Genomic DNA, 72089 nt, shown 5'->3' with positions numbered 1-72089 from the left:
CATCCAAGATGTTCAAGTGAAGTTTCTACCTGAAGATAGAGGCTCTAATTTTGAAGGCTTCCTGTTCCTATGTTTATCTGCAGTGTTTGTAGGCCTAATGTCAATAACTAGCCTAGGTCTGCCACTTGGATGAATGCCATGAACTCATGTATGCACGAGTTTTGAGTGGGATCGGTGGGTGAACACATAACTCAATGTATGCATGATGATCAAATGTGATCTGTGGGTGAACGCACGAAAGGTGATCTGTGAACTATGAATGCTAAAGCCTAAAGGTGATAATTTCTCAGCATTTTACTGCATTCTTGGGTGTTGCTAGATGTATGCATGATGAATCATATTGTATGGGCTTGTTTTCTGTTGTTGGGTTTTTTGAAACTTCCCAACAACGACATCGAATGGTTTAAGTTTCCCGTTCCAAGACTATGAGGTGCTGAGGAATTTTGATCTGCTTTGAAGATGGGAGTAAATACCTCTCTTTCCAAATGAGTTTTCTGTAACTTATACTCGAATTAAATAATCTAATGCTGGCATCCAAGCAAAATGATAGTCAAATAGGTCCGTAATGTTGCAGAATACTTTGCAATGCCAACACAACATGTTATCCGACTATCGTAAGTATCATCTTTGTTATCAGATTGACATGATTCTATACCGAGGCACAAATTAAAACACAGGATGCATACAGAATTTTACTGGGTTTCCAGATGACACACAATAATACAATATAGGTTCTTCTACCAGCAATACGTATCAAATCGCGTTGTCATCACCATTTCCTACCAGCGATACATACATAGCACATACACAGGCAGAAATGGCATCATCCTCTGCTTGACGCAGGTGGCATTATCGCAGGTCTGCACCTTCGACATCGCCTAACAGTCGAACACTACCACCACCACGACACCAGCTGCCTACTCTCCAACATCGCGACGCGCTTGCCCAGCGCGATTCTTCTTGAAAGCATCCTCGAGAACGGAGCGCAGGCAGGTCACCCTTTCGCCGCCATGCTTAAGAACGTAGAGCTCGCACAGCGCGCGACCGGCCACCTTCGACGCGAACCCGCACTTGCCGACCTTCGTTGCGGGGCGTCGCGTGCTCGTATACCACCTGGCAGATCGCGCAGGCCTCGTCGAACAGATCCGAGCGGCTCCGCAGGCTCGCCTCGAACTCAGCTTCGTACAAGATGTGCAGGCACACGAGCAAAGACTCTCTCAGAAAATGCCAGCAACCAACAAGCAAGAGCACTTCCTGCCATACGGATTGATGGGATCCTTTCCCACTTGTAGTCTTGGAACAGTTCTATTCTTCCTTGTCCTCCAGGTTACAGAGCGAAGAGCTCTCTTTCAGGTACTTGCGGTAAAGATCAGTCCACCGGTGCTTGTAATCTTTAGATACTACTTTCTCGGTAAAGCATTTCAGGGGCGATATCTCTAACAGGCAAATTGTGGTCAGAAGACAAAAACACACTTCTTAAGCTGAAATAAGATTAGATCAGGGTTTCCCATGAACAAAAGGCAGGCACCTTGACTGTGCAGATAGGGTAAGCTTAAATTGCACAGTTCTTCTCTACTGTAATATATGAGTGTGTTGGGGATCGTCCAAAAGGACAGTCACCCTCGAGGTTGTTTTGTCTAACCCGGACCATATAAGCTTTATAAGGAAGCCACCCTAGGTCTAAAAATCCTTAACCTCGAGAAGTCGTCCAAGCGCGAGGTCAACCTTAGCCTCACGTCGCTACCAAAAACCCACTCTCGAAGCTGGAGGGCGACCAATGAGCATCTAACACTGATAAAACTTACCCTTGACCGCTCGAAGCTAACCCCTAGCGGTGAGTTATTTACTGTCTCTTGCAGGGTTGAGCAAGCTAAGGGTTAGGGCACGAGGCTAAGAAGGTTTCGTGGACCGAAGTTAAGCTGGATTCGGGTGCGAGGTCAAAGGCGTGAAGGTGTAGAAAACGTGAAGCCATGGTTCGCGGGTCCGTCTGAGAGCATGATTCACAGGACTGTCTGGAGGCGTGAAGAGCGTGACTCGACGGAGGAGACCAAGTCGCACAAGTTATCTCCAAAAGACCTTCATGTATAGCATATTCTCGGAATGTAGTGTTTGAGTAAGGTAATTGAGGAATGTAAAGTGCCTTCCAAGACACTATAAAAGGAGAGCCCTACCCCGATGTAAAGATGCACATTTGTCTTGAAACTAAAATACAAGCGATACTCTAATTCAGTTGCATTCGAGCCTTTTAAAGATTCGTTTCCCAACAGAGTGTATTCCATGAGCAAGCAAAAAGTAGCTACTTATTGATTGGAGGAGCAGTTTCAGACTGTTGTGATTTCGCTTGATCATAGATCTCGCCCAGCAATGATGTTGAATGGTAGGAAGGTTCCCGTTCCAAGAAGTGTGGGTACTTCTTGACCATCAGTTACTGAGGAATTATGATCTGTTTTGAAGATAGATGGATTAAATACCTCTATTTGCCAAGATACGAGTTTTCTGTAACTTATTCTCAAATTAAACAATCTAAGGCTGGCATCCAAGCATAATGTTAGTCAACTGGGTCCATAATGTTGAAGAATACTTTGCAATGCCAACATAACATGGTATCCAACCACAGTTTTCAAAATAACATGGTATCCAACTTGGAGCATAAGGATCATCTTTTTTATCAAATCACTATGGCCACGATTTTATACTAATGTCCTTCAAGTTTTACATGGGAAAATACTTGGGGAGGCACAAATTAAAACACAAAATGGATATGAAATTTGCTCATTTTAGACTGGGCATGAAACTTGGAATATATGAGATTGAATATAGAATGCTCATACTGGCAATATCTTGAATTTTCTGGATTAGGACTCGGTCAAGATTGTTCATACAAATAAATTCATAAGAACTTGTTGATAATAGTCAGTCAGTAACAGGTGGAACCAAGTTCAGCCTATTCACTGTTTCAAAAATTTACTGCGTGTTGTTATTTTTAGAAGAACAGAAGGTTCTAAGCATCCAGAATTTTGGATATTACTTAGAGTCCTATCACTAAGAAATGCCAGCATAGGATTTTGGTATACCATTTTTGATGATTAACCACATACCAATTACTGGTAGCATACGGAAAGTTTAAAACAACTATGGCTGATCTATAGAAACATATAAGCCCATGATTGGAAACAACCTTATTCCCATTCTTCGGGGCATCCAAGGCCCAATAGTAAATGTCAACCAACTCAAGCATATTGATCTTTATTAAATCCTTTTCACTCTGAGAAACTCCAGGTGTCAACAGCCGATCCATGAGTGTTAACCAACAATTTGCAGATGTACCTAGCACATAACTGAAGGGCAAAAAGAAGTTGTTAATTAGAATAGAAAATCATGTTCTTCATTAGAATGCATTAGTAAACACTTTGATGTTAAGATGACCTCCAGCCTAGTGGCAAATAAAAACGCCAACAGAACTATAGGGTACAACAGTAACTAGCCTCATACGTTAATACCTTGGCGAGAATCTAGCCCTCAAAAACTCACAGACCTCCAGCCTAGTGGCAAATAAAAATGCCAACAGAACTATAGGGTACAGCAGTAACTAGCCTCATACGTTAATACCTTGGCGAGAATCTAGCCCTCAAAAACTCAGAGACCAACAAGCTTTCCAGCTTAGATCCATCATAATCCTGAGGCTTCTTCTGTTTAGTATTTTTTTGGTGGGTTTCTATGCTCCCATGGTTTACCAGGTTCGAAGTGCTTCAGTAACTGAAAAGGTAAATTTTGCAATCATAGTAACAATTCTGCACAGAGAGAAAGAACACATCCGAATGCATTGTCATATCAAAACATACTGACGCTAAATGAGTGCTCCAAAATAAATTGCAGAAGAAAATCTATTACAAACTAGTTAAACTAACAAAAAGCAATGGACTGTGCAATGAACAAACTATAAAACTCAAGATTCCCCAGAGCACTCTAGTTTCACTCACTTAGCAAGTTAAAGAAGGCTATTCTTTTATAATTCCTTCTTTTTTTTCTTAATCTCAAGGTTCAGAGGAACTTGTTGCAGAAAATAAGGCTCCTTGACATCCCTTTGTCTATGGACAGATGCAAGCAGGTCCCACATATTAGTGGTCAAATGAGCTTTGGCACCGCTCTATTCTCTCTCCCTGCACTTTGCTACCTGCCGTGGCTGAGGAGGTAATGACAGATATCGAGGTGAGTGGGCGAGTAGCAAGTGGACTCTAGCAGTGTAAAAGCTTTGGAGACAAAAGCAGGGCAGAGGATCTCAACAGTGAGATACTACTGTTGCTGCTTCTCTCATCTCTCTTCTACTCATGGGTCCCTGTTCACCTACTTCTTAGCCCCCACCATCGTGGGGCCTCAGCCATTGCATCTCCTCAGCAGCACATCATCTGTTCTCTCCGCTCAACATGCCACCCACCACAGACAATTGAGGACAGCATGGAGTAACAAGGTTCTAAAGCTCAACAACTTGGAAGTTGCTTAGTCACTTGATCTTTGAGGTAACAATGCGGGAATCCGACTTGGATCCAGCTTTTCAAACATAAAGGTTTTCCTAATGAAAAGTGCACATTCATGTAGTATTAAAGTTCAAGATGCTTGAAGTAACAGAAGGGAAGTTACAACATGGGGAATTGGAGATTTATCATTAAACTGTGAATTGGCTAATGTAAGTCAGCAAGAAGGATCAAGAGATATGGGTTGATTATAGCACTCCTTCTATAGTTGGGGCCGTGTGAAACTAATTTCATGGTGTTTTCTAAAACCCCAGTCAATTGCTATGTAAAAAGATGCATGAACAGTTCACTATAAATGGTAAATTGTTTGAAACAAAAGCAACCTGTGAGTTCCATGAGACCCAATACATGTCTCCATCAAAATCGCTATTGGCCATTTCATCAGCCAAAGACCGTGATCCAGAGGTTGGAAAAAATATATCATATTTGGAATCCCCCACAATTTCCTGCAGACCATCAATATGTGTTGCTGTCAACTTATGTATATCGCCGAAGTGTAACCCAGGATGTTTATAGACAAGAACCTTTCCTGAAACTTGGCGGTTGTCACTGTTCAATGAGATAGAGTGTAAGTACCAAAAAGCGGTGCTCAATATTCCACACAAAGTTGGTAGGAAGCTTACTTAATGGAAAAGTAAAACAAAAACACATTTCATGTTACCATGATAATAAGGCATTTGTGTAGAAACAAATAAGATAGAATGGAGAGCAACTCTCCCTGATAAAGTCATCCGAGACCCAACCCGAATTCAAGTTGCAGAGGACTCGGACGCGGGTGGTTGGGGTTCACAACCACATCAGTCACCCCATTCCCGAAGAAGTTGAGCTAGGCTCAATTCCTGATAAAGTCATTAACCTACCTTTTCGAGAAAAAAAAAGATCATTAACCTAGCATATACAAGTCATCATGAACTCATATGGCCAGCCCATTTAAGACTACTGTAGTCCAGCATCTGCTTTTACTGCTGTATCCATCTAGTCTTGTCAGATGTTATGTTCTTTTGAAGCAGAAAGAAAATCACAGAGCAATAGTTTTGTTCTCCCCACTCCGTCCGGCTCTGGGCTCCTCCCTCGGCTCCGGCCCCTCCCTCGGGGGATTAAGATGCCACCGCTCCGTCCAGCTCCGGGCCCCTACCTCGGGGGATCGAGACGCCGCCGCTCCGTCCGGCTCCGAGGCCGGAGGCCAGTTCCTACCTTCGCCCTCCATCCCATCTCCACCGTCGACATCCCGCCGCCGCTCCGTCCGGATCTGGGGCCTGCGGCCGGTTCCCACCTTTGCCCTCCACCCCATGTCCACCGACGACCTCCCGCCGTCCTCCGACATCGACGCCATCATCCTCCGACATCAAGAAAAATCAGAGAACAAATCTACAAGATGAATCCACGGAGCAATCCATAAATCTTCGGAATCAAGAAAAAAAGGACCACATCACCGACCCGGATTTGAAGCTAAGGCGAACATGCATGTCCATGGAACCGGTGCCATCATCCTCTCCATCGTGCGCTGCCATGGGCAGGCTCGCGCGCTGCTACGCTTTTGGTCAAGAAGCTCGTGCGTTCGCCGGAGGCCTCCCTCGCAAGGACGAGGCACACTCGAGCTCAACAAGCCAGAGGGGACAGAGAGAGAGATGCAGGCGGGTGAGATGAACGCAACAGAGGGAATGAGCGCTGGGACTGGGAGGATAAGGCTGAGCGATGCGAGAGGTTGCCTGGTTCTGGACCCTGAGCGCATGTGAGCTGTGCGATGAAGGGGCAGCAGCAATAGATAGATATAGGGGACTCGCTTCTGCTTGGAACGGCCTATGGCCCATGCGTACGAAGTTTGGTCTAAAAAAAAAGTTCAGTCTCGTTAATGCTCGGCATACCCAGCAGTCCATGAGTCATTCAAAACTTTTATTTATTTAATATAAATCCAGATTTCAAAAAAAAAACAAGCGCAAGCAAAGTAAACCAACCAATATCGCTAATGTACTAATATTGGTGTCACCACTTATACCTCTTGACTCTGACATACACCTGCATTGTATATGTGGACCTCAAATTATATATTATAAATAATTCATGTGAAGTATAAAATATAATTTATCATTTGAGTTTTGTACATATTTATTGAGTTACCGCTGTGCCATAATTTTCTTTCTCCCGTTGCAACGCATGGGCATATTTGCTAGTACACAGAAAAAACCAATAGTTGTCATGTATATATAAAAAGCAAAGTGGACAAAAAACGCGGTCCGTCATCAAAAAACGCGGTCCGTCGTGTATATAGTCCACGGTAAGTTCCTTCCGCTCAATTTGTCTTCTTCTTGATTGCTTTGCTGCTTTCCCTTCTGTGTTGTTTCCGCTTGGGTATGTGAGTTAATCATTATACCAAGTGTTCGACGAAATGCCCATGTAATCACTTTGTTCTATGAGTAATCATTGTTATTTCTATTGCAGGGCCATCCATCTTACCATTGAAAATTGATGCAGTTGAGATGCAATGGCAGCTTCTGCAACATCGATGCCCCCTGTATTGTGCCCTCAAGACCAAAAATCCTCAGTTTTTAGTATTTCTCAAATGTACTGTGAACACTCGCAATCTATTTGGTTAATTGCTCAAGAGAAGTCCCATATCATTTTTAGAACGTAGCACAGTTTTGAGTATTTCTTATCTTTCAGGCGTGACTTCCACAGCTTTCCTTCCTTTTTGCGACTTATGTGTATAATATTTACTTCTCTGTATATGGCGATGAAACAATACTATAGCATATGTAAGAAAATTTGGCACCACACAGATGGCGGAAACTGGGTAAGGGCTTAGAAGATTTGGTTGCACATGACCTCTTGAATTTTCTTTGTCCTGACCTGCAAGCTACAAGGCAACTTCTTGCCAAGTCTGTTGTGATGAGTGCCATATTTGGGTTCATGTTGAATGTGACCTGACATGCAACAACTTGGAGGTTATTTCGTCACCTTGTTCTTATGTTGATACTTAATGACCTTACTGTCGGGACTACTCCCCAGACCCACGAGTAGGCCTCGGACGGTCCACTAAGGGATGTACTCGGACATGATCAGAACAAGGATGGGCGTATCCTACTCGGACTTATCTTGTATGTTTATGGAAAACTACTCGGGCCGGTACCGAGTAGAACTCTGTAATAGTACCCGAGTAGGACTCAGACTTGTAACCCTGCCCTCCCGTGTATATAAGGCCGGGCAGGGACCCCCCTCAAACAACGATCCTCAGGACCAGAACATACATCAATACAAACCAACACACAGGACGTAGGGTATTACGCGATCTAGCGGCCCGAACCTGTCTAAATCGTGTTCCTTGCGTCACCATTGATTCCTTGATTCTCGACGACCCTTACCGCATAAAAGACCACCTCCAAAAAACTCGGGGTCGGGCGAGGCGGAGCTACTCCTCCAAAGGGTCCGGCGCTCCCGACCCCAGGACTCAGGGTCGGGCGAGGCGGACTTCCACTCAGGGTCGGGCGAGGCAGAGCTACTCCCTCACAGGGTCGGGCTCAGCCGACCCTTGGACTCAGGGTCGGACTCGCTTCGGATTCGGCAGCCCGAGTCAGCATCCAAATCGGTCTCGACTTCAAAGTGGTTCCCGCACGGACTTCGCAACGCGACAAAAGTCTACCAAGATTTTCTTGCTCTAACCCGAGTTGAACTCGGGCATGACGAGGACGTTGACTCCGATTCATCTTACTCACCGGAAATACCATTATCTGACCCAGCCCAAGGGTTGGTAATAACATCGACACCACAAGGCAGATTCGTCCACTGGCCGGGAATGCGACCATCTTTCCTCGACCGCGACTACGACTCGCGTCTCGTCACCCATATAGACAACCTGTCGTACCAAGAAGGCGTTCCACTTACACCCAACCATGAAGGAAGCTACACAGAGATTGCTACATCAAGTTCCGGAAGCTACTACCCGGACAGGGAAATACTTGTTATTACTCCGGTTAACAACCCGAGTACTAGCCAGAATAGAACCTCCAGGCGACTAGCACAAGTCGACAACATCTCTGACGATGAGTCTACAGCTGACAATGAAACTCCCGAACAGCGCAACCAACGAAGGGCGCGCAATGCCTCTCGAGCTGAGCGTCGACAGTCGATGGCTACAAATATCCCTATTACAAATCTTGAACGGGTTTTCAACGCAGTCCAGGCTCAGGAGCACAATACTCCACTCGCGGCTATCACTTCAATCAACATTTTGACAACTCTGATGCCTCAAGATAAGGATAATCCAGCCACAGCTCAACTCGTGCAGCGGGGCAACGGACTAATCGCACAACTCGCGGAGCAAGCTTACAAGCTGCTTGACAAAGAATCACCAATCCCGTCCGTTCCTCGCATTACAGACGGAAGCAGGGGGGCTGCAGATAAAAATGTCACCCCACGAAACGATGATGCAGTCAACCAACCCCGGCAACACAGCCAAGGTCCAAGCAAGCATAAAGCTCCTACTCAATAGAGGATGTGGGTGAAGCCAGCTGCACCAACTCGGTTAAAAGTGTTCGCCCTACTCGGAAGAACCGCGAGTTATCCAACATCAGCGACCTACGAGAAGTCCTCAACAGTCGGCGCGAACGGGAAGTCGACAGCTACAACCACTTTCCTGCTTTCACAAACCGGGTAATGAAAACAAAATTACCCAAAAAGTTCAAACCAACCAGCATTACCAAGTATGATGGCAAGCAAGATCCAGTTCAATGGATCCGCTGTTACTCGCTAGCCGTCCAAGCAGCCGGAGGCAACAACGACACCAAAGTCATTCATTTCCCCATATGCATGGAACCCGTACCACTGACTTGGCTCGAGTTGCTCAAACCCAAGTCCATCGACTCTTGGGCAGACTTGACAAAGGCTTTTACCAACAACTTTGCCGGCTCCATGGCTAGACCAGACAACAAGATTGACTTACAACAAATTAAGCAAAAAGAGGGCGAGACCCTTCGCGACTACCTGCGACGGTTCTTTGAAAAGAAGGCTACCATAGTGGACATCTCCGAAACAGACGTCATTGAGTGCTTCCAAAACGGACTCTACGATCGACGAACATACCAAGACTTCGGTCGCCGACGGCCAGCCGATGTCAAAGAACTCAAACTCATGGTCCAACAGTGGGCTGATGAAGAAGACAAAGAGCGCGAACGGTTTGGTTCCCACTATAACCGCGGACGCGACAACACCCACAATAATGACACAGATAAAAATCATCATAACGATGCTCGGAATTCCTATCCAGGTAATCATAATCGCAAAAGGAAGCCCGACAACACTGTTGCTGCCATGACCAGCTCCGGGAAAAAGGGACAGCGCAGAAACGATGACGGACCAACCTTCACGGAGCTACTCAAAAAACAGTGCCCATGGCACCCGACTAGCAAGCACTCCGCATTGGATTATTACAGCATGCGCCGGGTCATGCAAGACTTGCCGGCACCACCAACTCCTGAAGAGTACGCCAAAAACAGAGACAAGGGTAAAAACAAAGCCCGCAACGACGAAGATGAAGACGGCGATTTCCAACCAGCCTCAAAAACCGTCAACGTCATTTTTGGTGGCATCCCTGGTACAGCATCCAAGCAAGCCAACAAACTCATACTCAGGGAGATCATGGCCATCGAGCCGACGGACCCCACACCGCTAAAGTGGTCGGAAGTTCCAATTTCTTTCAGCAGAAAGGATCAATGAACAAAATTTTCAGAACCCGGCCGTTTTCCACTAGTTTTGGATGCAGTTGTGGTAGGTTCAAAGTTAACCAAAGTACTCATCGATGGCGGGAGCGGCCTCAACGTTATCTTTGCCAAAACATTAAGGAAAATGTGCCTCGACATCACGGACATTCTTACTCCAACGGATTCACCTTTCTACGGTATTGTGCCCGGAAACGCCGCCATACCACTAGGACAAGTTGTCCTCCCAGTCACCTTCGGAACTAAGGAACATTACCGCACCGAGTACATCAGATTCGAGGTCGCCGACTTCGAGACTTCTTATCATGCTATACTTGGACGGCCAGCACTAGCCAAGTTTATGGCCATACCACATTATGTCTACCTGGTACTCAAGATGCCAGGTCCTAAAGGAGAGCTCACGCTACGAGGAGATCTTCGGAGATCCTACAAGTGCGACACCGAAGTCGTGGAAATTGCCGCGACTACTCAATCTCCTAGTCCCATGCAGCAAGTCTTCACAGCTTCAAAGAAACTCCATCCAACTGAACTCGAGATCCCGGAAAACAAGTCAGGCTCCACAAAGGTGAAACCCACCAGCGAGCAAGACTTCAAATTGTTCGACCTCCAGACCGGCGATCCCTCCAAGACAGCCCTAATCGGAACAGGGCTGGATCCTAAATAGGAATTCGCGCTCGTCAGTTTCCTTCGGGCTAACCACGATATCTTCACTTGGAAGCCGGCCGACATGCCAGGTGTGCCCAAGGAACTGATCGAGCATTCCCTCAACGTCAATCCCAAAGCTACTCCAAAACGGCAACGACTACGCCGGTTCGCTCAGGACAGACGCGACGCCATCAAAAAAGAGTTAGCTAAGCTACTCGTGGCAGGATTCATCAAGGAAGTCTTCCATCCTGACTGGCTCGCCAATCCTGTGCTCGTTCGTAAGAAAAACAACGAATGGAGAATGTGTGTCGACTACACCGACCTCAACAAACACTGCCCGAAAGACCCTTTTGGGTTACCCAGGATAGATCAAATGGTCGACTCCACCGCTGGGTGCGCCTTGCGATGCTTCCTTGATTGCTACTCCGGCTATCATCAGATAAGCCTCAAAGAGGAAGACCAGGCCAAAACAGCATTCATCACGCCCTTTGGAGCTTTTTGCTACAAAACAATGTCCTTCGGACTCAAGAACGTAGGAGCAACTTACCAAAGGGCCATACATATGTGTTTTGAAAAACAACTTCATCGCAATGTCGAAGCTTACGTTGACGACGTCGTCGTCAAAACAAGACACCGGGAGGAACTCATTGCCGACTTGGAGGAAACTTTCACCAGTCTCCACGCTTTCCGATGGAAACTCAATCCTTCTAAGTGCGTCTTCGGAGTACTTTCCGGCAAATTACTCGGGTTCATCATTAGCCATCGCGGCATTGAGGCCAACCCGGAGAAGATATCTGCCATCACAAGCATGCAGGCTCCTACCAGCATTAAGGATGTGCAGAAACTTATAGGCTGCATGGCCGCTCTCAACCGGTTCATCTCGAGACTTGGAGAACGGGGTCTACCCTTCTTCAAGCTTCTCAAACGCCAGGACAAGTTCAAATGGACGGAATAGGCAGACAAGGCTTTCACACAACTCAAAGACTTTCTGTCAAAGCCTCCTGTACTCACCGCTCCCTCGCCGAACGAGGATTTGCTCCTATACATCTCTGCTACTACTCATGTCGTCAGCACGGCAATAGTAGTCGAACGGTCTGAACTGGGCCACGCTTATAAGGTCCAACGACCTGTCTACTTCGTCAGTGAAGTACTCTCGGACTCCAAAACTCGGTATTCACCGATACAAAAGCTATTATATGCTATTCTTCTCACCTCCCGGAAGCTGCGCCATTACTTCGAAGAGCACAACATCACAGTCATCTCCGACTTCCCGTTTGGCGAAATTCTCCATAACAGAGATGCCACGGGTAGAATCTCCAAATGGGCAGTCGAATTCGGAGCTCTTACTTTGAGCTTCAAGCCAAGGACAGCCATCAAGTCTTAGGCTTTGGTCGACTTCATAGCCGAGTGGACCGAAAATCAAGTTCCTACTCCAGTCGAACGACCAGAGCATTGGGTAATGTACTTTGACGGATCCCTCAAACTTGAAGGGGCCGGCGCAGGCGTCTTACTCATCTCCCTCAAGGGGGACCAACTCAAGTACGTACTGCAGATATTCTGGGAAGCATCCAATAACGAAGCCGAGTACGGAGTACTGCTACATGGCCTTCGCCTTGCAATCTCCCTCGGTATCAAACGACTACTGGTGTACGGCGACTCCCTAGTTGTCATAAACCAGGTCAATGATGAGTGGGACCGAAACAAGGACATCATGGACGCTTATTGCAAAGAAGTCCATAAGTTGGAAAACAAATTCTCCGGCTTGGAGTTCCATCACATCGTCCACGACAACAACGTTGCCGCCGACGTCTTATCCAAAATGGGCTCAACTAGTACAGAAGTTCCAGTAGAAATTTTCGTACACAAACTACGCAAGCCATCCATACCTGAACAGGTCACACCGCCAGTAGTCCCGACTACTGACGCCTCCCAAGAGATCATGATGATAGAAATCGATTGGCGGATACCCTTCATCGACTACATCAAAGATCACCAGCTACCATCCGACAAGAATCAAGCTGTGCAAATCTCCCGACGAGTAAAGAATTACATTCTACTCGGAGATAAGCTTTACAGGAAAGGTGCATCATCTGGAGTACTCATGAAGTGCATCACTAGAGAAGATGGCCAAGAAATCCTAGACGAAATTCACAAAGGAATCTGTGGCAACCACGCCTCTTCGAGGACTCTAGTCGGCAAGGCTTTCAGAGCAGGGTTCTACTGGCCAATGGCTCTGGCCGACGCCAAGCAACTAGTCCAGAGATGCAAAGGTTGTCAATTCTTCACAAAACAGCTACATGTGCTAGCTTACAAGCTAGTCACAATACCTCCAACATGGCCATTTGCCTGCTGGGGGCTCGACATGATTGGCCCGTTACCAACTGCGCCAGGAGGATTCAACAGAGTACTCGTGGCAATTGACAAGTTCACCAAGTGGATCGAGGTCAAACCAGTCACTTGACCAAAGGCAGACCGAGTTCTCGACTTCTTGGATGAAATCGTACATCGCTATGGTTTTCCCAACAGGATTATCACAGATCTCAGGTCAAACTTCAACAATCATGACTTCTGGGAATATTGCGAGAACAGCGGCATCGACGTCCGCTATGTCTCGGTTGCTCATCCGCGAGCCAACGGTCAAGTCGAGCGTGCTAATGGCATGATACTCGATGCTCTGAAGAATTGACTACATGACGTTGACAACACCAAAGGCGGCCGATGACTCAAAGAGTTACCCAATGCCTTATGGGGCCTACGTACCCAACCGTGCAAAACTACGGGACTATCACCTTACTTTCTGGTATATGTCTTAGAAGCCATACTACCCGCCGACATCATGTGGCAATCACCATCCGTTGAACAATACGACGAGGAGCTTGCAATAGAAACGCGGCGAACGGATATCGACAGTTTGGAAGAAACAAGATGCGCAACACCAGTGCAATCTGCCAGATACCTTGACGGTTTAAGGCGTTATCACGATCGCAACGTCAAGGAAAGATCTTTCAACTCGGGCGATATGATCCTTAAATGTATCCAAGACACGTCAGGATTGCATAAACTCAATTCACCGTGGGAAGGTCCTTACATCGTATCAAAGGTTACAGGACTCGGATCTTACAGGCTCCAAGAGCTTTCAGGAGAACAGGTGTCAAACTCCTGGAATATAGAACACCTTTGTCGCTATTACCCATAGCAGCGCTCGAGTACTCACTTCAAGGCAACTACTCGGGACGACTACTCGAGTATCGACTTCAAGGGGTGTTCGCTTCAACGCGCTATCAATACAACAAGGACACTTGCCCTGATACAAACTCTTCATATCAATCTTTACTGAAACAAGAGTACATCAAGTTACATACGAGTACGAGGACTCGGCTCAACAAAGACTACAAGCAACTGCCTACTGGCGGGCTGCATTTAAGCCTCAGGATTTTACTATATCACAAGGCCACTCAGGTCTGCCGACCACAGGAAGGGCCTACACGCAAGGAAGCTGCGCAAAACGCAGTCACGCCTAGCAATCCTACCCAAGGCACGTCCAGGTACTCCATTACCGCCATCACAAGGACAACGACAACGCCAAATCCGGCAAGACGTGCCTAGAGGGAACCAAGGCTGCTCTTTTGCCAGCCTTGCGAAGCCTATCTACTCTACGGCCGCACCTCCACCACCTTTCAGAGCGGGATGAAGACCGCGGCACTCATCACCCATCACTCGCTACGAGTTCCACTGCGTACTCCGCTGGATCAGTAGCTGCAAGATGAGGTAATTGATGAACCCTCCTATGATGATTCTTCTAGCATCGCGGCTATCCCTACGAGCGCAAGAGCCTGTGGAGGCAAGGTGGCCTTAATCTACGAGGAATCTTCTAGCACCGGTGCGCTCTTTGCTGGCTCTCTACACTCAAACAGAAGCAAACGCAGGCAATCCATTGCTACTCAGAAGCTGGAGTTGGCTCGCCCACTAGATGGCCCTATTTATAGCCGAAAGCTCCAACTACCACCAGCCCAAGAGTTACTGTGCACCCGTGATCAATGAGTCTGACAACTCCTGACTCTGCCCATGTGACTGCACTCATGCTACAACAGACAAAGGAGCACAGTACACCCGTGCCTCCGCAAAGGACAACAGAGCACAGTACACTCGTACATCAACAAAGGACAGCCGCGTACAGTACACCCGTGTCCCTCTGAAGACGAGTACTCAAACAACACTACGACTACTCGACACTCGGGACTACAAGCCAAGCTTAGCCTGCATGATGGGGGCTTCGACTACTCCAACCCTAGGACTCAGGGTCGGGCGAAGTGGAGCTTCACTCGGGGTCGGGCGAGGTGGAGCTACCCTTCCACAGGGTCGGACTCCGCCGACCCCAGGCCTCGGGGTCGGGCGAGGTGGAGCCTCACCCGGGGTCGGGCGAGGCGGAACTGCCCTTCTGGAGGGTCGGGCTCAGCCGACCCCAGGACTCAAGGTCGGGCGGAGCCGACCCCAAGCCTCAAGGTCAAGTGAAGTTGAATCCCCTCCCCAGGGGGTCGGGCACAGCAGAGTTGCAATACATCGAGTTTAGACAAAATGGAGTAAACAACAACTACTCTTTGCAAGACAACGACAACAAATCCAAAAGGCTCGACATTTCAAAATATCAATGTATTCAAATATAAGAGTACACAAACAGTTCAAAGCTCTTCTAAGGAAACAAACTCTGACATCTTGGCTGCAATAGGCTCCGCCTCTTCAAGGTACTGCGCATAGGCCTCCTCTGTGCAGTTGCGAGCCACGCCATCTCCAACTGCCGCCAAGTCTGCCCTCGGGTAGTAGGACTTCACAACTGCAAGAACCTGTTTGCAAACAGTCTTGCAAAGTCCCACTACTTTACTCGGGGCAGCTCTTAGTCGCTCTACTAGCGATTGTGGTCCTGCGCCTTCCTCCACGGGGGCTATGGCATTCACCAAATCTTCGGCCGCTCCAGACAGCTCTCGGAGTTCGCCCCGAAGTCTTCCCAAGGTTTGGGCATGATCTCTACATACCACCATGGCCATGGCGAGCATTACACCATTTTGCATCTTTCGGTCTCGCTGATGCTCGCAAGCCGCTTGTGCTTCTGTGAGCGCGGCCCGAAGATGCTCGGCTTCATCTGCCACTCGGTCATGAGCGTTCCTCCAATCAATAACTTGGCTCTTTGCAGCCCTCCTCCTGCTTCTTGAGCTCTACAAAGCACAAGAACTCAGGTTACATCCAACTGCAGTTGGACACACCCAAAGTAGTCGCCATGCTTACCTTGATACTTCTTGTTCAAGGACTTGTAGCGGCTCTGTAGTTTCTCCTGCAGAACGGCGTGATCCGCGCGTTCCATGGCAAAGGATTTCACCCCGACTTCATGAACCCGAAGCGCTTCTCTCAGTTGGGCACATTCCTGCTCCAGTTGATGGTTTCTTTCCTTAAAGGATTCGAGTACACTGTGGTGAGTTTCACGCCTCACGACTACTCAGATCATGAAGTAACATCGGCAATATCTACCTGGACGCCCCGGAACACATCCATGGCCCTCTGAAGCTCCAAGTCAGAAGGAGGGCTGAGTACTGGCCTTTGGGTACTATCCACAAGGAATCGTACCCAGAGAAGCACCTACAACATTCATCATATCAGCTACCGACTATGATTACAATAACAAATTACAGACACTTACCTGGAGCAGTCGACTGTTTGGATTTCTCAACAACAGCCAGCGCTCCGCTAGAGGATGATGCTAGGCCGGCACTCCCCGAGCCTGATGCAGCAGCGGGTTCCTCCACTGAGCGAATCACATCTTGAAGCATCGACATAGTAGCTCCAAGACGGCCATCGTCAACCTCGGGTATTTCTTCAACAATGAAGTCCTCCAGTGGAATTGATGCTGTAGTCAAAGGTTTCGGCACTATCCCTGTCTCTACAGGAATAGTTTCCTCTGCATCTCTGCGCCACCAACGTGTTACTACATGAGTTCAAGACACTTCAACATCATTCCAACAAGAAATGTAAGCTCACCGGGTTGAGCGTGGCGGCAGTCGCACACATTTTTTCTCGGCGACAGGTGGCCGAGTACCAGGAGCCGCAGGAACAGCCGCCGGCACCGTCTTTTCACCAAGACCTACAAAATCGAGGTCAAGACCAACAGTACTACTCAATTGAAAACAATCGGAAGAGACAACGCTTACCACTGGCTATCACATTGGACAGCAAGGTGCCAGTAGCAAGTACTGGTGACACCTCCTTCGCTACTCCAGCAGGAAGCCCTAGAACCGCCTGGTCGGTAATGGGTGGCATGGCAGCCGGAGGAGTTGGCGCAGTTAACTCGGGGGCTACCACAGTTTCTGTTGATGGTACCCTCTCCGGCACCGTGTCAACAGCCTCATCACCGACTTCAGGATCGGACGCGGCTATTTCTTCAGAGGCAGCCTCATCTACAGCCTTCGCGAACCAAGACAAGATTCACCACGTCAATAACGCATTTCAAGCTCCTCGGTGACATACAAGTTATCGACTACATACCTTGGTACCCCGAGACTTTTCAGTGGTTGACGCAGACTTAGCCGCAGCCATCTTGCGGACTACTCTACGCCTCTTGATAGGAGGAGAAGGCTCGTCCTCCGACTCCTCGATGACGGCTTCTGATTCTTCTTCCGACTGTGCCACGTAGCCGTTAAGAACTCGGGACTTCTAAACAACAAATCGGTATCAGCAACAAGAAACCCAAGTCACAGAAGAACAAGTCAGGAGGAAAAACTTACCACTTCTAGCTCATACCAGGATTCATACTGACGAAGGACTGCAGGGATTACTGGTACTCCCTGATAGTTCCTGAAAAACTTAGCCAGCAGCGCCTCCACATCATCGTCAGATATGTCCTCCTCAGACATACGCGATGGATCCTTCAGACCTTTGTACTCACTTCCCGGGTGAGCACGTTTTTTGCTCGATATGCAATTATTCTACGAATATCCTTCACTGACTCTACCAATATCCTTTATTGACAGATGTGCTAGCACTTCAAAGGAAAAATTGATAGGAATGATACCTATTTGTTGCAGCATGTAGGAGGCGTTGTATGTACCTGAGAAGCACATGTAAGTATTTTAGTTTAAATCTGCTAATTGTCAGTATTGTTTTACTGTGTTTTATTTTGCTCAATTCTGCTCTCACACAGTGCCAGGGCCATCGATGAGGGGGTGTGAAGTGAGCGACCGAACAGGGCCACCAAAAATCTGGGGCCACCAAATTGCTAATATGCGGTTAAGTATGGATTTAATCAATAAGGGAAAAAGAAAAAGGCCCATTGCATGTCTATTCGTGGCCATCACTGCTAGACAGTATCCAGAAGAATGAAGGCATCATGCATGCCATCACTGCTGTACGCCTGGTAGGCCTCTTGGTAAGTGTGTCGATCCATCAACTAATGATGGAATCTAGCAATTGTTTTAGTGTTTGATTACTTCTATAATTGTCCCTTGTCCTGTAGACCACTTATCGAATTTTAAATGATATAAATTGCTCTGCAGTAGAAGGTTAAAACTTCAGATAGCAAGTTTTTTTAAAGATAGTTGATGTCACACATCCAAAATTTACAGATTATTGCTCATTCTAATTTCAAGGTTCAGCATTCTTTTGTTTTATTATCTTGAGAAGACTAGAGTTCATGTAAATTATTCAAATTACTTGCTATGTAGTATAAAACATGTACCCAAGTTACATAATTATGTAGTATAACTTATATATATATTAGACATGATTTTTCTTTAACTTTTAGGGCCCCATTTTACTTTTCACTCTCGAGCCTCGAATTCCTGGAGACGGCCTGCACAGTGCAGAATACTATTGATTCTTGTAGCAGTATGCAGGTGCACACACTGTTCATTCCTATACTCGAGCAGTTCCTTGAGGCACTGCAGGTTCTGTGCCCCCAACTTCTTGTACACCCAGGGCAGCAACTTGAAGATCAGGAGACTTGCTTGTTTGTGTGGGGGCTGCCAATGTCTCTGACCTGCAAATATTTAGCAGTCTCATCATCCCACCATCCCTGACAATAGTAAGCTATCAACCTAATCTGCCTGATCCTGTCAACCTCTTCTACTCGAATCCTTGTGAATGGAGAGCCAGGGGAGACAATCCTACATCGCCGGGGCCTTCGTCAGGGTGACCCTCTCCCCCCATGCTATTCATTCTAGTCATGGGGGTTCTGAACTTGTTGGTGGAATATGCTTCTAGAGAACAGTTATTGCATCCACTTGCAGTACAACATGCTCGGCACCGGGTGTCCTATTATGCTGATGATGCTGTAGTTTTCTTGTGACCGAACAATTTGGACCTCCAGGTCACCAAGGCCATTCTGGACTTATTTGGGCATGCCTCTGGCCTGCATACTAATCTCAGTAAGAGTTTTGTCTCTCCCATCCAATGTTCGGAAGATGAATTGCTTCTTACTGCAGAGGTCTTAGCTTGTCCTGTAAAAAATTTCCCATGTACATATCTTGGTCTGCCTCTCTCGATTCATAAACCCACAAAGGAAGTGTTGTTACCCCTAATCGATAGAGTGGCTGATCAACTCCCGGGATGGAAGGCCTCTATGATGAATAGGGCTGGTCGTCTGGTTATGGTGAGGGCGGTGCTGACAGCCTCTCCTATGTATCACATGTTAGCCTTTGACCTCCCAAAATGGGTTATCAAGGCTATAGACAAAAGAAGAAGGGGCTTCTTGTGGAAAGGACAAGATCAGGGAAATGGTGGTAATTGCCTGGTGTCTTGGGAGAGGGTCCAGAGGCCCATGGAATATGGAGGATCGGGGGTCCATAACCTTGAGTTGCTAGGATGGGCTCTCCAAATCCGTTGGTTGTGGGCATAGAAAACGGACCCTTCTCGACCATGGGGTGGCTTCCAAATTCAGGTCCCTCATAAGGCTCAAGGTCTGTTCAACATGGCTGTAGAAGCAATTGTGGGAAATGGGGAGACCATTCTGTTCTGGAAGGACAGGTGGCTGAATGGCAAAACCATGGCGGAGATTGCACCTAACTTTATACTTGCCATTCCCAAGAGAATAGTTAGAAGGCGAACTGTGGCTGAGGCCATCAGTAACCAAAAATGGGTGTCTGACATCAAGGGCGCCTTATCTGTCCAGGTTCTGGTGGAATACCTCCAGGTCTGGGATTTGATAGATAGCATGGTGATATAGCATGAGGTACCAGATCAGTTCAGATGGAAACTAACCCGATCTGGAAGTTACAGCAGCAAGTCGGCCTATGCGGCTTTCTTCGTTGGGACCATCAAATTCTCCCCTGGAGGAGGATCTGGAAGAGCTGGGCTCCCCTCCGCTGCAAGTTCTTTATTTGGCTAGCAATTAACAACAGGTGCTGGATGGCGGATCGCCTAGCTAAAAGGGGCCTGTCCCACCATGAAGCTTGCCTATTCTGTGATCAAGAGGATGAAACTATTCAGCACCTTCTGGTTGGCTGTGTCTTCTCTAGACAAATTTGGTTTTCAATTCTCCAGCCCCTACACCTAGCAAATATTGCCCCCACTGCTTCAAACACCAGATTCCTGAGCTGGTGGGGGAAAGCTCTTCGAGCTGTTTCTAAAGAACAGAGGAAAGGTCTAAACTCACTGGTTGTTTTGGTCGCCTGGGAAACATGGAAGCATAGGAATTCATGTGTGTTTGAACATACAAGACCTAGCATTACAGAGTTGCTGCAAAATGTAGCTGATGAGTGTGTCTTGTGGGGCATGGCCGGAGCTTCTAAGCTCCAGGACCTCCTTGCCAGGTCATCTTCCATAGCCAATTAGGCTGTGTTGGTAGGTGTTGGCACTAGAAATCGGCTGATCGGAATCCCAGCGTCGGACACACGACCCGGGAGAATCTGCTTAACTCCTGTTCGGGTGATCGCCCTGGTGCGGTTCGTGCGGCGTGCCAGCCAATCTGACCTGTTGATTGGCAAGGAAAGAAACGTGTCAGATCCCAGAGGTTGCGATTGGCTAAAGTTCCAATCTCGAGATAGCTTATCAGCGAATCGGCCGATTTGCTGTAATAAAGAAATCGGCTATAATGCAGCCGATTACCGGGCAACGTTAATAAAGAAGACTGCTGGAGTAATCTAAACAACGCTATAGTAACAACACTAGGAACAGATCTAATCGGCTATGCGTAAAATGAATAGATTAAATAACGAAGTACAGGAAAGCCGAAGGTTCCAATTCCTAGCTGGATAACTGGTGATAAAACTAGAACAACAGGTAAAACCTAGAATTCTAGTGAATATCGATAACTGGTGAATAAATCTAAACGAAACGACAGCGATGCGCCCGAAGTTAAAGCTTAGAAACTATTCGATAAGCGGAACTTACAAGATCGGCCGGAGGTCAAGTTGATGCAGCCCCGCCAACCCGTACGAACTCGTGAGAAAGAAGAAAAGTATTGGCGAAGTCGCCGGCTTGAAAGTAAGTACGAGGAAATAGTAGTTTGTTGTATTGATTACGGCCCACATGTCGGGGGCTCTGACTACGCCGACCCTGGGACCTAAGGTCGGGTGAGGCGGAGATCCTCCTTTGGAGGGTCGGGCGCATCCGACCCCAGGACTCAGGGGTCGGGCGAGGCGGAGTTGAACCCTTAAAGGGTAATCGGCCGATCCCTGATTGTAGCACCAATCGGCCGATTTCCAACCGTGACCTCTGTGTCTTGCCGCATCTCCTGATTTCTTCCTTTCCTGACGCCGATTTCATACGTGTCAAAATCTGGAATCAACACATGCCCCCCAGTTTCGGAGTAAAACATAGTCTTTACTTCGAAATTCTTTTCAACTTCCCTTCCGAAACAAACGCATTGAAAATATCCTTCCGTTTCGCGGTCTCCAGCCTGATGATTGCAATCTTTTCGAAACGGGCGCCCACGACAACCACTCCTCCCGAAAAAATCGAAACGCCGGCATGGTAAAAGTTCCGCTTTTACCCCTTCTCAGACCACCTTTAAATACCAGCACGTCCCGTACTCCCCTTACGAGCTCACATCTTCCTTCTTTAGCGCACGGGCCTTCTTCTTCCTCCGGCGCCTTCCTTAGCTCCCAGCTTTTCCCCAGCGTCTCCTTCCATCCACATTCCTCCCTACTTCTCCAATGGCGGCACCTTCAGGCACTTCACCACCGCCCGAAGCCCCGAAAATGGCCCCATCAGCGGAAGTTCCGGCGGCAACGACAGCGGCTCCATCGATGGGAGAAGGAGCTCCATCGGCGGAAATTGGGGCTTCAACCGAAATCCCATTGGTGTCTTCAGCATCTGCAGCTCCATCGGCGATCCCGCCAACTACGATGAGTTTCATCCCGGAGGTCATTACCGAAACTTTCCTTAATAATGTATTTACTTTTAGATCCGTTCTTACTCCCGCACCCTCTTTTTTCCTTTTTTAGGTGGTTAGGCATCAGATTACCATTCGTCTTACAGAAACCCCCGACCTTATCTGTCTTGGTCCCATGGGAAACCCGGATCCAACTGATCTAATCAATCTGGAAACCCATAGGATCCCTTTTAAGCAATCAACCATGGACTTAGATCACTGGTCAGGTACCTTCAGGTCATGGCCGAATGAAACTCTCAGCTGGAGAGAATGGTACCAAAGGATAGCCGCCTCCAAGAGAGTCCAATGGGATGAGCGCAAAATCGGCCAGTGCATCGATCTATCTTTATCCCAAATGGAAAGAAACGAGCCATTAGTGATAGCAGCCTCTTATTTCTGGTCCGACGCTCTTAATGCATTCCTCTTCGGCCACGGACCTATGACTCCCACCTTGGCCGATGTGGTTATGTTAACCAGCCTTGACATCTCCTCCCTAGATACCCCTTTTCGCCTTTTGGCCACGACATCTCATCGGCTGGACACAAAGAGAATCGACGGATGGAAGGGATTCATTAGATGCAATAGGAGGGCCGGATCAGTCGAGAACAGAGAGCACACGGCTTTCTTGATGATGTGGCTAGAGAAACATTTTTTCTGTGGGAGAGCAGCCGGTCCATCCACCAACACACAGGCTCTGGCCGAGGCATTATCGATAGGGGCCTCTGTTCCCCTTGGAAAGCACCTACTGGGGGCAGCCTATCACATGCTCCACCAAATCGGCGTTAAATTATCCCAAGGGGAGCCGATTGGAAACCCCGGTGGGCCCTGGTGGTTTATCAACTTATGGCTTAACCTATACATGAGCAAGATCTCTCAGCAGCAAGTGGAGCACATGACATTCCCCAACATCGAATCGGCAGAGAACCCCACTGTTCGACGCCGATGTACATCTTTCGGCGAAGCGGCATCGGCCTTTTCTGGCTGCTCGTACTCTGCTACCAAGGTGGCCGAATACTTCAGGTGTTTTTATAATGGCTTCAGCGAAGACGCAACCAGCTGGTTCCCTTATCAGAGGGATGACCCAATCTTTGAGCTCCCTTCTTGTTTTGACTCAACTACTGGCTGATTCGATGAAAACCTCACAGACGAATTAATCAAACCGGGAATCTTACCGGCAAACTTCTTCTTGGGGAAAGATGCTCCTACTTATGAGTTCTACAACCCCTCCGTCGCAGCACGGCAATTCGGCATGGGTCAATTGCCGATTTATGCATACTTCGCCGGCCGAGCAAAGTTCAGAGATGAACTCACCAAGGGTCTTGACTATAATCGGCTGCGAGATCGGATTCCAGACTCCAGTACCATAGACCTGAATGAATGGATAGTAGCCCCTTTCGCCGTTCAGCAATTCAAGCTATGGTGAGCCGAATGGAAACAGTACCTGTTCTGCACTTCTGCATCGATATACTGCAACCTCCTGGATCTAGCCAACATTGATCCGAACGCCGAGGTACTCTTCTTTTCCCTAGCCGATTTTCATTTCCCCTTATTTTTTTTTCACACATATATACTAACTCTTGCTGTTGACTCAGTCTGAAAGCCGCGTTCCCCCAAAACGCAGCCGGAGTGGTCGGCCGATAGAGGACCGTTATCCATACACAACATTCCCCCTCAGCGGCTATCATGCCCCTTCTGTAGATGACATCGCCGGCCGAGCGAAGCAGGCGCAGAGGAAGGTTGTCAAGAAGACCAGTCGCCGAGTGCGTGCCTGTACAGAATCGGCCGATCCACCCATGATTATATCGGCAGAAACTTCGGCCGTGCCGACCCTTCCGACTGCTGAAGAGGTAGACATTCAAGTCGCCACAGAAGCCGGAGCAGCCGCTGCGTCATTATTGGTGGAGGCTATGCAGGTAAACTCACTGTCCAATCTTCCTGATTGCTATTTCCATACTGACTCCTCTTATATTAGGCTGCACAGACTACCCTTGTGAACCCTCAGCAATCGGCAGTAACCCAAGCAGCTAATGAAATGTCAGCGCTCCCTCCTCCTGAGGTATATGATCCTTCAACCCGATCTTCTAGTATTTGGATGACGCTCTTACTAACTTTGACACAGGTTACCGGCACGCTAAGCGCATTGCCTGATCAACCATTGGCCATCCTTCAAGAAGCTGGCCCGAGCAGAGCGTCGATTGTCGTTGAGTCCTCTTCTTCCGACGAACCAATGGTGCCAGTCCTAGAGTCGAGGGTGACGGTTTTGCAAACGCAGCTGGAAGAAATCCATTTTAAAGAGTTAAGAGACCTCCCACCCTTAATTGGCCGATTTGCTACTACCATCGGCTGACTTGTTCTCTTTTCATTTACTATTTTACAGGAACAGGACACCCCTAATAACAGCCTCTTCTCGTTCGCGGTCGCACTTTCTGATGACGAGGAAGTTGCTTCCCATCAGGTCACTTTGAGCTCCATTCCTGACGACGTCCGTGCCAAGCTTGAAAGCATACGATCCCTTCTTCAAGAGGACATCGGCCGATTGGTAGAAGATACCTCGCCGATTCGGCAGCTCTTTGGTGATGTCAGCGGGCGAGTACCAGAAGAGGCAGAAGAAGCCTTGGCGCCGGCCGCGTATATTGAGTCAGTGCGGATTCCGGTCTTCAGGGCTCTGCATCACATGGCCGATCGCGCCAAACTGACCAAGACTCGTGAAGAAGAAGATTTGTACAAGCGTCAGGCTCAAGAGGTTCATCAACGGATTCATTTTCTGGAGGACTCTCACCCTGGAATCGTCGGCACGATAGACCGCCTCAAACGCCGAAGAGCAGAACTTGCCAAGGAGATGGAGCAAGTGACCAAGGAAATAGCCACCGAAGAGAAGAGGCTTCAGGAACTTCCTTCCGTCATCGCCGATTTGAAGCGGGAGAGACAGCATCTAGCTCACGAAGCCCATAGACTCCACCGCCACATGTCAGAAGTCCCGGGATCGGCAGAGGATGACCAGCGGGTCCTGGACTCGGCCGATCAGATCCGGCGTCGAGCGATTGCGGCTATCAACGCCCTTTTGGGCGACCTGTAAAAGTACTGGTAGCTTTGTACGAACATTAATGCCTCCTTTGACCATCCTTCGCGGCGCTCTCTTATTTATTACCCTTTTTACTTCTGATGGGACACGTCTTACCAAGCATCCACGCTTTCTCCACTTATAAATACAGGCCTTGGTTTCACTTTTGAGAGCACCTGTTTAACTTGATTCTCTTTTCCCCTGACTTGTTTCCGCCGGCGCGCTCTGCAGTCATGTCTTCTTCGTCATCTTCTTTTTCCTCTGTTAACCAGGTAAGAGACCTGCCTCCGCCTTTCTCTCAGTTCGATTCCTCTGAAAAATCTCATCTTCGACGGTTTTATATTGTCTCTTTTCCTAGCCGCGGCGCCTTAGCCCTGGACTCGAACGAGCCATCGGGCTCGTGTACTCTGATGAACCATTGTCACAAGAAGACAATGATCTAATTAGGGCTCATCGTGAAGAATTCAAGGAACACGTCCTTGCCGATGTTCAACGGATTTGGGACTTCCTCGATGGTAACGACCACAGGCGACCTCAAGCCGACAGGAGCCACCCGCTTCCTCATCAAGTTGCTCTTGAAGATGCAATGGCAGGGACATCACGCCCGGCAGTGAACCGGAGTCATCTTGTTCCCCGTCAAGTTGAAGCGGAAGCCGCGATGAAAGACATAGAAGAACGGCACATCCGTCTTCTGATAGAACTAGGCCGGGTAGAGAGAGAACTTAAGAAGAAGCGTGGTTAATTATTTTTGTTCTAAGGGCGACTTGTACTGCGTCGGCCGTGTGACCCATCGTCCGTACCGAAAGATAAATCGGCCGATTTGGACGATTATATTTTCCCTTTAGGCGATTTTCTCTTGTATCGGCTGTATGTTTGTTTACCATATTCTGCGGTCGATCCTTATGCTCCGACCCATATACTAGGGTAGTACCTTTTCAAGTATCTTCCGTTCAAAGCCCTAGTGAACTCTTCTCCTTCGATCGTTTCCAGAATGTAAGCGTTTCCCGGAGCACACCGGCTGATTTTATACGGCCCTTCCCACGTAGGGGACCACTTACCGAATTTAGGATCCTTTGACCCGATCAGCAGCACTAACTTCCATACTAGGTCCCCCGGAGAGAACTGCTTGACCTTGACCTTCTTATCATACCATCTGGCCACCTTCTTCTTGTTTTCTTTGATACTGATCAAAGCTCTCAATCGTTGGCCCGCCAAGTCATCGAGTTCCCTTTTCATGAGTGAGGAGTAATCGTCGGCCGTCAACTGATCTTGGAGCGACGTGTATCTCGATCCTGCCCTCAATTCCCACGGCAGTACTGCCTCGTGACCGTACACCAACTGATAAGGAGACATCTTGGTGGCCCCGTGGCAAGCCATCCTGTATGCCCATAGAGCCTCGGTCAAGCATAGATGCCACTTTTTCGGCTGTTCTTCTATCTTCCTCTTGATTAACTTAATTATCCCTTTATTGGAAGATTCGGCCTGACCATTAGCTTGGGCATAGTACGAAGAGGAGTTTAGTAGTTTGATTCCCATCTCGGCCGTGAACTCTTCAAATTCCCCTGATGTAAACATCGTTCCTTGATCAGTTGTGATAGTCTGGGGAATGCCAAAACGGTAGACGATATGGTCCCTTACGAAATCAACCATGGCGGCTGATGTCACGGCCTTTAGCGAAATCGTCTCCACCCATTTGGTGAAATAATCTGTGGCTACTAGAATGAATTTATGCCCTTTGCTTGACGGAGGATAAACTTGTCCGATGAGGTCTATTCCCCATCCTCTGAACGACCATGGTTTGATAATAGGATTCATGGCCGATGCGGGCGCACGCTGTACATCCCGTATTTCTGACAATCTTGGCATCCTTTATAATATTTGAAGCAGTCTTCGAGGATTGTCGGCCAGTAGTACCCATTATTCCTAATCATCCATTTCATCTTATGTGCCGATTGGTGGGCTCCACACACTCCTTCGTGGATTTCTCCCATCAGAGTTTTCGCCTCCTCTGTTCCTAGGCATTTGAGCAGGACACCATCAATCATCCGGTAGAACAGGTCGTCCTCTAGTAGAACATATTTTGTGGCCTGAAATCGTATCCGCCGATCCACTTTCTTAGATGGATCTTTTAGGTAATCGGCGATCTCTTTTCGCCAGTCGTCGGCTGCGAGCTCCAAAGCCATAGCGCCTTGAATCGGCCGATATCCGGATGCATGTTGGGCAAGCCTGTTGGCATCCTCGTTATGATTCCTAGAGATGTGCTCAATAACCGCGGACTTGAATTCTTTCAGAAGTTGAAGGCAATCCTCGTAATAAATCCTTAATACATCATCCTTGCATTCAGACCTTCCTGTCAATTGGTCCACGATAAGCATGGAATCCCCAAAAATCTCGACGGCGTCGGCCTTGATTTCCCTTAATAATTGTAACCCCTTCAACACAGCTCGGTACTCTGCTTGGTTGTTAGTGGCGGATGCTTCTATTGGCAGAGAGAAATCATAGCTTGCCCCCGAGGCGATATGAGAACGATGCCGATTCCTGATCCGGCCCCACATGATGAACCGTCAAAATACAAGGTCCACGGCACTGGTTCAACGAAGGTAGTCTCTGGTCCGCAGTGCTGGGCAACAAAATCGGCCATAACCTGACCCTTGACGGCCTTTGCCGATTCATATCGTAGATCGAATTCTGATAAGGCCAAGATCCATTTTCCGATTCGTCCTTTCAAGATCGGCAATGACAGCATGTATCTTACCACATCATCTTTGCATATGACTACACATTCTGCCGATAACAAATAGTGCCTGAGTTTGGTGCATGAGAAGTAAAGGCATAGGCATAGCCGCTCTACCGAGGGATACCTTGTTTCAGCGTCCTGAAGTCTCCTGCTCACATAATATATTACCCGTTCCTTTCCCTCGAACTCCTGGACCAAAGCCGACCCGATAGCTCATTCATCGGCTGATAAATACAGTTTAAACGGTTTACCAGTTTGAGGTGGGACCAATACTGGTGGTGAGACCAAGTACTGCTTGATATCTTCTAGTGCCTTGCGTTGCTCTTCTCCCCATATGAACTCTTGGTCGGGCTTCAACTTTAACAATGGTGTGAAGGCTTGGATACGCCTAGACAGATTATATATGAGTCTTCTGATGAAATTCACCTTGCCGATTAGGGACTGCAACTTAGTCTTATTTTGCAGGACCACGACTTTATTAATGGCTGCTATGGTCTTCCGGTTGATTTCTATCCCCCGCTCGTGAACCATGAATCCTAAGAATTGTCCGGCGGATACACCGAAGGCACACTTATTCGGGTTCATCTTCAGCCCATGTTTCTTTGTGCATTCCAGTACCTGCCGCAAATCAGTTAAATGCTCCTGGTGTCCTTTTGATTTGACTACGACATCGTCGATGTAAATTTCCACCAGTATGCCGATAAGTTTGTGAAATATGTAATTCATGGCTCGCTGATACGTAGCGCCGGCATTTTTCAAACTGATAAGTCTTGGATATGTCTTCTACGGCCATTAGTATCTGATTATATCCAGCGTTTCCATCCATGAAACTAATAACTTTGTGCCCCGCGGCGGCATCTATCAGCACATCGGCCGTCGGCATTGGGTATCCGTCCATTGGCGTGGCCTGATTGAGATTCCTGAAATCGACGCATACGCGGAGCTTTCCGTTCTTCTTGTATACGGGTACAATGTTGGAGATCCATTCGGCATAACGGCATTGCCGAATAAATTTTGCTTCGATTAGCCGCGTTATTTCGGCCTTTATATCAGGTAGGATTTTAGGATTACACCGCCGTGCAGGCTGTTGATACGGCCGATACCCCGGCTTTATGGGTAACCGATGTTCGACAATAGATCAGTCTAATCCGGGCATCTCATGGTATTCCCAAGCAAAGCAATCCTTAAATTCTCTTAATAAATTTGTTAATTTACATTTGTATTCCGGATCCAAATTTTCACTAATATACGTCGGCCTTGGTTTGGTGCCATCGCCTAAGTCTATCATTTCTAATGAATCGGCCGACGTGAACCCGTGTCCTAGCTTTCCATCTTCTTGGGCGAACTGATCCATTTAGTCTGAATCTTCAGAGCCGACTGCTCGGATCGGCTGTAGGCCAAAATCGGACACCTTCAGGAAATCAGTGTCCCGTATCCTCCCGGATATGCACTTGAAATTCTCGCAGCTCCATTGCTACGTATCGGCTGCCGCGACGCTGTATGCGGAATCGGCGGTGACCACCTCGATGTTGTCGCCGACCCACTGTACGAGGCATTGGTGCATCGTAGACGGGATGCAGCAATTTGCGTGTATCCAGTCTCGGCCGAGTAGCATATTGTAGGACCCTTTGCCATTAATAATAAAGAAAGTAGTAGGAAGGGTCTTACTGCCGATGGTGAGGTCGACGCAGAGTGCGCCGCGGGTGGGAGACACGTTGCCTTCGAAGTCCTTGAGCATCATGTCTGTCCTAGTAAGGTCATCATCACTCTTTCCTAGCTTCCGGAACATGGCGTATGGCATGATGTTAACAGCAGCTCCTCCGTCTACTAGCAATCTGGTGATGGGTCGGCCGTTGACATGCCCCTTAAGGAACAATGCCTTCAGGTGTTGTTGTTTGTCATCTTCGGGCTTCTCGAACGTGGCTGTCATTGGCTCCAAAGCCAATTGTGCCATCTACTCTTCTATTGCCGACATGTTCTGTCGGTCGGCAGGAGTCATGAATTCCATCGGCAGTATGAAAACCATGCTGATGTCGGCTGCCGATTCGTCGTCCCCCCTGTCGTTTCTTTTGGGGCGCCAGACCTGAGACCTGTCATTTCTGTCATCCACCGTATGTCGTTGCTCTTCTTCCTGTTGTTCCCACTGGCGGAGACGTTGGATTCTTCGTTTTTGAGACTTGGTCAATCCATCAGGGCACCACCTAGGGTTCACCGGTTTAGTCCGTGGCCTGGCGCGTTCCCATTCTGGTTCGCGTCCAAAGGGGTTCTCATCTGATACCCGAGCATCGGCCACCTCTTCCAGTCGATCGTGAACGCTGACCTTGTTTTCTGGTTGGCTGTGCCGACCGAACGTGCCCCCCGGCCTATCGTTTCGTTCGCGCCTGTCTTCCGGCCGATCATGTCGGTCACTTCTGCCCCCCAGCCGATCACGCATTGGAGGGCGTCGGTCTTCTTGTTCGCGCCAATTCGTGCTGATCGGCTCTGGTCTTCCGTCTCTGGAGCGATACCTCCTGAATGGCCGATTATTACGATACGGGCCGTTGCATTCAGGGAAATTATCGGCCGACGGCAACCTAAGGTTGCTCTCCCAGCAGTGGATGAAGAATGGGCATCGCCAGTGATCTTCATGTCGCCGCATCGCCTCTTCTCGGGATCTTGAGTGTTCCTGCTGCCGTTGATATTTGTCGAGCAAAAATTTGGAAGTGACAGGCCTGCGTGGTTCTTCTGATCCGTCGTATTCATCCTCCATCCGCCGTTTTCCCTTGACGTCTTCGGGCGTCGCTTGATTTCTGAGGTCCATGACGCCACTTTTCTTAGCCGATTCAGATGTCAGCACCTTGGTTTGGAGCGAATTCTTCCCCGTGTCAACCATGTTGTTGGGGAAGGGGTGTTGGTCGATCTTCATCGGCTTGGCCGGCTTTGTTGGGACTTCAAATTTGAGCCTGCCTTGTTCGATGGCCGACTGTATTTGCTGTCGGAAGATTTTGCATTCATTTGTATCGTGGGAGGTGGCGTTATGCCACTTGCAATATTTCATCTTCTTCAGCTGTTCGGCCGACGGGATCGTATAATATGGCAAAAGCTTGATCTGTCCTTCTTGGAGAAGAAGATCGAAAATTTTATCAGCCTTTGATGTGTCAAATCCGAATGTTTCTGGCCTCTTTTTCCCGAACGGACACGATATCGGCTTTTTTCCTTTAACCCACTCCGCCAGGCCGATTTCCGTTTCTTCTTCGGATTCAACCTCCTCTAAGTACGCCACCTTTTTCTGGAAGTTCCTTCATGGGTCAAAGTGGCGTACCTCCTGGCCCGACAAACGATGCACAATTTGGCTCAAGCTCTCAAACTCCTGTGAAGTATATTTCTCCCTGATATGAGGTAGGAGACCCTGGAAGGCTATGTCGGCCAATTGTGCGTCAGTTAGAGCCAGGGAGTAACATTTGTTTCTGATCTCCCTGAACCTCTGCACATACGAGGATACCGGCTCATCACTTCTCTGTCTGAGTCTGGTTAAATCAGAAAGCTTCATCTCATGGACCCCCGCATAGAAATACTTGTGAAACTGCCTCTCTAGGTCAGCCTATGTAATTATTGAGTTGGGTGGCAGTGTAGCGAACCATTGGAAGGCTGACCCGGACAGGGATGACGAGAAAAGGCGTACTCGTAGAGCATCTTGCGCCGCTGCCTCTCCGCATTGGATGATGAATCTGTTCACGTGCTCTACAGTTTAGGTGTCATCCAGTCCCGAAAACTTGGTGAAATCGGGAACTTTGTGCCGATGGGGAAACGGCAGCAAGTCATAAGTAGGCGGGTATGGTGTCTTGTAAGTGTAGGTCTGCATCTTCGGTTTTAAACCGAATTGTTCTTGAATCACCTCCGCTATGCGTGCCGTCCAGTCTGGTTGTTGTTGATGGACTATCGGCTGAGGAAACGGCACGTGTTGGTAGACCGGCGGCGGGATAACCGGGTGGTGGGTGAGAACGTGGGGCGCTTGATGCGACGTGGCTGGTTGCGTATTCGGGATCGGCTGTCTGAGTGAGCCGACGACTTCGTCATATAGTATGATCGGCGCAACGCCCCGAAGTGCTTCTGTTGCTTCTGCCCCCCTGCTCATCTCCGGCACGATGGACTGATATTGTGGCATCATCGACCGCGCAGCCGATTGGAAAGGTGCTTGGATTGGAATGCTTCCATAGCTGGCTGATTGATCTTGGACGGCCGACGCCGATGGTGTCCCCCAAGGCATTGAATTTGAAGGAGACAACTGTGCGGAGGACAACTGAACGGACCGCGGCTGGAGATACGGCGCGCTGTTAGGCCCCAGAGGGATTGATGATGAGGAGGTGCCGGGACCTCCAATTGGAGCCTGGATCGGCTTAGGAGCCGAGTAGGGTGTATTTGAATAACTCCTGGTCGGGGCCGTGATAGGTGGAGCATATGCCGGCCCCTGGTACCCTTGGGATACGCCGTTGGCCAAGGAGCTGATGATGGCATTGTATACCGTATTAGAAATCACCGGGGATTGATCAATGAAAGCTTGATAGATAGATTGTTGAACCATCTCGGATATCTTGTCCGAGTCCTCGGTGATTGTGATCTGGCGGGGAGTTGGAAACGGAGTCTTTTTGACAGTTTCCCCGCTCCTGGTGCGACTGAAGGATTGCAGACATGTCTTCCGGTAGTATGCCATCTGCTTCTCCAATTCTTCCTTCTGGTCGTCCCTGAGGTCTGCTTCTGTCACTTCGATAACGTTATCTTCCGAGACTTCGGCAGCTTTCGACATAGTGGCGGTTGTATTGGTCCCACCGGGCGTGCCAAAAGTGTGTTGGCGCTAAAAATCGGCTGATCGGAATCCCAGCGTCGGACACACGACCCGGGAGAATCTGCTTAACTCCTGTTCGGGTGATCGTCCTGGTGCGGTTCGCGCGGCGTGCCATCCAATCTGACCTGTTGATTGGCAAGGAAAGAAACGTGTCAGATCCCAGAGGTTGCGATCGGCTAAAGTTCCAATCTCGAGATAGCTTATCAGCGAATCGGCCGATTTGCTGTAATAAAGAAATCGGCTATAATGCAGCCGATTACCGGGCAACGTTAATAAAGAAGACTGCTGGAGTAATCTAAACAACGCTACAATAACAACACTAGGAACAAATCTAATCGGCTATGCGTAAAACGAATAGATTAAATAACGAAGTACAGGAAAGCCGAAGGTTCCAATTCCTAGCTGGATAACTGGTGATAAAACTAGAACAACAGGTAAAACCTAGAATTCTAGTGAATATCGATAACTGGTGAATAAATCTAAACGAAACGACAGCGATGCGCCCGAAGTTAAAGCTTAGAAACTATTCGATAAGCGGAACTTACAAGATCGGCCGGAGGTCAAGTTGATGCAGCCCCGCCAACCCGTACGAACTCGTGAGAAAGAAGAAAAGTATTGGCGAAGTCGCCGGCTTGAAAGTAAGTACGAGGAAATAGTAGTTTGTTGTATTGATTTGATGATGATTACAGATCTACAAAGGTGGCTATTTATAGCCTGTTACAAACGACTCCTTAACCGACTAGAACTCTATCTCTAATTTTAAACAAAAATGAATATTTACAAGTACGATTCGTACTGGAGTTGATCATCATGCTCTCATGGGCTGACTTCTTTTTTTATCTTCATGACCCGCTTTAAGCCCATACCGGCCCAATTGCTCCAGCCTCCTAATCGGCCGATTTTCACCCACTCTATCGGCAAGGGACAGCCGATTACGGCCCACATGTCGGGGGCTCTGACTACACCGACCCTGGGACCTAAGGTCGGGCGAGGCGGAGATCCTCCTTCGAAGGGTCGGGCGCATCCAACCCCAGTACTCAGGGGTCGGGCGAGGCGGAGTTGAACCCTTAAAGGGTAATCGGCCGATCCCTGACTGTAGCACCAATCGGCCAATTTTCAACCGTGACCTCTGTGTCTTGCCGCATCTCCTGATTTCTTCCTTTCCTGACGCCGATTTCATACGTGTCAAAATCTAGCGTCAACAGTAGGTCGTTTGGTGGCTCTTGTGGTGTTGCACCTATAAGCTAGAGTTTTGGGTGTGTGTGTAGTGCTTGTGAGTGTTGGGGTGTGTTCGGTACTTAGTCTGGGGGCTATCCCCCTCTCTTTGTACTTTCTATTCTCTATTAATGAAATGACACGCAGCTCTCCTGCGTTGTTCGAGAAAAAAAATTAATAGTACCGACAAATTCACTATCTACTGTACTTTTTACCGTCAGGTCGCTAATGATGGTATCCTTTTGGGCTTGCATCAATATCTCTATTTCAGTAAGTTTTGTTTTTCCTAATGTGATATTGGTATAGATCAATTTACAAGCTAAACTTTTTAGACTCGTGTACTTTTATTTCTACCTTAATGAAATGACGTGCAGTTCTCCTGTGTGGTTTGAGAAAAAAAAGAAGCCAAACTTCTTAATTGCTATTGATGGTTTTAATCACCACTGTCGTGTCATATGTGCACACCGAAGTCAATTCACAGCTTTGATAAATGAAATATTCCAGAACACACTATGCTTGGTGGAAAAAAGTTGGTCTACTGTTTAGTGTGCTACTACAGCTATGGATAATTACAATTTACAGTAGAGCAGTAACTGGAAATACAGCAGTAACTGTGTAGGTGCATACATGACGGCCCAGCCTTGTGGGCTATTATGGATGGCCCATATAGTCTTGGTTAGTCCATGACTTGAATGTATTATAGCTCTGCGTTTAGTCTATAGTGCAGCCTTACCAGTAGTTCTATATAAATCTGCTAATTTTAAGAACCTTGTGTGTAACCAGGGTTCTTTACCCTTTCTTCTTCTTAATATAATGATATGCAGCTTTCTTGTGTGTTTGAGGGAAAAAATAAAGACCTAGGCACCACACTGGATATGATATAGCTATATGCACTATGCTAGTAGTGGTAAACAAAATCATATCATATAACATCCATTCTTCTCATGGCATGGTGATCATGGTGAGGTTCTTTTCTTTCTATGACTGGTCATGGAACCTAAACTGCACCCTTCTCATGTACTCCCTCTAATCCCAAATATAAGTTTATTTGGCTGTATCGTAAGTCAATTTTTTTAGCTTTGACTATAATAGCTAAAAATGTATATAGATTAATAAAATGAGGTTGATATTAGTAGATTCATTGGGAAACATATTTTCATGACATATAGCTCTTTCTATTGAAAATAATATATTTTTATAGATATTGTTGGTCAAAGTACAATATTGAAGACCGTGTCAATGTCCAGATCGGAGGTAGTATACATTATCCTCATCTTTGTGATTCTCACATGACCTGGGCTGTTTCAACGTGTTTCTTACCTGAACTAAACTGAAACAAGATTAAGGTGTGGCATAGCTTTTGTAGCCCATCCATTTTCATTTACAGAATAGTATGGAATTATAGGAAGTTTTGTGTAAAACAGATCCTGTGCTGTTTTCATGGGAAAGATATTTCTCAGCGATGGTCCTTAGTTTTGGATTAAACTACTTAACTGTTAGATAACAAGAGGACAATGCACTAGTTTACTAGGCACCAATGGCTTTGCGTACAGCGAGTGCTAAGCATTTTCCTTTCTTACAAGTGGTGTCTTTCATGTTATGTACCTGCATGTTGAATGTATGGTTTGTCTTGACTGGGCTAGTATGCCGTTTTGCCAGTTCACAAAGATGGAGGGAAGGAGGAGAAGCTAAAGGAGGAAAAGAAGAAAGAGAAAAACAAAAAATGCAGCACTTCTGTTAGGTGTTATTTTGTTCGGACAGAGTCTGGGTGGGAAAGGGATTACCATTACGATCTCTCTGGCCACACAATTGATCAGGCCCGCAGACTCTTTATGCACATACACAATGCTCCTACTGTGGCCAAATATTTGTCCAGGTTAACCATCTTATTTACTTTTATTGCACAACATTAAGTAATCATTGAATACCTTTAGACACCTATTCCAATATATAGCTGGTGCCTTTTTTGGTACTCGATTTTTTTTTCTCTTTTACATAGTTGGTGCACGATATTAAATCCACTACTTTTGCTATATCCATTGGATCTTGGGTTTCTTACACAATAAACAAAAAGAGGTGATGTGTTATGGGAACACAAAAATTTGATTAACCTTGGTGGTACTTTTACAATTTGTGCACATTGATGGCCTTTTCTGTCTCCCTGTTTCTCTAATGTGTAGTATTGTGTCTTAACACAGGATTTCTTGACTGCACACCAAACCAAATATATTTTTTTCCTGTTAGGAGGGTAAGGTACATCGTAGGACCTTGACACCTGGCACCCTTGTCACGATACAGCTTTGTCTTATTTTGCTTGCTTCCTCTAAGCACACATCCATTACTATGCAACTATCTTCTCATGGCCTTGTTACTGTCATGTTCTCTGCCTTTTGTCCTAGTCTAAGGCTATAACTACCACCTTTTTAGTAAATTCTACTTACTGTTCTGGAGAGAATGTGCAGGTTTGCTTTGATACTATCCAAAACTATCAAATTGGGTGTGGACTTATCAAATGTTCATGTTAAAATAATTGACGACGTACCTTGCAGGGTAAATATTCCTTCATCTCTCGTGTTTGCGCCACTTGCCAGATACTAGATGCCATTTATATTTGACTGAATGTTTCAGTACGAATCTGGACAAATTGCTGTTCAAGATGGGGAGCACTTGATTCATACTGATGGGACTGGCTTAATATCAGTAGATTTAGCTAGGAAATGCCCCACCAGTGTCTTCAAGGGAAGCTTTCTTAAGGCATGTGACCTGGTATTTCTAGCTAACACCAGTCTTCTCAGTTAACCATTATAATTCCTTGAATATTATTTGCTTAATATTTATCTTTTATGCCTTTCACAGGATGCTGTGGATTCAAAGGGCACCGATATCTCACCGCTGAACACGTATTCCCTGTACCATATGATACTATATGCTGCTCTGCTATTTCTCACATGCTTTTTGGCTTAACTAAGCAATTTGTGCTTCTTTTGTACTCCAGCCTCTTTTAATACAGTTCTGTTTGTTCCATAATGGATATGCTGTGAAGGGAACCCTTCTAGTTGATAAAAGGGTATGTGTTTGTCACTCTGTATGGCTTGAACTCTAATTTGCTAGGCTTCTTGTTGTTTAGCATGCTCATCTAAGATTAGTTTCTTTGGACTTTACCTTTCATCATAAATCTTTCTCATACATTGAGCCTGTTGTTTATACCTGTGAGAACTTGAAAAATGCAATGCTTCTGTCTCTTATATCATGGCAACATTATAGTGTTATTGACCATATTTGGAAGATTCAATTAAATATCCCAGTTAAGATAATTTTCAATTTCCTTGCATACTTCAATGTTATTGCCGATTTTCTCAAGCTTCTTCTCTTACCTAATCCCTATAGTAAATCCGTGATGAATGCGCTTCTCCTTTGTTACAGCTTCCCTCTGAGACAATCTGTATAAGACCATCAATGATAAAAATATACGGTGATAAAAATTCATCTGGAGAGAAGCCATTTAACTCTTTGGAAATAATTACTACAAGGTAAGTCGTAACCCATACTCCCATCTTCTCGGAATTCTTTTTTCATTATTGTTATTTGTTTGGTATTATGATATACTTATATCTGAGTCCAAATTTGAACTAAACTTTTCTACAGCTATTTGAGTGCTTTCCTTTTGGTTAACAACTCAGCAGTTTGTATTGTATTATTGCATCTTTTCAGCAACCGAACTAAAAGGACATTGATATCAAGGTTCTTAATTTCACTACTTCACTATGGGCGGGTTCCAGCAGAGTATTTTGTGGAGCTTCTAAGGAGGGCACTTGAAGATGTCAATAAAGCTCGTCACAAGCCTAGAGATTCACTGGAAGGTTACTTTGAGATTCACAGCCACTCACTTATGCTACAATGATATAAGTTGTACTGTTTGAGTGTCTGGTTAAATTGTCACATTCCAACTATTCTGCCATTGAATCATTTAACTAGTAACGCCTGGGCCTTGGCTATTGCTTTCTATTAACATGGTCCCTATTTACAGTTGCATTTAACCATGCTGACCTGGATGATTCAATGTCGGCACGAATGATTCTATCTGGAATTCAACCAGAAGATGAGGCATATTTGCAATTCCAGCTAGCTCTAATGACTAAGGAGGAAAGAAAAGGACTCAAACAAGGAAGGATCCCGATTGATGAATGTTATTATCTAATGGGCACAACAGATCCGACGGGGACTCTGAAAAAGGACCAAGTTTGTGTTATACTGTATGCCAGCAATATCCATCATATCCATTTGAATTGAATGGTCTTCCATTTATGTCTTTCTGACGCCCCCTTAATTTTGTTTAGGCATTCAAAATTTAGAGATAACAATCTTTATGAAACAATCCTTTGGTACTTTATTTGGATCTATTTGCATGTTTTATAATTTGTTTTATCAGGAACACAACAATGTAAAAAAGAAAACCTTTACTTCCCCAATCACATAAGAAACTCATCTTTTATTGCCCCAAAATTGAGCCATGATACTGAACTTTGGAATGTATTTTCTGTTTTGGAGATTTTAAGACTTGGGAATTTTGCAAATAGGCCCATGCAACACACAGAGAAATTAAGAAAACACTTTTTTGATTTAGATATTTTTGTTACATTCTTGATTCTTAGCAGATGCGTTGTAACATAACCTGGTTTTTATTAGATTGATCTGAAGTTAGTTCATAATATGGGTTCATGATGATTTGCTCTGCTAGGCTGACCTCAGAGTGTTGAACTCCGAGGGTCAATGAAACCCCTGTTGCCGGGCTGGGTTCAAATCTTGGTACCAGCTTTTTTAAGGACAAAGTCAGAGGGATGTCTTTCCCTTGAGTCAAGAGTTCTTTTTTTCTGGGGAGTTCTTATGGTTTCAGTTGGACTAAACTCTGGAATATTTTCTTTTGGATTCTGTTTTTGTAGTGCTCATTTAGCACCAACATATTTTCATATGCCATCATATTCTGCTCTGTTTTTTTGTTTCTTCTGAGAAGAATTGTCACTTCAATTGCAAATTTGACCTTTTACAGTTATTGGAGTGCTTTAAACAACATAAACCATGGTTTCGAAGAATATCACGGAGAAAGACAGAACAAAAGAAGCCTCAGGATTATCCTGGATCCAAATTGGAACGCCTGTTATTCCGCGAATACTTGAGAGCTCGGTTTACACCCAGGTACTAACTGAGGTGGATGGATTTCTCTATATCCCTGTAATTCCATTGATGTGCTTATTTGATGCTAAGAAGGCTGGAGAATGTCTTGACCCTAAAAATTGTACCTGCATTCTATGCAAGAACTAAGAAGTCATGATTGTAAGGTCCAATTTATCCAAATGGAATAAATCCTTTCAAAGCATCCTCCCCACCTTGTGGATTGTATTAGATAAAAACAAGGATGTCAAGTTTGGTAGGAATAACATATGAGGTGCAACTTTTATTCTCATCTTGAGGAAAATCACGATAGCATGAATTGTTATGAAGTGCTTTAAGCTTCTGTTGGGTTCATCTTATAGTAAGGACAGTGTGGTTGTCTTACTTTTTTTTGTGGCAATTCCCTTTACCCAAAAATTGAGGAAATTTGGGGATGTTTTACTTGATATCTTGCTGACATGTGGTCCTTGTCTCCTTGGTCCACATGCCAGTGAGAAAATGAAGTGGTAGTACTTAGTTAGCATCACCGTAAAAGTCATGCAGTCTAATTATCATTTTTGTTTTCTGCCCTTCAGTTATGTGCTGGGTGCAGCTGCAGATTGTTGGTTGGCATTTATGGATCAGCTCTTGACAGGCGACATTCCTAAAAGCGAACGGAAAATGATAAAGAGGAAGATGCTTGACTTGGTTGACATTTATTACTTGGCTTTGGATGCTCCAAAGTCAGGAGAAAAGGTCATTTCCAATCCTGGGCTCACATGTTTTGGTGTTTAACCATCCTCATATGTTTTGTTTTGATCTGAGAATTATTTGACTGGAGAATGAGAGATGTATGAGTAAGACTGAAACAGTCCAGATGAAATAATACAGGAACTCAGAAGAAATAGACGAACAATTTGTCTGATTTATGTTCAAATATTTTGTAAGAAAGTTTTGTTAAAAATGATTATATGTTACACTTTAACCTTAAGATTTTTATCTTCTTCTGCCCATCTGGCTTCCAAATAGATCACTGTTCCTGAAGAGCTAATGGTCAAGCAATACCCGCACTTCATGGAACGGGGAAGATATCCTGACTACCATTCAGCATCCGTGCTGGGCAAAATCTATGATGAAGTAACGTCACAAGAGTCTGAAGCTGGTCCTTCAATCAGTAAGTAGCTGATAAGTCTCATGTCCCTCTTTCCGTTGACAACAGAGAAGGTAACTGATTTTCTTCTTTTTACCATGCCATTCCTTTTATTATCAGAGATAGTGCCCTGCAATGCTTCACTGAAATGGCAGTATCTGAAGATTACAAGCGTCGTTGGGCAGCTCTTTATCAGGAGTACTTGAGGGAAAGCTCTAAACTTCATAAGCTGGAGAATAAGGCGGAAAGGAACACCAATTTCCGCGAACTCTACCAAGAGTACAAGTGGGTAAGTATCCTTTTGCCGAATGGAACGCATTGAGAATTCAAATGGCTGTCCGAAGCGCAGGCAGGCAGGGCTTATTTTGCGTTGCGGGATTCTGCAGATGCTGTACAAGGCCGAGGAGTTTGAATACAGCCCAAGGGAGCGCTTCGATCTCTTCAACGAGGCCTGCGCGGTGTACCAGGTGGTGTACGAGCACGCCGTGCCCCGCAACGAGGTCAGCAAGTGCGGCTTCGCGTGGAAGGTGGCCGGCCGCGCGCTGTGCCAGCTGTACACGCTGAAGCACGGCGGCGACACCGTGCTCTGCTCCTTCTCGGTTCTTGAGGGCGCTTTCAAGAAGAACCGCGCGCCGTAGAGCCTAGCGCATTGCTGTGTTGCTCGAGTGCCCTTTTGTATGCGAAGCTGATGTTGGAGTAGCATGTAGTGATGCTATTGTTAGGCGATGCACCGAGCAGAGGACTGCATATAAGGTATGTATCGCTCGTAGACGTTGCCAGTGGTGTATGTATATATGGTATGTGTATCGACTGGGTTCATTCAGGACTAGAATCTAGAACATGTCCATGTCCTCTGTTCTCGGTCTCGTCTGGGAGTTTTTTCTAAGGATAATGATCGTCTGGGAATTAACCGAGTAAAGCAGTACTCTCACCTTTTGTAATGTGAATTAAATGGAGCCTTTCGGCACTTAATTACGGCGGAAATCTTATTTTGCATGTTTAAACTTTTATTTGGCACTTGGACCTCTTAATGAGGCACTAGAATGCACGGTGGTAAGGAAAACCAAAACCTGATGATGGCACATGTTATTGGGCCGGATTTGCGGTTAGGCCCAGTTCGTCCATCAAATTAGCAGCCCAATTATTTACTACCCGGCGGCGGCCTTCGCCGAAGGACCATGCGTTGACCTTTCTTCTGCAACGGCGGATTAATTAATGTTAATAATTTACGAAAAGAACAGGAAATTACATTTTAAACACTATCCTCACTTTCAACACGTAGCAGTTTGTGCGTCGTCAACGTCAACGGCTTAAGTGCAGGGATAGCTTTTCCTTGACTTGGATCCCCCCACGAGCTGGCTTGGCAGTTGGCACGGGTTGCTTTCGCACATGATCTGCAAATCGACAGCTAGCTGAAAACATCCTGGTCGGATCTGATGGCCTGTACTTGCCTCAGAAATCGCACACTCGTACCTAGCTAGACCACTAGGACATTACCATGGTCTATAAAGCGACACTTTGGCTAACAATGTATATAAGGTATTATCATTAAACAAAAAAATATAGTTATTTGCTTGGAAATATTTTTCATTATGAATCTAGTAATTAATTAATGCAAATCTTAACCGTTACTTTATAATTTGTTTTAATACTTATGAGTAAGAATAAAGAATTTGATTGTGGGCGTATATTTCTGATGAGCTCTCTTTTACGATACACATTACTAGGCTATACTAGTGTTCGAAAATGACTAGTATAAAAATATCCGATAGTCAAGATTAATTGTATACTACTAAAACCTTCATCTATGGTATGGATAGTAGACATGAGTAGTATAGTTAGTATAAGAGTATCATGGTAAAAGAATACAAATGATATCACTATAATTTTATTTTTGACACTAGTATATGTTGGCGCAAAAGATCGGACAGTGGTCCTGACTCCAGCATCGGACACACGACCTGGGAGAATCTGCTTAGCTTCTGTTCGGGTTATCGCCCTGATGTGGTTCGCGCGGAGTGCCAGTCAATCTGACCTGTTGATTGACAAGGGAGAAAAGATATCAAATTCCAGAGATTCGATCGACTGAATTTCCGATCTATTCTAAAAGATGTATTAGTGGATTGGCTGATTTAATGTAAAGATGACCGGCTATGAACAGCTGATGATCATGTAGCAATTGTAACAGAAACCACTGGAGTAACCTAAACAATACTACAGAGACAACACTTGGAACAGATCTAATCGGCTGCCTGATAATGAACAAAATATTGATATAGCCGACAGTTCATGCCGCAAGCTGGATAACTGGTGATAAAAACTAAAATAACAGATAAAACCTATAATTCTAGTAAATATCGATAACTAGTGAATAAATCTAAACGAAACAACAACGATGCGCCTGAAGTTAAAGCTCAGATATTACTCGATACGTGGAACTTACAAATTGGCCGGAGGTCGTGTTGATGTAGCCCTGCCAACTCGTACGAACTCGTGAAAAGAAAGAGAGTTTGGCGAAGTCGCCTACTTGAAAGTAAAATCGCGTGAAAAAAAGTAGATTTGTATTGATGATTGTTGGTTGTTCTACAAGCCTCACAAGGCACCTATTTATACCCTGTTACAACTGATTTCCTAATCTACTACGATTTTATCTCTTATTCAAAATAACAAATATTTACATACGGATACAACTCGCATCGGAGTCGAACACCAATCAATCCTCTATGGGCCAACTCTGTCTTTACTTAGTTACCGCCTTGGCCCATTTAGACCCATATCGGCCGAGCTGCTCTGGCTTTCAATCGGCCAGTCTCCATCGACTTCATTGGCTAATCGGCCGAAACACTGTAGCTTTATCAGCCGATTTCCCTAGCCACAGCCTCCTATTTGACTGCGTCGGCCAATCTTTTCTCTTCCTGACGCTGACCCTAACACGTGTCATAAACCGATGTCAACTGTATAAAGTTTAAAAGAAAATTTTTTACTTTTTAGAATGTAATAATTACTAAATTAGCTATAATAATATATACTATATACCACTGACTCGTAATATTATATTTCTGATCGGTGAGGTAGTGGTTAAGAACGAACACCATCAATGAGGCACATTGCACTGTTCCACACCGATCGACTACTGATGGATTATTGTCCAGAAGTGGTAAGTAGCCATCGTTTGCGATCCGGATTCCGATCGATCGATCGATTGATCTCTCAGCATCTTGGGCAAGATCTCCTCAATCTTCGGAGATCGATCGATACACAAGGACGATGGAACCTGTCGGCTGTGGCGTGCATGCATAGCCATCTATGGGGGCGTTTGGATGTCAGGGGCTAAACTTTAGCCCTGTCACATCACACGTTCAGATGCTAATTAGGAGGACTAAATATGAGCTAATTAAAAAACCAATAGCAGAACCCATAGGCTAAATCGCGAGACGAATCTATTAAGCCTAATTAATCCATCATTAGCGAATGGTTACTGTAGCACCACATTGTCAAAATCATGGACTAATTAGGCTTAATAGATTCGTCTCGCGATTTAGCCTAGGGGTTGTGCAATTAGTTTTGTAATTAGACTATGTTTAATACTCCTAATTAGTGTCCAAACATCCGATGTGACAGGGGCTAAAATTTAGCCCCTCCCTGCCAAACACCCCCTATATGTGCCATGCGTCTTTGAATCGGTCAACTGCTGCAGCTGCGTCACTAACCTGGACTTGATCGAACCGGCGGCTAGTTGATGGTTAAGCTACTGGCACATTAAAGCAGAGATCGATGCTTCAGCGAGATTGAGTTCATCGATCCTGGCTCGACGACGATGCTCTCAGCTCTCCTGACAGATCCGATCCGATCCGATCTGATTCGATCGCTCCCTTCACTCACTGACCTGTGGTCAATCGATCGATCGATCGCTCTCGTCGTTGGAGATGGCTAGAAGTTGGACGTGACCTAGCAAGCAGGCAGAGATCGCTAGCTCGATCGCGCGACAAGCCAGAATAATTCAGATGGATCGGATACGGGCGAATCTTGGACGAAGCGTATCGGCCGGACAGCGAAAGTGAACCATGCATGCATCATCCTGATCGACTTCATTCATGCTAGCTGATCAGTCTCTGTTCCGGGTGGTCTGGCTCTGGCCTGGCCTTCTAGAAAACCGGCGGCTCTCTGCTGGTGTCGTGTCAAGAGGGAGTTCATTCAGAGTTGCGAGTCTTTTCTGTCACTCTTTATGCATTAATTCTTGGAGACCAGATCACTTGATCGAACGGATCGGAAGGATAAGAGCCTCGATCGTCTACCTGTGCACAGTGCACTCCAAGGAAACGAAGCCATCTGCGGCCGTTTCGTCATCGATCAGATCGCCGTGGGTCAAGTGGTCTGGATATCTAGCTAACGTAACGTCTCGATCAGCTAGCACCTAGCAATTCCACACACACGCAGGTCAGGTGCCGTTTTCTCCTCGGAGAAATTAAACAGTCGAGTCCAGTTCTTCCGATCCCTGTCGCACACGTACAGTCGTTTGGGATCGGACATTCGTGCGCGCTGGTCAAGCTGCATATCCGTAGCAAGATATGCCCACGAAAGAATCATATGTTCATTCATGCGGAATGGAAACATATTCCTGACACGTCGTCGTCCGTCGCCGATCGATAGATCTGCAGCAGCTAGCAGGTTTCTTAACTTCAATTCTCATTAATTTCTCCCGTCAGGAGATCTTGGCAAAGAGTTTGCACGCGCCACATTCCTATCTATATGTTTTTTGCGAGTACTCACAAGTCACGCGTCGACATTTGAGACGACTGATCGATCGACCTATGACTATTTCGATCGCTAGCACTTGACACGTTCGTTCCTTCTCGTTTACAAATATAGTATAGAGCTATAGAAAGAATCGAATTGAAGACCATTGCACCAGCAGCAGCTGCTGCCGAGAATGTCAAGGCGACAGGATCCGGTCAGGATGCATGCTCGACACAGATGTGATGGACAGACATGTGGTCTGGAATGGATAGATTGTGTCGAGATCGATCAATAGACCATGCATCATCTATCTGCAGATCTGACGCGGATCCTATTATGTAGATAAATAAACAAGATAACCTTACCTTGACTGGACTAAAGATACTACGTACTTTTCATGCAGATAACCTTGACATACAGGCCAGTTAGAAGAAAGATCAAGTAGCTAGCTAGCTATAGTGACGATCGAAGACGAACACTGCCAAGATCCGCCGAGGATCTCGATCGATCGTCACCACCAATCATACTATATGCATCCATTGACTTGCTGATATAGCTAGTTAGAATAGAATCTTTCGACGACGATGCGTGCAGCTGATTTCGGTTTTTGTTTTTCGTTGTAGAGACTGCCCGTGCCAGCAGACGCGCAGCGTATCTGCAGATTCTTGTGCACACGGTGGCACCCGCGAGATTTGACGCGACGCGAGGCCATGACTGATGGACAACGTCGTCATCAGAATCCTCAGCAAGAGATTCTTCCTTCTCTGCATGCATGGTCGGGAATGCGTGCACGCGCGCGCGGCCATCCTAGTCCTAGCTGTAGCTGATGACCTCCGCGAGAACAAGGGAAGCGAAATTTGAACGCGATCCGTGCGGCAGATCCGGCGCGCGGCAGCACATGCATGCCTTCCAGTCAGATTCCAGACCCCCCAGAGCCACCACCGTTGTCGTTGCTCGCAGTGGCTGACCTTGCCTAGTTGCATGCACGCATGCATGAGAACAGCATATATGCAGTTCCCATGCGAAATTTAGCTACTGCATGCGTAAGTGCAGTGTTAGAATGAAAAACATCAAGTAAGATGAATTAAGCTAGCAAAAGTATAGTGTAAATCGTCCAGAAATAAGTAGCGACGATTCTCATATACATGTGGAGCATGCATGCATGCATACGCACTCGACATCATGCACAGTGCTACATGTCTACGTGCTGCTTGTTACTCGTTCCGTTTCAAATTGCAGGTAGTTTTGATTTTTTTAAATTTAACATTTTTATTACGTATCTGGACATAATATTTAGATAGAAAATAAATATATACATTTAAAAATATCAAAACGAACCTACAATCTGGAACAAAGGAAGTAACTTTTATATACATGTGTGCACCTGACTATATACGTAGGTAATAACCAACCATCTTTCATAACAGTGTGCATGATGCATGCACGATCCATGTGAGGAAGATCTAGCAAAGCTAAAAGCCACGTTTTTCCACGTGAAAGAGATCGTGCAGGAGCTACTAGCAGCCAACGATCCCGATCGCTCTGCTCTGTCTTCAGGCTTTACATGCTGATCGATGTTGTGTACGACAAGATCCGATCCTAGCCTGCAGGGATCCCACTGCACTGCACACACACAAAAGCTAGCTACGACCTACTCCAATCGAATCTCTTCGCATACCGTAGTGCCACTTGTCGACAAATCAAAGTGTCCATCACCTTTGTTTTGGTCTCTCCAATCGCCGTGTGTTGTCGTCACTAGTAGAGAACTGACTTTCGATGTGCCCCCTTTTGTCCCGGTTTAAAGTTGGTCTGGGACAAAAGGGGGTGCGCCACGGTAGGCAAAAATGGAGGGGAGATTTACTACCGGTTGGTATCTGCAACCGGGATTAAAGGCTGCCCTTTAGTTTCGGTTGTAACGGCTAGTTCCGAGGTGTTGGTGGCATGACTCTTTTGTCCCGGTTGGAGCCTCCAACCGGGATAAAAGGGTGGACCTTTTGTCCCAGTTAGTGTTACCAACCTGGACAAATAGTTTACTCCCGGTTGGTAATTCCAACCGGGACAAAAGGTCCATCCTTTTGTCCCGGTTGGAGCCTCCAACCGGGACTAAACTTTCAACCGGGACAAAAGGTGTTCCTTTTTGTCTCGGTTGGAGTTTTTAACCGGGATAAAAAGTCATCCCCATTATATACCAAGACAGAGGCCTTTCTTCCTCCTCCAGCCCGAGCTAGTCCACCACATAGACAGAGAGCTGAGCTTCACTGAAGCAAGGGAGGTGATGCCCGAATTTTTTTCCCTCATTTTCGTGGGAATTTCACTCAGCCAACACAAGTGTTGTGAAGGTTTGCTACTTCATCCTCTTGTTACGCTTTGATTTATGCTTTGGAGATGGAAAGTTTATTTGCTAGAATGTGATAAAGTAGAAAATGGAGAGGTATTTTGAGCTAGAATGTGAGGAAGATTGATGTGTTATATATAGTATGTATTCTTGCAGTAGGTTAAGAATGATGCTACCTTGTCTAGACGGTTTATCTTATCAAATTCAATATGGTTTTTCAAATCCATACTTGTTGAACTTGCATACCGTGTTCATCTCTGCGAGGATGTTCTCCGCCGAGCAGCAACGTATGTCAAGAAGGAGGTTTGATTCTGCAAGAAAGAGTGGATACAGACATCGTGACCGTGTCCCCTTTTTCGTAGAATCGAACCTCTTTCATGACGAAGTGCGGTGCCGCCCAGTTGAGGACATGCTCACGAGATGATCACGGTCTTCAAGTTCAACAACTTATGCAGTGCTAAGGTAAGAATTTTTGTACATAGATGGCTTCTGCTACTGGAGGAAGTGGCGATGGTGGGGGCGATCGTCGTTCCTCTTTCGGCAAGGGGAAAATCATAGTTGGCCCTCAGCATAAGCCGAAGAAAATGAGCGCGTTGGAAAAAGCAATGCTTCATTATTTGTAGAAACGTCATGAAGAAGCTGTTGCCGCGGGTCAGGAACCTCCTTTTGGTGGTCGTTATGCTCCACCCTCAGTTCCGGGTGTTTCACGTCCACTTTATGCTCCACCCTCAGTTCCGGGTGTTTCACGTCCACTTAGTACTACCATTTCAGGCGGCACAAATAAATCACAGGATGAGGCTGGGTCAGCGGAACCTTCATCTTCACCGCCCAATGATGCTTAAAGTCCTCCTAGATAATAACCAGTGGATGGCTTGTTGTATTGTATCATGTTGTTTGGATCTTTAATTTAAATATGTGTATTTGTATATATATCTAAACTTTCAGCATTATTTGCACTACAACGTTTGACATGCTTTCAATTGTGAATCCATTTTCAAGTGTAATCAATTGTCACGCGTAATCCATTTTCAAGTGTAATCAATTTTCACGCATAATCTATTTTCAAGTGTAATCAATTTTCACGCGTAATCCATTGTCAAGTGTAATCCATTTTCATGCGTAATATGATGCAGATGGACCGGTAATGGATGTATAATGCAGACAGGTGGAGCAAGGTGTTTATTGATGGCTTGCATTATTTTCTCGAAGTGGCCAAAGCGAACAAGCCAGAGAATGGGTTCGTATGTTGTCCATGCTTCCAATGCAATAACAAGAAGGACTATTTAAAGGATTCCTGTAACATTCACAAATTTCCAAATTATAGATGTTAAATATTCAACAAGGACTTTTGAAGAAAGAAAGAGTAGCGGCAATATGTGAAGGTCTCGTTGGATTCCTAATGGACGAGGTGGTAAATCCAAAAGGAGAAATTTATTACAATGGACGACAATTAGACACTCCGAGCAACACCTCGACGGGATCAAGATTGTAGATATATAGTTTGATTTGTATCTATAATACACGCTAAGATTGATTTGTACTAGTTGAATTGTGTATATATATATATATATATATATATATATATATATAGTAATAATTACAAATTTCATTCGTTTAAATACTAGTTGATTTTATTATAAAAAAATCTCAACTACTAAAGGTTAACAAAAGGGCCGCGGTACTACGTACGTGGTGCATGAAAATTTCAGGCGCCATGCAGGGCACTATTTAGTCCCGGTTGGGAAATCCAACCGGAACTAAAGGGTAACCCTTTACTCCCAGTTGGGAAACCCAACCGGGACTAAAGGGGCACCCTTTACTCCTGGTTGCTTTTACCAACCGGGAGTAAAGGGTCTGTCCCGTGCCTGGCGTGGCAGGCCTGGTGGGACTAAAGGGTGACCTTTACTCCCGATTGAAGGACCCGGGACTAAAGACTCCCCCTTGTCCCGGTTGGTTTATCCCGGATGAATTTTCGGGAGATATGCACCCTACAACTGGGATTAAAGGTTAGTTCTCTACTAGTGCGTGTATATACTAGATACGTAGAAGCTACCCCCTGGCTATTAGTCTATGTCGATCTCTTCATTCGGTGCTAGCTCTAGATAGCTCCGATCCCCTGCCACACGTGCTGAATTATATATGCTGAGCAAGAGCGTGAATGGAGTATGGGCATCATTTATACAGAACACTCACAAGGATGGCTAAATTATGGCAGGCTAATAAGCTTCCATCGAATACCAGCATCTTCTTATGTCAGGTCCATAAGGACACGATCCAAATCAGCAGGATGTAGTGAAGAAAAAACGGCATATACATATAGGAGATTAGAATAATGTGAATACCACTACTGGAAAAGGTCCTTCTGTACCGGTTGGAAACCCCCTTTAGTACCGGTTTTACAATAGGGTGTCTTTGGTTGGGCTTTCCAACCTGCTTTTGTTTTTGCAAAAGCCAAAAGCTAACCAAAGGGTCCCAAAACCATTGATGCTTTTGCTCAAAAGCAGTTTTCATTGTAGTACAAACCTAAAAGAACCTCTCCCCTCCTTTTGTTAGCTTTTGAGGTGAGCAACTTTGAGTTATTTATCCACCTTCCACTGGTTAATGAAAAAACGGTTCGTTCTTCTTTTTTTTTTCCGTGTTCGGTTCCGCCCCCGACCGCACAGTCTCCCCGACGGCTAACGTGCGCCGCCACCGGCAGCGGTCCTGCCCTTCGGCCGGCCGGCCGCCCGCTCCATCTCCTAGCGGCATCGTCCGAGGCCGGTTGCCGCCAAGACTCGGCTTCTCTGGCCGGTGCCCGCCCTGTCCCAGCCCGCCGCCCAGTGCCAGGCCACCGCCAGCCCTTGTGCGCCCTCCGACCTCCGGCCCAGCGGCCTCGCACGCTTCTCCGAGGAGGTGGAGTGCTAGCTGCTTCTCTCCACGAAGCACTAGTACCCGTACTTCTTTGCTTGTAGCCCAACGAGCAGGCCAACAGGCGCACACGCTCAACTCGCTGCTGCTCTGTTTCTTTTTCCCCTCCCTGCTACCTACAACGCTCAAGCAAGCTGCACTAAATCCATGGTGATGGCTGGGGTTCTCCGATCATTACTACTCCAATGTGATTCTCCAAGGTCTCTAGTTGCTATTACTCCATTTGCTCCTTCGATTTCTTCCTCTGTTGTGATTATCACCTCACCCTAGCAGCTTGTGCAGGATGGGCCGCTGCCGGCGAACTGCTCGGCCATGGTGCCGTGGCCGACGATATGTAGTGCTGTGAGGGGACTCAAGAGGTGTGTGTGGAGGCTCATATGGCTGGGCTTCTAGCTGTACGTCAGTGCCGGATCTTGTGGATGCAACTCTCGTGAGCTAGCTGTGCAGTGCTCTCCGAGGATCATCACCGAGGAGGTGGAGTGCTCCCTTTGCTGTCAGACGAGCTCGTCTGCTACTGCTAGACCATCAAGGAGTTCCTGATGCTCAACTGCATTACCAGATGATCGAGCGTTGTAATTTGTGACAAAAAGTTGTGTTAATTCTTTGGATTCGACGGATGATGTAAGGATAGATGATGTTGCAGTTGCATCTCTTTGATTGGAATTTCAGAGTGTAATCCATTATTTGTAGTGTAATCCTTGTGTTTATGTTTAATCGAAGGACAAGAACCGTCTCTTGCAGTACATCAATATGCATGTCTTATATTTATCTGAAATAAGAGGTAGTTAACATTGGCTCAGTCGACAAGAACTATCCAGTTTAAAAACTTTGATGGATGAAAATATAGAAAATTTATTTTTTTCCTTTTTAAAATAGTCATTTACATGTGAATTAGTGAACACATTATTTTGTTACGAGCAATTTGCATATAAACAGATTCTCAGGCTTTTAGGAGCATTACAGGTATTTCCTTCACAGCCTACAGTTTCACAGCTGGTCTAACCAATCGGTCTTTTTCTTTTCCCACAGCTGCTTTTTCACAGCCCATAGCTCAGAGCAGCTTTTTCAAAAGCCACAGCCCAACCAAACAGGGCATTAGTTCGGTACTAAGGAGGGCCTTTAGTACCGGTTGAAATAACCGGTACTAAAGGGGTATTAAAAAATAAAAAAAGAAATCCCACCCCGCCTGAGCTGCACCCCGCCGGTCCGAGCCCAACAAGCATCCCCCTCCCCGCCCGAGCCCCCCGGCGCCGCTTGCCTCCCGCCACCGGCGTCGCCCGCTGCCCCCAGCCCCACATCCCGCCGGCTGCCGGTGAGCCCCCCAACCCCACATCCTGCCGGCTGCCGGGTGAGCCCGTATCCCACCGCTCCCGGCCCCGCATCCTGCCGTTCCCCGGCCCGCATTCCACCACCGCCGCTTCATTTGCTGGATCCCGCCGCCGCCGCTCCATCCGCCGGGTCTAGTCGTTGCATCCCACCGCCGCTGGCCTCGCATCCCACCGGGCGCTTCGTGCCCCGATGGCTACTGCCGCCGCTCCTTGCCTCAGGCATAAGGTGAGGGGTGAGCGGAGGGGGGAGGAAAGGGGAGGCCAGGGAGGGAGGGCAGGGGCCAGTGAAGGGGGAGGGAGGGGCCGGGTCGGCACCGGCCTCTTGGAGGGAGGGAGGGAGGGAGGGATGGGGCCGTTGCGGATGGAGAGGGAGGCGGAGGGAGGGTGCAGATGTAGAGGGAGGCGGATGGATAAAAGGCTCGCGTGTGTCGGGAAGCTAGCGGATGGATAAGGCTTACGCACAGACGGAGGGAGGTGGAGGAAACCCTTTAGTACCGGGTGTAGGTTCCATCCGGTACTAAAGGCCCTCAGGCACATTAGTACCGGGTGGAGCCTCCACCCCGGTACTAAAGGGGGTCATGAGAGGCTCCTCGGGGACTATCTGTTAGACCCGGTACTAATGCTCACATTAATGCCGGGCCCAATTCCAATTGGTACAAAGGTGCTGGACGAAAGACCTTGTACCCAGTAGTGTACCATTGTATGAGTTATTATTGCCATGCAACTATAACATTTTATTTATTTTATGCATAAATTAAGGGATTATAGGGTATTGTATGAAATAATTTAAAAGACAATACCCGTTGTAGACAGTATGTTAAGTCTACTCATAACTACATATCAAATGCATACACTATTAGGAAAACGATCTTTCGTCCACTCGCTTAGTACCGGTCACATTTTGACCTGATACTAATGTTAGCATTAGTACCGGGTCCAAATTTGGGACCCCTGGAGACCTTTTAGTACCGGATCGTAACACCACCTGATACTAAAGGGGCACTTTTAGTACTGGGTGGTGTTATGACCCGGTACTAAAGGCCCTCCACGGGTTACTTCAAAAGGAAAGCATATCTACATCCATCACATGTACTATGTAGGTGGGATGGCAAGGAAGGTTCGCGCGAGGCTTGAGGTCATAGGTTCGAATCCCACGGACCGCACTCGACGTGAGACTTTATTTTTTGGCGCAAAACAAGTTATATATATATAGACACACACACATCTATCTAGAAAAAGCTAAAAAACAAAGTTTCACGTCGAGCGCGGTCCGTGGGATTTATATATAGACACACACATCTATCTAGAAAAGCCAAAACTGCCTGCGCACGAGGAAATCAGTTTTTTTTACTGGTATCATGTATAGACATATATATGCACGTCAATCTTCTGATAGATTCCTGTACTATTCACCTTAGAAGACTATCATTCTGGTTGTTGCCACCAAGTCTCTTGCTCCTATTAAGCTCAGCCTTAGTAGAAGTGGGCAGTGGCACTAGGTGGATGGTCTATCCGCCCTTAAGTGGTATTACCAGCCATTCTGGAGGAGCAGTTCATTTAGCAATTTTTAGTCTTCATCTATCAGGTGTTTCATCAATTTTAGGTTCTATCAATTTTATAACTACTATCTTCAACATGCGTGGACCTAGAATGACTATGCATAGATTACCACTTTTTGTGTGGTCCATTCTAGTGACAGCATTCCTACTTTTATTATCACTTCTGGTACTAGCAGGGGCTATTACAATGTTATTAACTGATCGAAACTTTAATACAACCTTTTTTTATCCAACGGGAGGGGGAGACCCAATATTATACCAGCATCTCTTTTGGTTCTTCGGTCATCCAGAGGTGTATATTCTCATTGTGTTTGGATTTGGTATTATTAGTCATATCGTATCGACCTTTTCAAGAAAACCGGTCTTCGGGTATCTAGGCATGGTATATGCCATGATAAGTATAGGTGTTCTTGGATTTCTAGTTTGGGCTCATCATATGTTTACTATGGGCTTAGACGTTGATATGCGTGCCTACTTCACCGCAGCTACCATGATCATAGCTGTGCTCACTGGAATCAAAATCTTTAGTTGGATCGCTACCATGTGGGGAGGTTCGATACAATACAAAACACCCATGTTATTTGCTGTAGGGTTCATCTTTTTGTTCACCATAGGAGAGCTTACTGGAATAGTTCTAGCAAACTCTCGGCTAGACATTGCTCTACATGATACTTATTATGTGGTTGCACATTTCCATTATGTACTTTCTTTCGGAGCCGTTTTTGCTTTACTGGCTGGATTTTACTATTGGGTGGATAAAATCTTTGGTCAGACATATCCTGAAACTTTAGGCCAAATCCATTTTTGGATCACTTTTTTCGGGGTTAATCTGACCTTCTTTCCCATGCATTTCTTAGGGCTTTCAAGTATGCCACGTCGCATTCCAGATTATCCAGATGCTTACGCCGGATGGAATGCTCTGAGCAGTTTCGGTTCTTATATATCTGTAGTTGGGATTCGTTGTTTCTTCGTAGTTGTCGCAATCACTTCAAGCAGTGGAAAGAACAAAAGATGTGCGGAAAGTCCTTGGGCTATTGAACATAATCCAACCACACTAGAATGGTCGGTACAAAGCCCTCCAGCCTTTCATACTTTTGGACCACTTCCAACTATCAAAGAAATGGAAAACAAAGGAATAAAATTAAATGAACACCCCACGGTGTTACGAAAAATTTGTCTACATTTTCTTCTTCTTCTTCTTCCAGGTGCGGGAAATCATCCGAAACGGATGCCTTCGTTCGATGATCCATGAGGGATGGAAATTTTGAATTTCATTATTCAAAAATGAGCAGAGGGTCCACATTAAACAATTCGGACTCACAAGATTACTATACTCTATGCTAGAGTGAAGAAGCCACTTCAGTACAGTTTTAGGGCAGTAAGGAACTCAGCACCGGAAGGAACTGGTCTAACAAAAGGGGCCGAGAACTACATATGGTCCGAGACTAACTTCCTTGAAAAGAGGAAGACAAGTTATGTAGACTGTAGCCATTCAAGAAATGCAGCGGTTGCTTGACCAAAGCCAGTCAATAAGACAGATCCGAATGCCACAATACCGGCTGTTCAATTTGAGAAAGGCCCATCTCCTGATTGTGGACACTCAAATTGAATACTTTAGCAATTGGTCTGACAGAATGGATGGTAAGGAGAAGGACCCATACCTTTATTCTATTCTCGTGCTTAGAGCAAGTGAATGAAAAGCTACGCTTGCTGCTTGTGTTGATTGAAAAGAAACCTATCGGGAGACAGATCAATGTAGGCGCTCGTCCACTGTTGGCGGTGCTACACCATAGATTTGTACCTAGGAGCAAGAACCATGGCTTCAAGATCAACAAAGTGTTAATGGGGTTTCTGATACCTTCTATTATTCCTTTAAGTAGGTTCTTTAACTCGGTAGGCATAGCTAGAAGTCACACGAGGTACCCCGGATGAAAGTTTCCTTCTTTCCATGATGGATCCGCTACTAAGAAAGTAAGAGAAAGAACTGGTCCATAAAACCCCCTTTTTACCAGCACTGTAACAAACTGGAATCGCAGGAACAATTGGTTCCATTGAAGTAGAAATGGTCCTCCTCCTAGAATGTCAAGAGGAGCAATGAAAGTAGTATATACTAATTGTCAATGTCCTGTGTCACCCTATGGCCACTTTAATAGAGACTACCACTAGAAATAGGTATTACTCCGAGGTTGTAAAGAGCATTGGTCCAGTGCAATATACTATAGCATATCCCCAGACTGGAGAGTACACCATATCATCTAAAAAAATAAGATTTCGAGGATGTACGCTATGGGTACTAATACTACAGATAATCAGAATCCTACACTCCCATGAGGAATGAATGCGACACCTTATAGAAAGAGTCCAGATAGAATGATTCTTTCTTACCTAAAGTCCCACTTGCTGACCTGCTTCCCTAAGGGAATAGAGTGACGTGCACTGGCACTAGATGAGCTTAAGATTTTCAATATACTTGCTTAAGACTTTCTGATACAATTGGCACTCCAAGGAAAGATCAAGGGATAAGCACTCACTATAATCGGGGTGAGACTTTGTAAGAGTTGTCACCCTCGCCGCTGGCTTACTAAATGTAAGAGAACTTGCGGTGAAAAGGGTACTCCCAATTTCTGTAACAGAACTCGCAGGTAGAAGAACGAACTTCCAATGCATCAAAACTTTCTACTCCTGCTTGATACTTGCTCTTGCTCAATGGCCGAAAGAGAACTTTATTTAGTAAAGCACTTTTAAAAGCTTTCAAAAATTGGCTAACTTGATTGATTTTCCCTTGTTGGGACTGGAGAGGCTTGTGCAATTGGAGGGGCACTTTCACCCACAGGCTTGTAATGGGAAGGGACAAATACCTTTACTTGGTCTAACAATCCAAGAGCTCTCACGGTAATTGGATAGCTGGAAAGCTGGCTTGAACCAAGACAAAAGGTGGTGCGTCATCACCTTGAACCAATGAATTCTCAGATTACTGGTAGTAATTCGTTCATTTCAATGAAAGAGCAGGTAGCTATAAGTTTCCTCACTCTAATAGTATTTTTGAGATTCAAGCTTATTTCCTTGAGGATCGCAACCCGAATCTTAGGATAGTCTACTTTCTGATAGTATAGAATAGCAGTCACAGAGGAAGGATCACAAATAACTGTATTCTTACTAGATGAGACATCTTCTCAATTCTTACTAGAAGAGACATCTTCCGAAGTTTTCTTAAAAAAATTCAAAAGAATTTATCGTTGGTCCTATCTTCTTTCCAAAAAAAAAAGTGAGGGGGCCACCACACTACTTCCCTCGACCCATTACCATGAGAGTCACTAAAGATGAGACTGACCATGATAAAGGTATGGGGCATTGATTGGCTTGGAGGATTAAGGGGAATAGATTCAGGTAGTGGAGCCAACATATTAGGTCGGCCACTGAGATTTTGCCCCTTTTTCTCCACCAGCGTAGGAGGGATTGCAGTGGGATTCAAATGCTGCTCTTGACTGAGCCCAGGTTTAGGGGCTACCTGGGTTTGTGCCCAACTTGGGGGCGCCAAGCGCAATTTGAGATTGGGATAGAGGGTTCTAGGGTAAAAGCAATCCATCCTTATAGCAAGTCCTAGAGTTTAAAAAAGACTTCTCGGGAGTTTGAGAGCGTGAATATAACCAGTACTCTTGTATAATATCCTCTTTCTAGTTAAAATGAGTATTACCTGCCTGCACAATCAATCTATGGCGATCTCGGTCTCACGCGCCAGTCCCTCGTGCTAAGCCTAAGTGTTAAGCATAGCATATCTTATATTAACCCATCTTAAAAGGACTTTCAGACATTGATTTTAGGAGAGTCATTTTGTAGGTCCATTCTTTTTCTCCTTGCGAGCCAGTACCCTTATTAGGAAAGTAGGGACTTATTTGAAGTTCATAGATATAGTCTATCAGGCTGGTCTCCGAGGTCGTTTTCCTAGCAGAGCTGGTTGGTTTCTGCAGAGAAATTAACAAGATGCTACAATGGCAGAGGCCCACTGAACATGTTTTCTGCAAGAGATATGGATCTCCTTGTTGTTCCTAATAATTAACTCTTGTTGATCACTCCCATCCAGATGTTCATGACAGTTCTCGATTGCGAAAGAAGCTGCTTTTAAGGAATGATGAATCACCTAAGACTCTGACAACTGAATCACACAGAGTGCGAAAACCCGACTCACTTCAAACACCCGATCACGGCAAATTGGGTAATAAAAACAGTCAAGAGGGCTGTCAACTTAAATGATTTTGAACCCCTCTCGGTCGATCTTGACATGGATAGTCCACTGGGTCATTGGCTAGAGAAGTACCGCCAAGCAAAGGGAGAGCAATCCACGCGGCATAAGAGTGAAGGTACGTTTGTTGGTAACACAACACAACGAAAGCAATGAATTAAATGGGATCAATGCCTAGCATAGTGATCTATTAAAAATTCAATTGACTTTGCTATTTGTCTTTTTTGAACTATGTTTCATTCATATGATAGAATATGGGTTTAAATAAATTGGATCTTGCTGAGTCTTCCCCGGATAAATACTTATTTATCCACAGATAGCAAGTTTTAATTAGTATACAAAATACTAAACAAAACCAATGACTATTCATGATTCCATCAATATTGGATCAATTTCCTATACCACTTTGAAATGAAATTAGAGGAATGCTATAGTAAAACTTCCTTTAAAACGATGCGGTAGAAAGCACGTGGATCCGCATGCTGGAAGAATCGTCGCAGCTGGATTCACCCGAGAAAGAAATATTTGGGCCGGCCAGTATAGGCGAGTAGGCGACTAGACGAGCGTTTCTTTCTCTGGCCGTGCCTTTGGAAAGCCTGTGGCTGAGTTGCATATATGTTTAGGTAGAGACAAAATCAAATCTGTCGCCCATGATGTCATGAAATCATTCGCCTTTCTTTCACCAAGGTACGTACGCCAGAGATCCAATCATCCAATCAAATCCAGAGAACATGCTTGCATGTACCATGCATATCCTACTACATGCATGTAAAACATGTTGCTTGCATCAGCGTATCCATCTTTATCCGATGGGTCAAGCTCTCAAACTCGCGATCACACATGCACGGTACCTGAACATCCAAAGATGTGTGTGTAGGACGAGTCTAAAATGCACCCAGGTGCATTTGTGCATAGGGTGCACAGCCCCCCCTCCCCCGGGCTGACCTGGCATGCCCGCATAACTCGCGACCACACATGCACGGTACCTGAACATCCAAAGATGTGTGTGTAGGACGAGTCTAAAATGCACCCAGGTGCATTTGTGCATAGGGTGCACAGCCCCCCCTCCCCCGGGCTGACCTGGCATGCCCGCATAGCCCGCGCACTTCCTGCACGCTCGGACAAAAAGGAATCCCTGCTCCCCCGTCCGGACCGGACTTCGACAGAAACTAAGCTGCGCCTCCCCCTTCCTTCCCTCGCCCCCATTAACCGCGCCGCCGAACCAGCTAATTTGCCGCCACAAAATCTAGCTCCCGAAAAATCTAGCCCCAGAATTCTGTTGATCTGCGGTTGCGCTCATGGCCCCACCGTCGCTACCCCAGCTTGGATCGCCGCTTCCAGCTGAGCAGCCCAATCTGCAGCAGCAGATGGCGATGGTTGTCGCGGGCGGTGGAGATTCGATCGCATCGTCTGCGGCGGCGGCTACATATGTAGCCGCAACTCCTTCGGTTCCACCGATGATCACGCCTATCACGGGAGCGGTCGTCCCCCGCGGATCCAATGATCCCTTGCATCACACGACAATGCTGACGCCCCCTACTTCGGTTCCTCCTGGAGCACTAATCACGCCTGATCCTAACGAGAGATTCCACTTGGTGAGCATGTCCTCTATTGCAATTGCGATTTTCATGGAGGGCATGCTTAATTTTTTTTTATTTTTGATTGCAAGCATTCAAAGAGTGATTGCAACCTCAACCTCCCAAAATGGGAAAACTAAACTGTGATGTTTGTGATCGAAATTGATTTTAGATGTAGATTAGGGGAGCTGTCTGGTTGCAACTGGTAAAAAAAATAGTTGCGATGATGAATTATGTTTTTGTATGCTTGCAACTTGAGGCATGGATTGCATCGTTGTGTATAGGTTGTTTTGCACCTTGTATGTTGCAACTTCGGATGCATTGGTTGCAACTTCATATGAGAATTGCAACATTAGTTGTAATTTGATTACAACTAATGGCTACAGTCTAATTGCAACTCTATCTCTATCTGTGAGGTACATGCATGCAACTAGTGCTAATTGCAACTTCAGATGAGAATTGCAACATTATTTATCGCCCGACCCTAGCTGTTCGCCCGACCCCTCTTTCCGTCTCGCCCGACCCTGTCTGTTAGCCGACCCTTATCTGCCTCGCCCGAGGACTCGGCTGTATCTTTTTCCTTGACCCGAGGATTGCAACATTAGTTGTAGTTTGATTGCAACTAGTTGTGATACTGTGATTGCAACTCTATCTGTTTTTGGTTATATGCCAGAATTCATTCGTATTTACCTCCGCATATTTTTTTCGCGGGATCCAAACATACTTGATGTATTTATCCCAAGGCTGAGGCAGACATTTGAGACAAAAAAAAGAAGCCTACCTCTTTTACTATGATTATGCAAGACTGGTCGGGTTTAGTGTGAGGGTGAAGAGAACTAGCAAGGAGACTACACACTAGTTTTGCAACCGAGAGGGGTTTCTAAACAGATAAAGAGAATAACCAACCACAGATTGAAAAGACATCAAAGAGAGTGGGCTACCCTACATATGCCAAGGTAAAGGAAGATAAGAAAGGGAAGCAATGGTACTTTGACCATGTTGAGGAAGCACACAACCACAAGCTGCACCCGTCGCTCAGTATGGTGAGGTACATGCATGCCCACAAACAAAGAGAGATGGCGATGGATGACCTATTTGCTATCATGTCAAGGAATGGGGTGGTGCACCAGGCTGCGATGAACGTGATGTCTGAGTTGTTTGGTGGCCGTCAAAACTGGCCATTCACAGATAAGGATGTGAAAAACATGTAGGTCCCTCTGTGCTCAATCTAAAAAAAATTCAAAAAAAAGAAACAAAACCTCATGTAGCATAACTAAAAAGTATCCTGATAGCTGAAAAAATAATGTACTTATTTCTTTTTATATTCCAGGAATGCTGAGCAAGCAAGGGAGGGCACAGATGGTGATCTGGACAAGCTTTTTTTAGTTTTTTAGAGAATGCAAGGCGAGCAACAAGTACTTTTATTGGGATATGGATTTTGATTAAAAACAAAGGTTTTCAAGTGCATATTCTGGAGCCACGCGAGCCAAAGAGCTGAGTGCAAGGATTTCGGTGATATGATCACGTTTGACACGACCCACAAAACAAACAGAAAAAAACATGCCACTAGGCATTTTTGTTGGGGCTAATAACAACATGAAGAATGTTAGTTTTGGGCAAGCGCTGCTTTGGGATGAAACAATTGAATCAGTCAAATGGCTATTTGAAACTTTCAAGAATGGGGGGCACCAGCCCTATGTGATCCTGGTATGACTTTTACTCTAATTACGCATATAATGTATTCCTGGTTACAAACTTGATAATTGAACAAATGCAATAAAATGGAGTCTACCTGTTGCAGACTAGGTGTTGTATGGGGTTGCAACTCTATTTTATTGCTGGTTCCTTTGGAAACTGCTGTTTGATATATTTTTTTGTGGCTGCCACAGATGAGGATGCAGCAATGAGAGAAGCGATAAAGATAGTGTTTGACAAATCTCAATGTAGGAACTGCAGATGGCACATAACAAGGGTTTGGGAGTACGAGCTCATCCAACTGTACACACAGCACAAAGACAAAATCTGAAGGAGAGGCTGGATCTCTGATAAATTATCCGTTGGGGCCTACACAGTTTGAGGTGGAGTGGAAGAAGCTGGTAGATGAGTGTGGAATCGCTGATAACCCCGCAATAATTGCACTGTGGGAAAAGAGGAAGAGCTGGATTGCAACATACTTCAAGGGGATGTACTGCGAGGGAATGACATCCACACAAAGATTATAAAGCTAGAACAGGGTGCTGAAGGATGGTTATGTTAACAATAGTACAACCCTGTACATGTTTGCAGAGAGGGTGCTTGACTCGCTTCAGCACACAGACCACATGGATGCTGGTGAGACACACTACTCATAGGTATTTTATTCTTAGAAAATAACAAATCATTCATGCTGCTAGTTGCATCTTAATCACAAAAGAAATTTGTGTAGGCTGAGGTCGTCCGAGCTTGCAAATCAAGGTTCGATGAGCAGCTCATCAGGGTGTACACGAGAGCTGTGTACCAGGAATACAAAAAGCAATATGGTAACAGCACAACATTTGTCATAGAGCCTAATCCTGATCCAGAAGTGAGGAATGGTTACTTAGTGACGCATGAGAAGGGCACGGGGAGCTTCTGCTGGACGCAACATGCTTTCAGGGTGGTGGCGGACAAGGAAGCAGGAGTGTATGAATGCAAATGCAAGCAGTGGGAGCACACAAGTAAGCTGGTTGCAACCTTGTTACCTATCCAGTTGCACATCAATGTCCTTGTGTGTTTTTGTATATTAAACAAAATATATTGCAAAACTGCAGGGCTGTTCTGCATCTGCAACATAAAGGCATTGTTGATGTCATTTTTTGACACGTATCAAAAGTTGGCGTCAAAGGGAAGCAGGGATGCTGATGCGTGACAGAGGAGCAACGGCTAGTAAAATCGGTTGATGGAGTTACAGTAGTTCAGCCGATGGAATCACAGAGGTTCGGATGATGAAGGCAGGAGGATTCGGCCGATGGGAGCCGATGGGGTCTAGCCGATGCAAGCAGGAGGGTTCCAGCCGATCAGAGATGTTGGAGCTTCGACCGATAAGAGGCAAAAGAATCTTGATCGGCAAGGAGGTTGCAAGATGGTGGATATAGGGTTGGCTAAAGAGGCTAAGTTCGTTTCTGACTCTTGTATGAGTCGTTTTGTTTAGCAAGTTTGTTTCTTTGGTCATAGATATTGTATTGCGTCGTAACCAACTAGGACTAGGAGTCTTGAGTTTAGGATATAAATAGAGACCCTGCGAGGTCTGAAAAAGATGTACACACACAAACAAACAAATCTACTTTATCCATAATTTACTTTCAAGTCGGCGACTTCGCCAAAGTTCTCCTTTTCTTCATGAGTTCTTCCAAGCTAGCAAGGCTGCATCATCTTGATCTCTGGTTGGATTGTAAGTTCCGCATTTATCGAGTAATTTCTAGGCTTTAACTTCCGGTGCATCACTGTTGTTTCATCTAGATTTATTCATCAAGTTATCGATATTTGCTAGATCTGCAAGTTTATTTGTTTAAATCTTGTTGCTTCAGCTTTTATCACCACTATCCAGCTTGAAATAGATTCCGATTGGTTTCTTACCCTGTTTTTCAATCAAGAACTGTTCTATAGCCGACTAGATCTATTTCAAGTGTTGTTTGCGTAGCATTTTTTAGGTTGTGTTTCAGCAGTTTCTTTGCATTGATTACGCATACATCGGCTGACCTAGCCAATTGTCTTTTTCTGTATCGGCTACCTAGCTGTTTATGATCTCCTGGAGCTAATCAGAACACCAGCCGATTCGCTCTCGAATTTAACGTCTTCTTTGCCCTTGTCAATTAGCAAGTCAAATTGCCTAGCACACCTTGGATCGAGAGGGTTACAACCTATACTTGAGCGAAGCAGATCTCTTAGATTTCGTGTGTTAGTACGCGAAGGTCACCGTCCGATTTTTGCGTCAATAGGCATTCACCCACCTACTGGTGCAGAGCATACCAGAAAAGTACATTCTCAGACGATACACATGTGATGCGAGATCTATGGTTCCATGGGACAGACATGATGTTGTGCAGGTTGGGCCACGAGGTGACATGGAGCAGTCGTGGCTGTCGAAATTGCTACCTAAGTTGATGAGGCTGGGCAGAGCGGGAAGCAAAACAGATTGCGCTTACGCCAAAATAGTGAGACAGATAGATAGGATCACTCCTAGAATTGAGCTTCTCCAAGCCACAGAAGTTGGTTCTTCTATGCATCCATCCAATTCGTCAGGGAGGGCAAGTTGAGTTGCAGGCTATTGGTGCAATCAAGAATGTTGGTGCTGCTGCATCGACGCTAGAGTGTAGTGTAGCTGTAGTGGAATTCAATGAGCCTGAGTCTAAGTCAAACCTTGATCCAACCTCTATAAACTACCTAGCTGGTATATCACTGGCTGAGCCATCGATGTCGCGCACAAAAGGTAGGAAATCTTGCAAGGAAAGTCAATCTGCTGAAAAGAGTAAGGAAGCTAGTAATCCTTACAACACATACATAAGGAGTTATGGGAGCAAAGTGTGCAGACTTGCAATGTTACTGGCCACTATAGCACAACATGCCCGCTAAACCCAAATAGGAGCAGAGCAACAGAGAATAGAGTGAAAAAGAGGGGTGCCAAAACACAAGGTGGGACTCTGAGAAAGAGAGGTCGGCCAAAAATACAGAGGGGACTGAATGAAGAACAAGAGGGGAGGCAGAGTGGGGAGGATGAGGCATCTGGCTGTGTTAATTACCAAGAAAATAGTGATGGCAACGACTATGAATCTGAATGAATCTGCATGTACTTAAATGCGTGTAGCTACATGTTCCCCCATAATAATATTATTGTTTATTTTGTTTTCTTTCTAATGAGAAAAAAGGTTGCAACTGAATCTGAATGAATCTTCATGTACTACAACCCACCAGTTGCAACTCTGGTTGCCATACCAATTGCAAAAACTCTGAGTGCTAACTATTATTATGTGTGCAAAGGATGTGTTCGGATGCCCCAGTTGCAACTTTTTCGGTCGTATACCAGTTGCATTTCGGTCGGGTAGACCAGTTGCAACTCCACTGGTCGGATGGTTGCGGCTCCATTTAAATACCAGTTGTAGCTCCTGTTTGCTAGTTTCACAAAACAAACTAGTTGCAACTCAGCTCCTCAATCGATTGTAACTTCCATCGTACACAAAATGCAATTGTGGTGGTAGACCAGTTGCGACTCGTGTGATAGACCAGTTGCATTCCGGTTGGGTAGGCCAGTTGCAACTACACTAGTCGGTTGGTTGCAGTTTCGTTTATATACTAGTTGCAACTCCTGTTTGCTAGTTTCAGAAAACAAACCAGTTGCAACTCAGCTCATCAACCGATTGCAACTTCCATCATACACAAAATGCAACTCCAATGGTAGACCAGTTGCGAGTCGTGGTAGGCTGCTTGCGATATTGCATTGTAGACTGGTTGCAACTCGTGTGGTAGAACAATTGCACAAATAAAAGCAGGTGGGTTCCGAAAAACAAAAAAAACTTGATAACATAAAAAAATAGGTAGATGCAAGATAGTTCAATGTGATTACATAGTTCCCTCCCCCCCCCCTTAACATGTGAAAAAAATTACAGCACACACAAGTTTATATACACAATAGTTAGAGCGCTTGGAATTCAAAAGTGACGTGCGCACTTATATACACTGTTGACAGTTTTCTAGCACCACTATCATTCCGCACAACTTCTGCAAACATAGACATTAGTTCCACCAGCCACCTGTGCACCATGTTAAAAAAAAGAACGGAACAGTTCTATTGACTTCCACTACTGTCCCAATCAACCCGGCATCCCCCTACTCTAAACTTGTCCAGCGATTCAGGAATCTCTGCTTGGCTGAGGGAATGGAACAGCTGGTAGTGCATCAGCTCACATTTGTATATCGTCCCCTTGAAGTACATGACCAAACAAAAAAGAAATAGAGGAATGTGAAAAGTTAATCCACATATTACGTAACATACCAGCTAAAAAAATGCAAAATAAAAAGAGATAAAAAAAGTGGTAGTAATGTAGCTCACCAGGTTGATTTCCTTAGTTAGGGATTCCCTGTCGTAATACTCCATGTACTTCCAGAGAAAGAATAAGCAATCATTCGGACCCCTCTGCTTTGGTACATCAACAAATGGCCTCTTCCATTTGTGAACTCGAGGTAGTTTCAGGTTGGAAACCTTCTGGAACGCAGCATCAATAATGGGGGTCTTGGCAAAAATAGACTCATGATGCTCTAGCTGGTTAGTGCACTTCAAGAAGTAGTCATTCAAATCCAGGATGTCTATGCGCTGGTGGATCATGTTGAAGTAGTAGACAAAAAAGTGATATCCGTCCCTGATTGGAATGAATATTTGGGAAAAAAAAAGCAGAGTGATTATCCCATGAAACACACACACATAACAACAAAAGTGAAAAAAAGATGCCAATTGCATACATGTGCGTAGAATGATTGCTACACACAACAAGCAGAGTGTAAAAAGACTGCTAACCAATTTTGCCTTCGATCAGTCATAATTCTCCAACTCAGTCTGGATAGGAGAATGAACTCATCCGTCTCAGTTTTGTCATCGTTCAAATTCTTTCAGTCTGTGAAACATTGAACTGTGTTTGGAGTGAAAAATAAACATCATTCAAAAACGGATCAGGGGACTGGTCGTAAAAAAACACACACACAAAATATTAATTGTTTATGCACATGGATGAAAAAAACCACGAAAAAAAATGAAGCTAAAGTGTCCCCACATAAGTAGAGATTAAATGTGATCCAATTATTAGTCCCAGGAGGCTGATAACACATTTATTCAACAGATAGTTCAGAAACCGTACAGCTCCCGAAGGAGTAGGCGGGCAAGCCACACCCAAAGTAAAACTAAAGCGATAACAATACAAATCCAACTTGCAGTCGAGTCGGACTCCGGGCTGCAATCAGAACTATGCGTCAGCGGAAGCATCTTGCAAAAGGGCCAACACCGCAGGCAGCGTTGGGTGCAGACGCAACCTCCTACTCGAGATCCTCAGCGACGTAGTCCGGATCCTCCTCTGAAGCAACAAAACAGGGGTGAGTACAAAGGTACTCAACAAGTCCAACCCCATCCATGGAGGGGGATACAACAAGAATATGCACAGGATATAACAAGGATAAGGTTAGGGTTCATTTGCAATAAAGCTAGATTTTTGACACATGCAGGGGTTCACTTTTAAAGAGTTTTCGCAAAGTATTTTATTCAGTAACCGAAACATTGAGTGGGGTTGATCCTACACAAAGGATCCAAGTTTTATCACTACCAGACTCCCCGTCCGCCGTAGTGCATGGCACAACTGCAGGACACTTCCAAAATCCAACACACGCCATAAAAACCAACCATCTCCAAATGCTAGTTATGTGACCAAGCCGTAACTCGTCCAATACCATGGACACGGCTACTCGAATAGGTTTTAACTCTACAGAGGTTATACACTTTTCCCACAAGTAGGGTACCGCAGCACGATCACCTTAATGCCGGTGCGGATCCTAGCAAAGCCATTACCCTCCTTAGCCAAAACTGACTAGTCAACACGGAAGCACCCAAGGGGTTAACAACCTATCCACGAGGCCGGAACCGGGACCTAAGTCACCAAGAGCTTACTCCTTTTCCATGGACTCCCGTTGCTCACCAGCACACCTGAAGCCTAGCAGTTTAGCCAGTGGGGTTTATGCTAAGCCGTTGCCCATACAACGGTTGAGTGGTTGCACGATGGTTTAATTAGGCAAGATGACACATCAACTCGGTCCTTAACCATGACAAGATGGATACTCCCAACCTTGCTCAACCACTAAGATACGAGCCCAACATTCTGGCATTTCACACAAGAAACACCCATCCATCTCATCTATGCATCACCTCTCTTTACACCCGAAAACCCATTTTCCCAGCTGAAAACACTCACACATTTATTTTCTGAATAAACAAGTGTAGTCATGATTGAATTTGAGTAACGAGTTCCTAAGCATTCTAGCAGTATTTATCATCTAAACAGAGCAACTCATATTTAGAGATAAATATAGGACAACAAGGAATAATCATAACAATCAAGGGGTGGCTATCCAACCATGTCTTTCAATAAAACGATATGCATTTTATAAAACAGGCCAATAGGTTGTGTTTGAAAAAAAACCAGGTATTAAATATGCATCAAAGGGTGAGATTGGACTTGCCGTTCTCAAAGCCCTCCGGGAGCTCCTACTCGCGGTACTGGTCCTCGGGCTCGGGCTCGCGGTCGAACTCCTCCTCGTGCTCCTCCTCGGGTACTCCGCAATCTATGGCACACACAAACGAGCACACAATAAATAAAAGGGAAATAAGATTTTACCCGTTGAGTTCCGAACAGAGAATGTGAACGGAAAATAGGTAGGAGGGGTATTTTCATGAAATTTGGATATGCCTCGGCGGAAATATACTGGAGGATGACGTGGTCGAATTTGGGATTAATTGGAGGAAGTTTGGCGCATGAAATGACGAGTTAAACATGGATTAGGGGCTTAAAAAGGAGGTTTAGGACTAAACTGTGAGAACCAGAGACCTATTTGTAATTATTTCTGAAAAGTGGAAGGGCTCATCTGTGAGAATTCTTTGAGAGAGGTGGAAGGGCCGGTTTGTAAATAAGAGAAAGAAGAGGGGTAGATCGAAGATTGAAGGGGGCTTTTCTCCTTCTTCTTCCTGGGCCGGTACAGGGGAATGGGAGAGGAGGGAACCGGTGGAGGGGCCGGTCCGGCCGGATCTCGCCGGCGGTGGGCCGAGTGGGGGAGAGCTAGAGGGGAGTAAGGGGAACCCATTTGAGGGGTCACCTCGGGCGATTGGTGGTCGGAACAAGGGGGCCGGCGGTGGGTAAGGAGGCGGCGGGTGGAGCTCCTGGCGGCGGCGGCGGTTGGCGCAGGGAGGCGGGAGGTGGAGGGTCGGGTGAGCTCGTGGTGCGGGAGGAGGAGGCCAGCCTCAGGCGGCTTTTATAGCCGACGGGAGGGCGACGGCGCATGAGGCGGCGATGCCGGCGACTTCATGGCGGCCGAACTTTTCCGACCGGTGGCGTGCCGGAGTGGACGTGCGCGTGGATGGCGTAGTGGTTCGGTCGTCGAGGGGGGACAGGGGCGGCGACTGCGTGGGGAGGCACGCCGGGAGGGGGGCGGCGTGCGGCGGGTGGCGGGCGGCGGGCGGCGGGCGGCCTGGCGCGGCACGCGCGGCCTGGCGCTGACGGGATGGGGTGGCAGATAGTCTGGCGCGGGGGCGGGCGAGTGGACTGGCGCGGCGCGGGCGTGCGGCTTCTGGGCAGCCGGGCACGGGTGGCTTCTGGGCGGCCGGGCGCGGCCGAGCGGTGCTGGTTAGCACGGGGCGTGCGGGTGGGGCTGGCGCGGCGCGTGGAGCACGACCGGGTGCTGGCGGGCGCGCGGCGAGGCACTGGCGTGGCGCGCGGGCGAGCGCGTGCGGGGCGCTGGAGCGGCGCGGCCAGGCGTGCGGCCCAGCGCGACGCGGGCCCGACGCGCGTGCGCGCAGGGGAGTGGGCGCGCTGCACCAGGAGGAAGGCGCCAGAGGGAGAGCGCCAGAGGGAGAGCGCCAGAGGGAAAAGGAAGGAGAGAGAGGAAGAAGGAAGAAGAAAGGAGGAAGAAAGAGAAAGGAAGAGAGGAAAAAGAAAAGGGAAAAAGAGAAGGAAAAAGGGGGAAACGGTGAAAGTTGCAGGATTTGATCGGCACGTGTGATGGATTTGACGGGCACGCGGTGAAGATTACGGGGAACGGAAAAAGAGGGTTGACGACGCCGGAGGTCGGGACGGCGGGTCCGACGGGAAGGAAGAGATTTCTCGGGAGCTCGACGGTCGGGAAAATTTTTGAAATGCATTGTTAACGAGTGATTTAAATTGGTAAATTTTACGGGCGTTACAAAAGCGAAGCGTAGAATATAACTCACATAAAAAGCAATGGTGACGAACACCCAGTAGCCGACAGAATCCACCTTGTGTACAATGTCATCGTGTCGTAAGCAGTGGACAAGGAAATCTATGATCCCCGACTCGCCTTGTGCATCATCAGCGAAGGTAGCTAGGAGGTCCTCGCCACTAAAGTCACAAAGGAGGCTGAAATGTATCAAAGTCTTACTACAAAAAAACAAAAAAAAGCAGATGTGTGACTATGAGTTGCAAGGACAAATAACTAAGAGATACAGTGTGCACGAGCATACTGTTGCAATTCAGGATCTTCGGCAGTCTTCCTCCTCAATGCAATGGCCTTTTCTAGGGGTACGTCGGGCCGGCTGCGTGGGATCTTTAATGGCAATATGTACTGTCTTGGCCTCTTCAATAGTATGTCACTAAGCCGCTTGAAAATTAGCCTCTGAAACTCACTGAAATCTTCCAAACCTTGTGATACTTCTTCCTAGGAGAGTCGAACTGGTGGTGTCAAGTTGTTGATGTCATCATCGGACTCTCCTGGGAACTGGATCTCTTTTGCAGATGAGCTGGGGCCTGCCTGGTGTTCAACATTCTTGTTCAATTTAGCAATGTTTGCTTCGGCTTCGTAATGGAGCATCTCCAAATGTTTCTCATACTATTCGCACTTGAGAACAGATTCTCTTCCAATTACAGTCTGCAGCCTCTTCTTTGCAATTGCCTTGGCCTTCGCCCCCACTTTCTTCACATCAGTTGCTTTCTTCTTTAACTCTTTATCAATTTCAACTTGTAGCTTCTTCTCCTCTCTCTCCGCCTTCTTCCCCTCAGCTTCCTGCATCTTCTCCTCATTCATCTCAGCCTTCTACCTCTCATCTGCCTGCTTCTTCTCCTCCATCTTTTCAGATTCAGCATTCTTTGTGTTTGCAGCATCAGTAGACCTTGTGCTTCATGCAAATCTTCTTCTGTAAATAGCTGCAGCCTAGGCAAGTTGTTTGGATGGATACTCAAGCATCAGGGGTAGACCTAGAATTACCTATTTATACACAAATTGAAAAAAAAAGAATATTATGAACCTTGGTTGCGACTCACTAATATACTGGATTGCTTGTTGTATCTGGTCATGCTTACATTTTCTGTGCTGATGCCTGAAGATGTGCCAATGACCTGTCCATCACCTTGTTGGGGACCGACATGGGCGGAAGCCTTCTCTGTGAGTGTAGCTACATTATCTGTATGGGCTCCTTGTCTGCATGTGTCCATATCAGGTGTGTTTGAGTGCTTCTCAGGTGAGCATGCGGGGCATTGACTTCCTATTTTTTTCTCAAACAAAAAATGCAAAAAAAAAGTCTGTAAGAATATGAATTCCAACCCAAATATCAACTGAGTTACATAGGAAGTATATGCATGCTCACATGATGTTCACTCTAGTTTTCTAAACTTTTGTCTTCTTGCTCAATCTTGTTTTAATGCGACGCAGCATGCTCCCCTGCCTCTTGGTTTGTGTCTCCCTAAAAGGTGTAGAAAAGAAAGCTGTCATAAGTAATGGATGATGACAGTTGCAACATTGGGAATGCTCTGGTTGCTAATCTTATGGGAGATAGTTTCATCTTAGTATGCACTTGAAAAAAAAAGTGTGTGCGTGAAAACAAAAGGTTTCATGAAAAAAAATGTGTAGTTGCACACTAGTAGAAGGATTAGTTGCTAATCTGGATGGAATCCAGTTGCATCTCAGTGTCCAGTTGGCAAAAAAAAAAGAGTTGCAACATAAATGAGTGTGTGATTGACAAGGTTGGTTGCAACCCACAACAAACAGAGGTTTTTGGCAATAGGGGCTTACCTCAGATTCGCTCTGTTGCTCATTACTAGGGGTTGCGGGGGCCTTCCTCTTGGCAGTTACATGTCATGGTGCACGTGCCTCCTCGCCCATCGATGGGTCCTGAGTGGCATAAAAAAAGAAAAATATCATGCACACCTGTAGTAAAAGACACAAAGAAAAAGGGAAAAAATGATTGTTTTTCAAAAAAAAAGAACAGGGTTGTTACAGTGTCAACGATGTCATGTGCATCCCATGAAAACAAACCCTTCACACCAGATGCAATGCCATCAATACTAGTGTTTTGCTTCTCAACATCCACATCCTATGCGCTTGTATTAAAAGGCCGTTTGGAGAAAAGAATGAGGAAAATGCAAAAATAAAAGAGAAGAAGCCTGGTCATCCTGACTGCCGCAGGGTGATGGAGATTGGAACATGCCCATTATATCTTCCACAGCCTGGGATTCCCCACGTAATGCAGGTGGTGCTGCTAAAAAAACAAAATATGTAAGAAAAAAGATTTGTGATGCAGAAACTAGCATGCAAATTTATTAAAATTGGGTGCATGGCAAATCAGCCTTACTTTGTTGTTTAGTGCTGTCATCATGCACTGGGGTATTGGGGATATCATGATGGGGATCTGGGTTGGGTGTCCCGAAAAGTCGATTAAAGGATTCCTCTAAATCCTGATTTTGCTGGTCTTCCATTGAAACATATGCTTCAGTGTGTAGGCTCGAGGGGCGTTGTTCACCTTCAGTGTGTGTTGAACCAGATGCTTCGCCATGCTGCACTCGATGTCTCTGCACTCCTAAAACACGATGCTTCTTCCCCTTCTTCCTTTGAATGAAATTGGCTGCCAACCTCGTAGCACGAGCATCATTCAAGAGTTTCTCAATGCCAATGTAACACTCATGGTGGGCTTTTGCCATTAGCTCGTTAGCCGTCCTTGTTAGATTATGAGCCTTCCTCATCATCGATTGAGCCTTGGCAGTGCTGGCATCATAGCTCCTCAGAATCTTCTCAGCCTTACTGTTCTTGCTTCTTCCAACTAACTCACATAGGCTTTGGCCAAAACTTGAGAAGAAACTCGGATAGTTGAACAGAACGGGTGCGTCCATGGTGCTGCTAGAAGGGGCAGAAGGTCTGGCAGCAGCTGCAGCAATAGATGGGGCATAGGCGGGTGCAGGCGCAGGGGCGGCAGCAGGTGGGGAAACGTAGCAGGTGCTTGATAGACTCCTCAACTGAAGTCAATAAAAAATACACAGAGGC

General features: G+C 46.0%; 2 protein-coding genes across 8 annotated transcripts; one reads left to right on the top strand and one right to left on the bottom strand.

Moving 5' to 3' along the window:
- Positions 1–2061: 2061 nt before the first annotated feature.
- Positions 2062–6258, bottom strand: LOC101752856 (probable RNA-dependent RNA polymerase 3). Of its 7 annotated transcripts, none has more exons than XR_002677271.1 (5): positions 4856–6258; positions 3645–3756; positions 3501–3535; positions 3179–3338; positions 2062–2443 (listed from the first exon to the last, which is right to left on the bottom strand). XR_002677271.1 is itself a non-coding variant. In XM_022825736.1 (3 exons), the coding sequence occupies exons 1-3, from the start codon at positions 5757–5759 to the stop codon at positions 3261–3263; spliced, it is 396 nt and encodes a 131-aa protein (XP_022681471.1). In that variant the 5' UTR covers positions 5760–6258; the 3' UTR covers positions 2811–3260. The 7 variants fall into 7 exon arrangements, 1 of the variants encoding a protein (XP_022681471.1); XR_002677269.1 differs by lacking the exon at positions 3501–3535 and having other exon boundaries at positions 3610–3756; positions 4856–5081; positions 5276–6258; XR_002677268.1 differs by lacking the exon at positions 3501–3535 and having other exon boundaries at positions 3610–3756; positions 4856–5869; positions 5970–6258.
- Positions 6259–19838: 13580 nt separating this feature from the next.
- Positions 19839–41012, top strand: LOC101786991 (probable RNA-dependent RNA polymerase 3). Its single transcript, XM_022826138.1, has 11 exons — positions 19839–20060; positions 36705–36842; positions 37072–37143; positions 37500–37606; positions 37788–37936; positions 38104–38329; positions 39165–39269; positions 39821–39980; positions 40254–40398; positions 40530–40663; positions 40761–41012. The coding sequence occupies exons 1-11, from the start codon at positions 19839–19841 to the stop codon at positions 41010–41012; spliced, it is 1710 nt and encodes a 569-aa protein (XP_022681873.1).
- Positions 41013–72089: the final 31077 nt, after the last annotated feature.

Source organism: Setaria italica, chromosome IV (genome assembly GCF_000263155.2).
Source record: "Setaria italica strain Yugu1 chromosome IV, Setaria_italica_v2.0, whole genome shotgun sequence".
NCBI lineage: Eukaryota > Viridiplantae > Streptophyta > Magnoliopsida > Poales > Poaceae > Setaria > Setaria italica.
The sequence above is the reverse complement of the archived record's forward strand: the minus strand, read 5'-3'. Positions and strand labels throughout refer to the sequence as shown.

Bases quoted from the DNA above. Each gene is read 5' to 3' on its own strand.
- LOC101786991 (XM_022826138.1), top strand. From the start codon at position 19,839: ATGGCTGTAGAAGCAATTGTGGGAAATGGGGAGACCATTCTGTTCTGG. The intron at 39,981-40,253 runs GTCATTTCCAAT...GCTTCCAAATAG, and splicing joins CTCCAAAGTCAGGAGAAAAG to ATCACTGTTCCTGAAGAGCT. The intron at 40,664-40,760 runs GTAAGTATCCTT...GGGATTCTGCAG, and splicing joins TCTACCAAGAGTACAAGTGG to ATGCTGTACAAGGCCGAGGA.
- LOC101752856 (XM_022825736.1), bottom strand. From the start codon at position 5,759: ATGTCGACGGTGGAGATGGGATGGAGGGCGAAGGTAGGAACTGGCCTC. The intron at 5,082-5,667 runs GTAGGGGCCCGG...CTCATTGAACAG, and splicing joins CGGCGTCTCGATCCCCCGAG to TGACAACCGCCAAGTTTCAG. The intron at 3,339-4,855 runs GTTGCTTTTGTT...TTTGCCCTTCAG, and splicing joins GGGTCTCATGGAACTCACAG to TTATGTGCTAGGTACATCTG.